Source organism: Miscanthus floridulus, unplaced genomic scaffold, assembly GCF_019320115.1.
Source record: "Miscanthus floridulus cultivar M001 unplaced genomic scaffold, ASM1932011v1 os_2481_2, whole genome shotgun sequence".
Classification (NCBI taxonomy): domain Eukaryota; kingdom Viridiplantae; phylum Streptophyta; class Magnoliopsida; order Poales; family Poaceae; genus Miscanthus; species Miscanthus floridulus.
Window position 1 is genome coordinate 1 of NW_027098327.1, and position 53,980 is coordinate 53,980.

Here is a 53,980-nt window from a genome sequence, read left to right on the forward strand (position 1 = left end):
CGATGTTCTGCGTTGATATAGGGTCCAGTGCGCTCGTCGGCTCGTCCAACAGGAGCACCTGCATGAGGTGATCGTAGGGTGTGGTGATTGGTGAGGCGGCGTCATGGAAGACGACGACGAAATGGAGATGTGTGAGTGCGTGCGTGCGCACCTCAGGGTCGTTGGCGAGGGTGCGTGCCAAGGCGACGCGCTGCGCCTGGCCGACGGACAGCTCGTTGGCAGGCTTGGAGGACAGGGCAGGGTCCAGGTCGGCAAGCCTCAGCAGGCTTTGCACCTCGGCTTCGGTGAGCTTCTTGCCGCGCAGCTGTGGCCCGTAGCGCACGTTGTATGCCACAGTTCCTGGCATAGCACACGCAGAAACATAGCAAAAATCAGAGATCGTGGAATACACACTTTTTTTGTTATTATTATAAGAAGGTGAATAGACAAAAATGAAGAGAATTCTCCTTTCTATTGTTGCTCCGAACAAGTTAATTTATGGCACTCGTTACCATCACATAGCTGTTGGAAGCTTGTCGTCGTTTGAGTTGTGCAAAGTAACAGTTCAAATGGCATTAGCAGATGGTGCCATTGCGCAAGAGTATGTTTTCTTTGTGAAGTCTTTATCAAATTGCTCCGGAAATTGGAATCTCGAGTTGACAAAGTGCTTAATATACTAGTCATTATGACAAATGGTGGTAAAACCCAAATAAAGTCCAAAATGGGCATCAAGTCTTGCTTGTCAAACAGTTTGCAACGATTTTAGTATTTACTCCTCCATTTTAAATTGTAAGTCATTTTATCTCTTTTAAATACATAGCGATTATAGTTGTATATTTATAAAGAAAAAACAAAATGACTTATAATTTAATTAGAACCGAGGGAGTAGTTGTTTGCTCCTCTCTACGCCGCTCTGCTCTTTAGAGAAATCCGTTATGGGAGTTATCGAGAGGCTTAAATAATAACCATACAAGCTTACCATCAAAGCTACGTAACATAGTACGTCAAAGCCACATCACTCCTGAATTATGTAAGCATGCTTTGCCCTGTCAAAACCGTCCTTTAGCTAATGATCCTAGTATCAAACCTAGAAATCCGAGTCCGCCATTGCCATCTTCGAAGCAAGAAATTTTATTTGTACCGCTTAAATTTCTCTTTCATCATGTGTATCGAAAGCCCATATGACATGACAAACAAGTAAGTTGTGTACTTGTAAAATTGGACTGGTAGCCTGATTTTATCATCCTTAGAGTGGTACAAACCATAAAGCCGGACGCACAACAGACTTTCATTTTGCTAACTTTTAATTTGGTGATGTTACTGTCTTCGATCAGAATCAAGTCAATTTAGTTTTTCATCTTTGACTATTTATACCTGAAAACTTACGTGGATTTACAACACAAGATCCACATTATTAAGTTTATTAAAAATGTTTTCATAATATGTAACTCTTTTTTAAAATAATATAACTTGACAAGGTTTAAATTTTTTGATTTAGAACAAACTTTATAACAGACATAAATTTTAGTCTTAGAGCGAGGAAGCATGAATGAAGGCATGAACTCAGGCATCATGCATGCTTCAAACGGCATGGGTATCGAGTGTGCTGAACATTTTCCTTTAAAAAAAATCATACAAGAGGCTCCTAAAAGTCTTCGGTTGGGCTCTTGAACAATTAATCATAAGCGTGGGTCCCTGTCGATGTTTTATCACCGATAGCCTGCCACGGGGGTACCCGGGGCAGTATGTTCGGGCTTCGGCGTATGCCGAACACGATGGTTAACGCAAGACACAGTCGATTTATCCTGGTTCAGGCCCTCGATCGTAGATCGAGTAATAACCTTACGTCCAGTCGGCCTTAGCCTTTGCGTTGGATTGATTCTCAAGTGTTGTGTTGTACAATTGTTCTCCCTGTCTTAGGAGCCCTGCCCTCCTTTATATAGTCAGGAGGCCAGAGTCCTAGTCGGTTTATAATGAGATATCCTAGTAGGATTGCTTAATAGTTATACTACTAAGATTACAGGGGAAGAATCCTAGTTAGACTAGATCTTCTCTGTCCTTTGCGGGGTATCCTATAGGTCCCGCATCGACAGTCCCCGATCGTACGGTCCACGTGTTCGTGCACTTCGACCTGGTTGCAGAAAAGGCCGCAGTTTGGCAGAGAAAAAAGAATGAAGTCACGTACGTACCGTCGAACATGGCGGGTTGCTGGAAAAGCATGCCGACCTTGCGCCGGAGCGCGCGGACGTCGAGGCCGCACACGTCGGCGCCGTCGAGGAACACGGCGCCGGGGGCGGGTTCCCAGAGGCGGTTGAGCGCGCGGAGCAGCGTGGACTTGCCGCTGCCGCTGGGCCCGATGACGCCCATGACGACCCCGTGCGGCACGTCTAGGTGGACGCCGCGCAGGATCTCCTCACCGGTCGACGCCGCCCGCTTCCTCAGCCCCCACACCCGTATCTTGGGCGGCGGCCTACCGCCGGTACTGGGCAGCGCTGCCGCTGGCCCATCATCTACGCCGTCGTCGTCGGCGAGGCAGTCCACCACGTCCAGCAGGAGCTCCTTAGCCTCGTCTTCTTCATCGAACAAGCGACCCGCCGACGTCCCTGCGTCGTGGTCGTCGCTGGAGATGATAAGCTCGACATGCTGGTTTGTTTTGGGTGGTTGCTGACCTGAAGCTGAAGAGGCCATTGGAGTGGAGAGATTTCAGAGGAGAAAGACTGAGAGAGCGAGAAGAAGATAAAATGAGCAGACGTGCAGTTGCTTTGTAGCGCCCTGCGCCCGATGGGTGCGCGGCCCTAGTAGTTCTCGTGCTCTTTATCAGGATTCTATTCTATGTGTGCTCGATTAGATTACTGAAAGACAAGGATATTTTGCCCAGCTCTGCTGGTGCGTGATACGTAACTTAGCACCAGAGAGAGTCTTCTGTTATCTACCGCCTCTGTCCTAAAATAAATTTAACTTCTAAATAGCTAAAAATTAAATTATTTATAACATCACACACATATATATATATATATATATATATATATATATATATTATAAAAATATATTTACATGTATCATGTATGTATTCATATTAATTTCGTAAAGATTATTTTATAATGTACTTATTATTGATATTGGTTCAGTGTCATAAATAGTAGAGTTTTTTTAATAGATTTGATTAAATTTAAAATAGTTTGACTTAGAAAAGGCTGTTTTATCGAACATTTTACCAACAAGAGAAACTGGAGCCAGCTACTCCACCATAGAAGTCACAGCTAAAACTAATTTGGCTGAATTTGAAACCGTACCAAATGGACCCTTAGAGCTTGGTATGTAAACATGTAAAGCTATCCCTTCGAATCAAAACACTAAAAACTAAATTAAAAGAAAAGAATTAGGAAACGTGGCAGCATAGGAACCACATATATAATGTAGGAAGATAATGTATGGGATACGAGGCCCTCGTAGGCCTTCCCCAACGCACAGTGTGGCTGGGAGTCTCGTGTTCCACGTCCTTGTGTAGCATCCAAATCAGCGAGAGCAATGACTTCGCAGGGTGGCAGGGTGTCTTGAGAGCAACACCAACGCAGACCAATACCAGCTACTGCTACGTACATAGGCTTTGCATGACTGGAACAGCTAGTATTCCAACACATGCAGACATGGGTGCTGCTTCACCTGAAAAGCGTAGCATGACAGCAGAGCTATTAGGGTGCGTTTAGTTCGCGAAATGAAAATTTTTAAATGTCACATCGGATGTTTTGGAATATTGGAAGGGGTTTTCGGATACTAATAAAAAAAAACTAATTACATAGCTCGCCTAGAAACTGCGAGACGAATTTATTAAGCCTAATCAATCCATCATCAGCGCATGTTAGTTACTGTAGCACTTATGACTAATCATGGACTAATTAGTCTTAAAACATTCGTCTCGCGATTTTCAACCAAACTGTGCAATTAGTTTTTTTTATCTATATTAAATACTTCATGCATGTGCCGTAAGATTCGATGTGATAGTTTTGGGTGAAAATTTTTAGGAACTAGACCTTAGCCATCTTTTTCTCTCACGCACTGTCTTCTCTTTCCTCATGTCGTTACTTTTTCTGATGAAGCCATAGTTACTTCTGCAGGCTACACTGATACACTGCTAAACCACCATCCCACAACTTCTCTCCTCCACTTGGCGTCCGAGCCTACCTGGCTCTGTGAAGCCAACAGCCACGTGGTGCGTTGGGATGGCCTGAAGAGGAACCGGGCGCCTTGTCTGACAAAGAGCAGAAGCTCTCATCAGATTGCACATTGTGGCCTCAAGAACTACTGAATGAATCCCTAAAGCCTTCTACGTACCTGTTGTTGGGGTGAGGAATACAGTTGAAGCTAATGCATTGGGCGGGCACTTTACTGACTCAGCCCATTATTATATGGAGAGACTAGCACCCGGGCGTCCGGACGTGGTGTCCGTCCGGACGCTCGTCCCTGTTACCCGTCTATTTTTAATAATTTTCAATAATGATACCCTTAGGGTGTCTGTGGATACAACTTCGTGCTCTGATTCGCCTCGTGTTCCACGCCTGTTGCCTATCCATGGATGTAGCTTCGTGCTCTGCTTCGCTTAGTGCTCCGCGACTGATGTCCGCCCATGGATGCAGCTTCGTCCTCCACGCCTACTGCCACGTCCATGGATACAACTTTTTGCTCCGCGCCTGCTGTCGCGCCCGCTTTACTTCCCGGCGCACGTCGGGACCACTGCGCCCAAGGGGACCACCTTCGCCTGCGCCTCCTTGCCGCGCCTGCTCATGAAACACTTGCAGCATAAAACATTTGTTGCACCATACGTTCGAAACAGATGAAATGTTTATAACATATGCAACATCAAGATAAACCACTTACAACATACACTTGAAATAGCTGAAACATTTAAAACATACACTTGCAACATACGTGTATAGCTTATACAACGTATGCAACATCTAGATAAAACACTTGCAACATACGTTTGAAACAGCTGAAACATTTGACACATACACTTGCAACATATGTGTATAGTCATTGCAACATATGCTACACCAGATCTACTTTTGCAACATCTAGATGAAACATATGTAACATACATGTAAAACATATAAAACATACGGTTGCAACATATGCTCATATACTTGCTTCCCGCCAATGGACGCTCGTTGACGCGGAGCTTGATGCCGGCACGGAGCTCGATGCCACTGCGCAGAGGTCAGACCTCGGCTGTGCGCAACGCGAGTCTGGCCCGAAGGCGTGGGTGCGGCGGAGCGCAGCGCGAGGCGCGGGTGACGCGAGACGAGAGCAGCGCGCGCGAGTGGGGGCACGAGGGACGAGGCGCAGGGTGCGCGAGGCACGGGGGCAGGTGGGTCTGTCCCGTCCGGTCGGACCGACGCTCGGTATAGAGCATTACCGATTATTGTATACGTGGATGTTGAGACCACTGATCTTATGTGCCCACGTTGGGCATGGCCTTAGTAGGCTGGACCAAAATCCATCCGAAGGCTTTGCCTTTCCTTTCCTTTCCTAATCTTCTTCCGAGCACAAAATGAGAGATTAAGATTATTGACCCATGAGAAAGCATTAACACCTTTAGCTCCGTGCACTAGGAAAAGGCTTTGTGATCATAAACCGGCTGCTGGTTAGGAAGTCTAAGAGGCCCCCAAGAGAGTAATTTCTAAGTTAGAAAGCCGTAGCCATGCTTTTGTGCTTGCACCCACCACGACTAGGCACCTCGTACAAGTCACCTAAGGCATCTCCTTCTTCTTCTCCAGCGAGGCAGCCAGTGGCAAGGAGAAGAGAACCACATCCCTTGTTTACAGTTAAGAAGTCATTTAGGTTTGATTTGCTTAGGTTCAATCCAAATAAATCTACGACTGAAATCATCAATGATGATTGGCTAGGAGTTTATTGTTAATTAGCTGCGATGACTTGGACAATGGCCATGATGAGGTCGTTGTTGTGGGAGTTGATTTCATCGTACGAGATCAGTTCATGGTTACTATCTGCAATGGTAAGGGTGCTCATGGGCACTCCTAGTGGGGATATTAACTCCAGGTCGACTTCATTGTCGATGGCCGCAAAGAAGAAATCATATGTTTAACTTGACGCGTCAAGGCTACGAGTGTTGAATCTGTCGCATGTGCTATACATGATGATTCAATTGCCAATATTCCTTCATAGATTCAGATACATTTTGGTCTAGTTCCAGAATGTTGGATCTTGCGGTGTGTCTAAGATTTTAGGACTGATCGGCGGATTTGACATGAGGACTGTACTCTAACTTTGGTGTTGAACAGGATTTTGTTCGTCTAGAGTGTCGTCTCCATCGACGGAAACCTTTATGAAGAAGATGGTGAATGGACTTGAATAGAATATTGTTTCTTTTTTATTTCAGATTCTTTCGTATGCAACTTTGAGATATATTGTGCCGAGTTTTAATATAATTACCTCTTCCTTTGAAAAAAAAAGAAAAATCAAGAGGTCCCTCACACTCAGCTGCAATCCAATTGCTCCATATTATTAGTCAAGTACGCCTCCCGTATTATTTTGAATTTTTGTCTATATAGTAGGATGCAGTACACGCACCGGCCCCATTCACTTGCATGTCGTAACGTATGTGCCTTACTAGCTACGTAGTAAACTGCCGGCATATTCCCTAGGCCCACACGAACCCCAGCAATGGCCACTAGCTGACACGGTTATTTGGGCCATCTGCACTAGTGTCATCTATGCCGCCGCGGTAGATATATGGGTGCGTGGTGATTGATTTAAGTGGCGACCTATTTTTGGATCGCAGAGTGCGGAGCATACGTTCATCACCCAATCTTTTCTTTGTTGTATGCATCGGTGGTGAAAATATGAAGTAGCTAGTGCTGGCTGACAACCCCCGCACAATATTGCCTCGAAAACGATAGAAACGTAGGTTTTCGAAAAAGAAAAAGAAAACGATAGGAACGAAGATATCCATGAACAGTCACATTCATGAAACCATACTTGTATAAAACATTTCATGCATGTCTAATAACACGCAGCAGATAGCTATCTTCACTTTCTATAAAGCATTGCTGATTTGTTGTGGAGGATGTCCTTGGCTGTGGTAGCTGAAGCCTAAACATATGATGGAGCACGCGACGGCGTTGCTGGAGCAGACGCTGGCGCCGCCGCCGCGGCAGCCGGACCTGGGGGAGCCAGTCTTCTTGCGAGACTTCCTGGTGGGCATGCTCAAGCCGGCCGCGTCCATCGCCGTGGTCGCCCTGGCCGTCATGCTCAGCTTCACGCAGCGCCTGGGCGTCGAGGGCGAGACGCTGTACGCCGTCGCGCGCTCCTTCGTCCAGCTCCTCCTCATCGGCTTCGTCCTCCACTTCATCTTCGTCCAGAAGAACACCACACCTTCGATCCTCCTCACCTACCTCTTCATGGTACGTACGTAGTTGATGTGTTCTTGGTTTCGTCCGTGGATCAGGAAAGTTTCACCCCTAATAAGATGAACTGATGGCTAGCTTTATTAGCTACTAATCCATCAGTTTGGTAATGATTAATGAACAACATGGCACACACATGCAGGTGACGGTGGCCAGCTACACGGCGGGCAAGCGCGCGAAGCAGGTCCCCCGCGGGAAGCACATCGCCTTCGTGTCCATCCTCGTCGGCACGGGGACCAGCATGATCCTGCTCGTCCTGCTCAAAGTCTTCCCGTTCACCCCGCAATACATGCACTACAGGAAACTGGCTCTTTGCCGACTGCAATTTTCTTTGCCAACTGTTTTTTTCGACACTCGGCAAAGAGGTCCCTTTGCCAACTGGAATTTCCTGCAGTCGGCAAAGCAGGATTTGCCGACTGCCTGGATTTGCCGACTGCCAGGCAGTTGGCAAAGAATTGCAGTCGGCAAAGGCAGGCCATGGTTGACGCCATCCACACCGTCACCTTTGCCGACTGCCACTCCGTCAGCAGTCGGCAAAGGCGCAGGCTTTGCCAACTGCCATCCTCCCTGGCAGTCGGCAAAGAATTTTTATTTTTTTTGATTTTCGATCCCAGTTTTTTGTGTTGCCTTGATACAGTAAGTACATGATATATTCCAAGTTTGGGATCATTTTGATTTATTTTGCTATATTCCGTAGATTTTTTCTGTTTCTTTGATTTTTTCCGGCAGCTCCAGATTTGAACTGCAGGTACATGAAATAATAGAATCCGGCCATTCAGAAAATGATATTCATGATGTTTGGAGCATGTTGAGGCCGTGTGCGGGGCCTCGCGTGAAATTTCGACCGTGTTGGTGTCGGAACACGCCGAGCCACGCGCGTGAAAAGTGTTTTTAAATTTTATAAAATCGAAACGGAGTCCGAAAATGACGAAACTTGACGACGTGTCTTGTCATCGCATGCGGAGGCTGTGGTAAAAATTTGAGAAAGTTTCAAGCAAGTGGCGATGTTCGACCCCACCGCCGAGCCCCTGGACACAGACCTCCTGCAGAGGTTGGGACCAGGGAAGCAGCACGGCCGCTACTACATGGCCCACAGCGCCCTCGACCCGTCCCAGGTTCCTACGCTGACCCAGGTTCGATCCACGCCCACGAGCTCCAGCGACATCCCCGTAGCGCCCCGGCGGCAGTCAGCGTCACAGGTAAGTGCCGTTTCGTTCGTCGTTCACTCGTTTCGCACCTGTACATACAATCAACACTGCGGATGTAATATTGCAGGCCCAGATGGAGGCCAAGATGGAGGAGAGGATCGCCACGTTGCACGCGCAGATGATGGCGCAACAGATGGCTTACCAGCAAAGCCTGCAGCAGCACTACAACACTCAGATGCAGAACATGGCCAGCTTCTTCCAGTCCATGCAGACGCCCGAGGCGTCTACACCGCCTCCTCTTCCAATGTTCGCTCCACCGCCTCCTCCTCCAGAGTTTTTTCCTGTGCCTGCTCCTGTCGCTCCTGGAGGAACCCCGGTGAGTATATTGACTCTTGCTTTAACTTGTGCGTCCATGCTGCAGATACTAATGACATCACTTGGCGTTTAACTTGTGCAGGTACAGTCGGCGGGTTTGAACCCGTCTCCTGGAGGTCCCGGCCATCAGATGATGTTGTATCCACCACCTGCACCCTATCCACCATATCCACCTCCGCGTGGCCCTCCTCCGACGTACTCGTGGCCGCCGGTGCGCGGAGGGTGGCAGTACGCGCAGGCGCCTCAGTTTGGTCCAACGGGGTTTCTGTGGGCAAACCCTGGGGGCTCTGGGGGCGGAGCGGACGACGAGACCGGGGACGGCGCGACGAGCTAGGTACTTGTCGATTCTGTTATCATGTATCCACCGTATCGTCGAAGTTGTTGTCATGTATTTCTTTTCTTCGTTATGGACCTAGACTTGTTATGTTGAACTTCGTGTGATGGACGTCGACTTATGGTGTTCGACGTGTTGGACTTCATGTGATGGTTGTAATGCACTTGTGTGGTTGTTATTGTGACATATATGTGAGATATATGTGATGTTGTGCGTTATTGTGATATATGTGGTGATGTTGGCGACAAATGTGATGAAATTGTGATATAAATGGTGCTACCGGTGCTTCTGGTGAAATTGGATTATAATTTGTGATTTTGCAGGGTTTTGATGCGAGAAAACAGAAAACAAAAGCAAAAAAAAAATTCCAGCTTTGCCGACTGTTTACAGTCGGCAAAGCTGGGCAAAAAAACCCAGGACAGAATCTTTGTCGACTGCAACTCCGAAAGCAGTCGGCAAAGAACATTTCAAAAAAAAAATATTTTCTTTCTTTGCCGACTGCCGAGCTGCCGGCCAGTCGGCAAACAATTTTTGAAAAAAAAATTCTTTACCGACTGCCGAGGAACCAGCAGTCGGCAAAGCCTGCCGTCAGGGCTGACGGCGCCACGTGGCTATGCCGACTGCTGGCGTGGCAGTTGGCAAAGGATTTGCCGACTGTGTGCCACGTGGCAGTCGGCAAATCCTCCTTTGCCGACCCAGGCTTTGCCGACTGCTCTTTGCCGACTGCCACGTGGCTTTGCGGTCGGCAAAGCCTTTGCCGACTGGGTTTATGCCTTTGCCGACCGGGGCAAGCAGTCGGCAAAGAGGCGTTTTTCTGTAGTGATGATCCCCATCTCCGGCATGGTAATCGGAAACGCCATGACCATCACCGGAGTCGCCATGAAGCAGCTCCAGCAGGACATCAAGACTCATAAGAATCTGGTCAGCTCCGAACCCCCTCACAGTTTGGCGCTACTTGCTGCTTGTTTCTTTCCCTTAATTATTGTCCCGTCGTATCCATTGGGTACGTTTTGGTAGGAATAGAAGTACCAGTCCAGTCCCAACTCCCAACTAAAAGATTATGAAAAGGTTTATTAAAAAAAAACTATGAACTAAAAAACCGTGGTTGTCATGCCGAATTTTTTACTATTTTGCCCTTTTTTCGAAAGTTTCTCTCAAATAGACCCCTGGCGGAAAGAATTCCGGAAATGGACCCTTGGCTCGGCGCCAGAGTGACTGGCGCCGAGCTCGGCGCCATGGTCACTGGCGCCGAGGTCCTGGTCACGGGGAAATAGCCTGCCAGGGGCTCGGCGCCAGAGTGACTGGCGCCGAGACACATGCATTTAACCCAGCCTGCACTTCTTCCCCGAGCTGACTTTTGGCTAAGTCCCTAAATTTACCATAAGATGGGCAACTTAGAATTTAGGGACTTAGCCAAAAGTCAGCTCGGGGAAGAAGTGCAGGCTGGGTTAAATGCATGTGTCTCGGCGCCATTCACTATGGCGTCGAGCTCGGCGCCAGTCACTCTGGCGCCGAGCCCCTGGCAGGCTATTTCCCCGTGCCCAGGACCTCGGCGCCAGTGACCGTGGCGCCGAGCTCGGCGCCAGTCACTCTGGCGCCGAGCCAAGGGTCCATTTCCGGAATTCTTTCCGCCAGGGGTCTATTTGAGAGAAACTTTCGAAAAAGGGGTCAAATAGTAAAAAATTCGGGTTGTCATGCCATATATAGACACTAATAAACATAGAAATTATATTCACATGAATAGTATAAAATATTTTCGGCCAGTTCACTGTCTTCTACTACCTTCTATCATCTACTCATCATACATTTTCCTATCATTAATTTCTGTGCAAATATAGTTTCTTGCATAAGAAATGATTTCCTTATCTCAACTCTTTAATTTCAATACTACATCACTATTTTTCTTACTTGGTATCTTAAATGCTATGCTATGAAAATCGTCCTAATCATCCCATTAAGACTGCCCTTGTCTTCTTATTTCAACATTACACACGTACAGTGACGATTTTCTTTGTAGTGTTATTGCTTTGGGTCAAGGCTATTCGCAGGCATTCAGCGTATAGGCTTGACACAGGCCACGTTGAAACAGCATATACTGGGTTTAATTTTCTTTCGGCATTATGAAAGAGAAAGTTCCTGCACAAGGAAGGTTACTTTTTATTTTAACATTAATGATGGTCGCTTTGGGTGATGCTAAGTTTAATAGAGCAGACCTGCTAGAGCCCGGATGCTGCCGCGCAAAGGGAGTAAACGAGCGCATAGCGTGTCGGGCTCACGAGGGAGCGCACCAATTGTGGGCCGGCGCCGCCCGTCGGCCCGTCCCAGGCGTCGCCCCCGCTGCTCTAAACGTCGTCTTTGCCGCTGGCCACCATGCACATCCTATGTGCAATACCCGATCTACTTTTAAAACATCCAGATGCAATAGTTATAACATACAGAAGAAAACAAATAAAACATTTAAAACAAGTGTATGAAACACTTACGAAAACGTCTGAAAAATATTTGAAAACCATTGCAAACGTATGCAACATTTAGATGAAACACTTGTAAGCATACGTATGAGACACCTGAAAACACTTCAAATATATGCCTGCAACATGCATGTATATGTAACATCCAAATCTATCTACTTTTGCAATATTCGTTTGGAACAGATGAAACATTTGGAATATACATTTGAAACAAAAGTGTATAGCCATTACAACATGTGCAACATCCCGATCTACTTTTGTAACATCGATATACAACACTTGTAACATACCTCTGAAACATGTGAAACACTTAAAATATACTATTGCAACATGCGCTTTCAGCGTAGCATCTGTTTGCTGCTTGGACGAATGAAGGCTCGTCGACACGGAGCTCGATGCCGCAGAGTGGTGCGGAGGTCGCCGGTGTGAATCTTGTTGGCTACACGGACCTCGGCAGGGGCAGGGGCAGACAGATGGAGCGCGGTCGCGACGGGAGGCGCGAGTCTGGGCGGGGGCACACGGCGCGGGCGAGCGGCGGGGACGCGGGCGGGGCGACGTGGTCGAGGAAGGGGTCCGTCCCGAAGCAGGCGACGCGGGCGGGGTGAGGCACAAAGCGAGCGGGCGACTTATACGAGGTCCGTCCAGATGGGCGGACGACCTACCGTTAACCGAGATAACAATTTTTTTGCCGAAAAAAGAGAGGAGAGAGGAGGTTGAGGGATCCAGAATACTTATATTTTGGTATAAATTTTGAAGTCCGGATCCCGATATTACAGGACGGAGGCCGTGGTTGTTAGCCCTATGGATCCAAATAGAACCTCAATACTAGTTATAATTAGCTCATGACATTAGAGCAGCGCAATGTGTAGTCATTATAAGCAACTGAATGATGGCCACACTATAGTCTTAGACTTAAGGTCTATTTAGCTCGTATAATCTAATAAAAATTAGCTCTAATATATCAAACAGATATAGACAGCCAAATAAACCGCACGACACTAGTACTAATAGCCACTAGTCTTTGAGGCAATATGCCTTATTCATCTTGTTGTGCCGATACATCGTGCTACTCTTGGTCTAGGCAGGACACTATGGCCCCTCCCCTTTACATGTGCCATGCTGGCTAGATGGGCATGTCGGGCACCGAGCCCATGCAAGCTAGGACCTGACCGCTTCACGCAAGGATGCACCCATGTCGTCGCCTCTGCCGTAAACGAGGACGTGGACCGTACAGCTCCGCACGAGGTCGCGCCGTAGTCGCGAGCCAGATGGATGGAGCCGGTGCCGGACCACCACTGCACTGCACGCACCATCATCGAATCATACACCTGCAATGGATTCTAACGAGATTAATCATCCGGATCAGAAAAACGAAACTCTGATTGAGGTTAGCATGCATCCCCCAAGAAACAGTCCAGGATCTCAGGCACTTGCAAGCTGGATAAGCATTAGTAGACCACTCACTGTTACAAATACCATTAAAAGTGCACGATCAAATTTAGGATAGATAGCTAACTATTAAGAGGAGAATTCTAAAGCATTGTCTAGTGCCACACTAGGTGATGACTTACTTTACATTTTTTTTTGAACGCAATGGCAAGAGCTCTGCCTTTCAATTAAGATATGAAAAGAAAGTTTATGTACAAGCAAAGACAAACGAGATCAAGGTTTCATCCCCCCTTCCCCCCATACACCTGTGAGCTAAACGTACTCGAGAGCTCTCTTCCTTTGTTGTATGTCTTCATTTATCCTTGCGGCTACCTGCGGCACCGTTTGTATCAAGTTGTAAAAAATTCTCCTATTTCTCTCCTTCCATATATTCCAGAAGGTGTAGATAACTACCCTGTTGAGCCGCCTCCGCTCAGATCTTGGCACTTTTGCTGCCGCGTGTTCCCACCATGACTTGATGTGGGTGGGGTTTACCTGGAGCTGCTGTTGCAGTTGAGTGAAGTTTTCCCACGATAAGATTTGATCCCAAACCGCCTTGGCAAAAGGGCAACAAAGGCATAAGTGGAGGCCTGTTTCTAAGGGCCCGTTGCACATGACACATTGTTGTTGGTGCGGCCACCCTCTCTTCTGTAGGTTACGAGCCGTTAGAATTTTATCTTGCACTAAGATCCAGGCGAAGATCTTGCATCTGTTCTCCACATGCGCTTTCCAAATCAAGTCTGTACGGAAGGGCGGTAGCGAACCCCTGAATTGGATTATGTATGCCGAGCGGGTGGAGAAATTCCCATCATTGGTCCAACGCCAGGTGATGGTGTCCTGGATGCCCTGCTGTAGGTGCACATCCTGTATTCGTATCCAGAGGGGTACAAACTCCTCTATGTGGGTAGCCGAGGTGATTTTCCTCCCTAGTTTACGCATCCAATTGTTGTTCCGTAGCTCTTTTTGCACCGTTTGGTTAGTCCTTGAGACTAGCCGGAACAAGTTCGGGGCTAGATACTTAGGAGCCTGTCCATCGAGCCAACTGTGGTGCCAAAACCTTGTCTTTGCACCATCTCCCAAAGATATATTGATTGAGGAGTTGAAGAAGAGTCGGTCATCATCAGAACACGGGAGCTCTGAACCGCTCCAAGGCTTGGAATCGTCCACCCATTCTTGCCAAAGCCATCGCAACCGGAGAGCTCGCCCAAATCTCTCCAGGTCAGGGACGCCTAAACCCCAAGGTCTTTTGGTCTGGTAACTGTCTGCCAGTTAACTAGGCAGTGTCCGCCGTTTGCATTCTCCTCCCCCTTCCACAAGAAAGATATCCTGATTTTATCTATCTTCTTCTTAGCCCAAGCGGCGAGAGGAAACACTGTCAGGTGGTAGGTTAGCATGGAGGAGAGGACAGAGGTTACAAAAGTGAGGCGTCCCGCCCTGTTCAGCCATCTTCCTTTCCATTTGGGTAGCCTGTGCCCAATCCGGTCTATGAGAGGTTGGACATGGATCCTTTGCAGTGATCTAATATGGAGTTGTAGCCCTAAATATTTGCATGGGAAGCCCCCTCTAGTACCGGTGAAAGGTGACAGTACTTGGTCTAGGTCGACGTTTCCACAACCAATCGGATGCACGGAGCTCTTTTGTAGATTAATATGGAGTCCCGAGAATGTGCCAAATGCTTGCAGGATGGTTTTGACAGCTTCTACATCGTCTTTTGTGGGACTGATGAAAATGGCGGCATCATCTGCATACAATGAGGTTCTCCATTTAGCCGCCGTGATTGGTAAGGGGGTGAGAATCCCCTGTTGAGTTGCTAGGTCAAGCAGACGTTGAAGCGGGTCCATAGCTAGGATGAATAGCATCGGCGAAAGCGGATCTCCCTGGCGGACGCCTCTGGCATGGCTAAAGGTGCCCCCCTGTCGCCCATTCAGCATGGGTGTCGAGGATGATGTACGTAGGATGATAGAGATCCATTCCCGCCATCGCTGGACGAAGCCCAGAGCCTGCATCGTCTCAAGCAAGTACCCCCAGTGTACCGTATCAAAGGCTTTGTGGATGTCTAATTTCATGAACAAAGCCGGAATCTTCTGCTTGTGTAGTCTTTTTACCGCGCTCTGGACGTACAGAAAATTATCGTGGATGCTTCTCCTTTTTATAAATGCGCTCTGGCAGTTCGAGACCAGGGAGTTGAGTCGGGGGGGCAAGTCTGTTAGCTAACACTTTGGAGAAGATCTTTGCAATGCCATGGAGAAGGCTGATGGGTCTAAAGTCGGTAATTCTTGTTGCATCCGTTTTTTGGGTAGAAGGATAATGGAAGCCAAATTTAGCCATTCGAAACTCTGGGCATTCAATGTGAATAAGCTGTTCATGGCTGCCATAACATCCTCTTTAATGGTTTCCCAACAAGCTTTGAAGAAGGCGCCCGTGAAGCCATCCGGTCCTACTTTACATTTGCATTAGGCCTCCTAGTGATGTGGTGAGGAAGCAAGTGAAAATATTTTAAAAATGTCAACTTAGTTCTTAATGGTGTTGGTATTCAATGGAACACATTTGGAGTTAGCACACTTGTAAAAAGACTCGAGAGAAGTTGTTGGTGTAGAGTGTTTTTACTCTAGAGCTGGTCGGTGGGCACGGAAGTGATGCCACCAGAGAGTTACTTCAGCAAATTCCAGAGAGAGCAAGCGCAGTCACCAAGAGCTCTCCAGCTATCCAGTGAGGTCACCGGAGAGATCACTGGAGCTTTGTTTAGAGGCGGCTGAAGGCTGGGAGTTTAGGTCCGACTCCGACCGCCGCACCATGCCTCAGCACTTAAACTCGCACATCGATATTAGAGTGGTGGGACATGAAAACACTTTATATTTTAATTTTGTTTTTACAATTGGACTTTGCACCGTTTTTTTTATGCTACCGTTGTAGATAGACGACCCGAGCGTGCAGTCACAGCTCGCAGTCTTTGGAGAGAAGCAGATGGAGGGAGACAGACGGGAGTCTGTTAGATAGAAGAAAGAGAGCGCACCATACGACTGAGATCTAATAACAGACCAGGCTAATCGACCGAAACCGAACCACCTCAAAGACATCATCTCCCGAAAGAAATACTAACTTTTGTATGATCATTGTAACCTTGCAATTGCAGAATGCGGATACGTATTACATACATTCTTGTGTGCCGTTTTCTATATATACAGGTGGAGACGGCACTTGCTCTGGGTGCTACTCCGCGTCAGGCGACACTCCAGCAGATAAGAACGTCGCAGGAGATCGCCTTGTCCCCCGGCATCGACAACGCCAAGACCCAGGGCGTGATCAATCTGCCGGGCGCCATGACAGGGCTCATCATGGCGGGCGCGTCGCCGCTTGAGGCCATCCAGGTGCAGATCGTCCTCAAGAACATGCTCATGGCCGCCTCCACCGTCAGCAGCATCGTCTCGTCCTTCCTCTGCTGGCCAGCCTTCTTCACCAAGACCTTTCAGCTCAAAGAGGAGGTCTTTGCTGACTAGCTAGCGTTCCTAATAATTACTTGCTCTGTTTCGAACTATAGGTCGGTTCAGCTTTGTACCAAAATTCTTTGTTTTCCAACTAAGTTCTCAAGAAAATGTACTAACGTTTACACTTTCAAATAAAAAAACAAATTAAAGCAAATCCGCCAACAGCCTTACATACACTGGCTGTCGAAGGCTCGAAGCTACTTTAACAGATGGTATACACGAACAGAGGAGATTAGAAAGATAACCACGTCCGATCCTTTCCATCCCGCACAGCAGCTAGAAAGCATCCGAGGAGCTGAAATCTGAACCAAGCTGCAACGAGGATTTAGCTGCTGAGCTCCAAGAAACGCCTGGCCATCGGGTGCTTGGCGTCGGACAGCTCGGACGGCGCGAGCACCTCCACGATCTCGCCGGCGACGACGAGGCACACCAGGTCAGCAATGCGCTGGATCTGCTTCACGCTGTGGGAGACGATCACTGTGGTGAGCCCCCTCGTCTTCTTCAGCCGCACGATGGCTTCCTCGATGTTCTGCGTCGAGATGGGGTCCAGCGCACTCGTCGGTTCATCCAGCAGGAGCACCTGCAGCAACCGATCGATCTCAGCAAGCCGGCCATGGTGGAGGACAATGCCAGGAAGACGAAACATGCATCAGAGGTGACGGTGGTGCACATGCCTCGGGGTCGTTGGCGAGGGTCCGGGCCAAGGCGACGCGCTGTGCCTGACCGACCGACAGCTCGGAGGCCGGCTTGGAGCACAGAGCAGGGTCCAGATCCGCCAGGCTCAGCAGGTTCTTCACTTCGGCTTCAGTGAGCTTCTTGCCGCGCAACTGCGGCCCGTATCGTACGTTGTCAGCCACGGTTCCTGCCAAAAGCACGCGGGAAAAAAAATAAGATAAATCTGCTTAGGCATTGTTTGATTCACATGTATCCCACTACTACAGAACTGACTCTCAGGACAGGCATTGATGTTGAAGTCTATACTAGTGTCCTAAATTCACGTGTATCTAAGTGGGTTTGTGTGGAATTTTAGTTTAAATCCCTTTCCACTCCACTCCAACGACATATTGATTGAGGTTATTTAGGCATTCATATAAACCCTTAGATAGCTGACTTTGTTTTAGCTTCTGGCTCTCTATGTTAAATTTTAGGGGACACGGTGGAAAAAAAAAAAGAAATTCAAAAACGTTCGACCATTGATTAGGGGACTCTAATATCGACATCAACAATAACATTTATCGAATCTATTATGTCTCTAAAAAAAAGTTAGGGGTTGTGCCTAATCTTGTCCTGACTAATCTTAGACAAATTGTGGTTGCCTCAAAAAATTTGGTAAATAAATTGATTCATACTTGTAGTTAAGTTTGACAAGAAAATGAATATATGCTTTATCATGCTGTTGATACATTGTACCATTTTTTGAAAAAAAGAAAAAGAAAATAACTCTATGAGGCGTAGGAGGGTACTAGAAAAGCATGATGCACCATAATTATAGCGCTAGACGAAATAGCTGCCTACAAAATTATGACATGACTAAATGTGGCGTGGCAATATTAGGCATGAACTAAACATGACCTAACCACTTGTACCACTACGGAAAAAAACTGTGAAGTAACCCCTAAATCCAAATGCAAGTTACCCACCTTTACCATTATGAAAACTAACCTAAAGTAACTCTCTAATCTTCATAAGTATCCATGTATGCTATTATCTTTTATAATATTAATAGTACGAATGTTCCTTCCGTACATGTTTGTTCCACCAAAAGACATACGGGGCCGGGCCATTGTTGCGTCTCTCAAACAATATTAGATTTTTATGATTATCTAATGGTTTCTATTAACTAAAAGAGCATGTAACAAATACAACAGGTTCAACAGTTACACTTGGAATGAAATAAAGTAAGTTGCAACATTTACATCTAAGTTAGCCACCTCTGCTAATAACCTAAAATAACTCTCTATGTGTATCCAAATTGTTCGCATCCGTTAATTAGAAAAATATGCCAAAGTATATAGAATAATTGATAACTGAAGTTTATTACAGCTAGACACAAATAAGAGAGCGTCTATATAAGTATTGTGTTAGAATATGAAGAGAACAGAATTGATATGGGCCCTAAGTTTATTATGAATTTCTAACTCTTATAACTCTGCTACTCAAGCGAAATTAAGTGTTTATGAACCATTAAACGACTAGACACAGTCCATTTAAATTGGAGCAGTTCTTGCTTGTCAGTTGAAGTTTGTGATGATTTCATTAAGTTAAGTGCTTTTGCTGGCTCTTCCTTAAACAATCAATTGTTTACTAGCACTAATCTTGTTTAATCTACAGAGTATTTTACGGTTATATATTTGAAAGAGACAAAGCTACCTTACATCCAGGCAATACAATACACTAGACCAGATCTTCAGTGATCCTAAAATATTCCGTGCACAGTCAAATTCAAAACTACCGGTTGCTTGATAAATTAGTTGTGTACTATCAAGGTAAAAAAAAAAAAATCTGAATGGCATCCCAACTTAAATTTATCAAGTGTTCAAGTTTTGTTTAAAGGTTTTTTTTATTAGTTTTGTTTAAAGGTTATGACTTAGCAGTTGCCTTCCTTCCAGGTTCGCCATCACGTGCATGATGTGCTCAGGATGGTTATTACTGCATCTCAGGATGTAGAGGCCAAGCACAATTTGCATTGTATATGTGAAAAGAAAAATCATGGTGTGCTCATCAGAGTGATGGCACATACTTTATCATCATGCACAGCCCTGTTGTCTGAGTAGAGAAACGGTGCTTATCACCTGGGACCTTGTTGATGACCTATTCAATCTTGAAAGGTCAGCTGGATAGCTTATCACAGTTGGCCACTAGCTGTCTACCCACTGCCAACTTATACGCGCTAAGCAAATAACAAATTGTGTTTTTTTTCCCGCTTTATTCAGGCAAATAATTCACCAAACAGAACCTTCTGTTCTTAGCGACATCGATCAATCAATTAGATAGATTGATTTCGAGTTTCAGGTGCATCAAGAAAAAAAAAACAGCTTTATTATCAATGTATAGATGCCCGCCGGAGTCGGACGTACCGTCGAACATGGCGGGGAGCTGGAAGAGCATGCCGACCTTGCGGCGCAGGGTGAGGACGTCGATGGCGCAGATGTCGGCGCCGTCGAGGAGCACGGCGCCGGGCGCGGGCTCCCAGAGGCGGTTGAGCGCGCGGAGCAGCGTGGACTTGCCGCTGCCGCTGGGGCCGATGACGCCCATGACGACCCCGCGCGGCACGTCGAGGTGGACGCCCCGGAGGATCTCCTCGCCGGTCGCGTCGGCGCAGCGCCGCAGCCCGCGCACCCGTATCTTGGGCGCCGCTTCCCCGCCGTTGTCCACGCCGTCCACGTCCAGCAGGTGCTCCCGGAGATCATCTGCGCATGTCGTCGAATCATATCATCACGGACCTGGTAGATGGTAACAATGGTCTGATCCGATCGTAAGATCGACCAGTTGAGTTTGCTTGGTTGCTCACCTGACGAAGCTGAGCCCATTATTGGAGGAGGAGGAGGGAGAAGAGCAGGGGATGGAGGCCGGAGCTGCTAGCGAGTAGAGAGAGTGGCCGCAGCTCTCACTCTCCCTCGGTGGAGGGAAAGGTGTGTAGGAGGGAGATGGTGGGGTGCCGATCGCGCGTCCCGTCTCCGTGTGATGTGGTGCTTCGGCTTTTCGGAGCGCAGCAAAGATGGGTTCTTTGTTAGGTCTCGCAGTCTCGCTACCTAGCTTTATCGCGGGGCTTCAACTGAGGTGGGCGGCTTTGTGGTGTGCGTTGCGTGACAACTCGATCGGCGGCCGAAGAGCGGTGGCATTCGGTGGCGGCCGGTCTCGGTGTCGGTCCCCCGGACGGTCCCATGCATGGCACACAGCTTCTCGGTTGGGTCGTTCTGACTCTTCCTGTCCAATAGCTTATCAGGTCTGGATCTCGTTTCTCTTTCTCCGTCGGAGTTGTATGCCGTCGGAGTCTAGACTTCTTCGCTATTTGAGCACGAGAAGAACAGTGCTTTCCACTGGCTGCACACACGAGTAGCCACTCTGTTTCATCATCTTATTAATATTTGGCCAATAAAGAGCCTCCACACATCAGTTATTTAAGGCATGAGACTATCACATCAATTTTTATGTGAATTAATTTTAGTATGATAGTAGACGCATTTTTAATAGTCCTTCCCTCCTTAAATAAATAAGCTTCTATAGTTGCCCTAAGATAACTTTTAAATTTTAACTAAGTTTGTGAAAATTAACAGTGACATTTATGACATCATAAACTTGAAGTTAGTACTGTGTGCTTTTGAACAGCTATCGGCCCTCAAAATCAATTTTTATAAAAGTGAAAAAAAATTAACTCTTGGAGTGTAAAACAGTATATCTTCATTTTTAGATATTTGGGAATTCTTATACACCACCGTAAGATTTCTAACAAGGACATGTCGGTCCAGAAAAAAAAAACCTTGACAGTTGGAAGGGAAAACTTCTTTGAGCGAGGGCTGGGGTACACTGATTTTAATTAACTGAGTCCTCTTTTTCATTATATTCATCAATAACAATGATAAAAATGTGGAGTATTGGGGTTTTTTTGTTTGAAATGTCTAGTGTATGTGACACTATTGGTTACGTGGTTTGTCATCTATTATCCCCTAGTTCTAGTTCTTGTCAATTTGGATGAGAGTGAGGTCTAGGTTTTAAAAGCTTGACCATTAACTATTTTTTCAAAACATGTTTAGTTTGATGGCACTAAGGCAAGATGTATAGATTATATATGCTCTGATTTTTTTACACTCCTTCTGTTTATTTTATAAAGTGCATTGGGGTTTGAATAAGTCTTTATTAGAAGTTGACTACCAATATAATTACTCCTACAATGATACCCCGTTAATTGCTTCAAAATCAGTCTAGAAGATACATGAAATGTAAATGTAATTATAAAACTTTTATGTACTAAGTAAACAAATACTTTGAGTAATTATTGGCAAAAGTTTATGAAGTTTTACTTTTCTAAATCCTAATAGGTCCTATATTTGAAACAGAGGGAGTACATATTATGTTATAAGAAAAAAAATAGTTGTGAGAGTTATGTTTTGGAGATAGTGTTGCTCTTCGAATTGAATTACGGATCTAGAGGAAATAATATAGAAACAATGTCTATGTAAATAGTGGACGTGAAATAGGAATCTATTCACGCTTCTGTGTACATGTGAAACATATACAAATATATTTTGAGTAATAGATACTCAAAGCTCAAAATGCTTCACCTTTTTAATAATCATAAACATGCCATATATCTAATATAGAAATCAAAAAGGGTATTTTCAACATTTTTTTTTCACTTTCCACAATTCTCACATCACTATTGTCCCGTATGTGTGATCCAGATTCATCACTCTCCACTCATGCTCATACGAGGTAAAACGGCAAAGCTCAATGGTTGTACAAGCTATGGTTTCAAGACGTATTGAAATGGATGGCACGATCGTGAGATTAATCTGAGTCATAGATCGTCCATAACCTGAGAACAAGCTAGTATATGTTTTATTGCAACATACGTGCAGTATTTTATCATAGCGCTGCAAGAATAGGAGTGATCATACCTGGACTAATAAGAAAACAAGCGCGCAGAGGCTCGGCTCCTTGGCAACCCAATATTCCGGTGGCCGAAATCAGGAGCACGGCCTTGAGATCTCACTCTCACCTGCCCGAGCTAGAAAAGACAAGATCACAAGGCGCCTGACCAGCAGAATCGCCCCCCGCCCCAGAAAGCACCCCGCCCAGATAGCACCTACCCGTTCGCTTGCGTGAATTCTGGAGGAATCTGGATAATTTGGAGGAATGCTGGATGAATTTATGAGAAAAAAATATTGTTCCGGATGAAAAAATAAGCGGATCAAATCGGGTTTAAGGGCACACGAACAGGGTAAGCTAGCCGGAGGCCACTTGTGCGATATGATAAAGGAAAAACACGCGTAGGCAGAGCCGCGGCCGGGGAGGTTATCTCGCCAGGCGCCGCGCGCTGTTCGTACTTATAATTCTGGACGGACGGACGACTCGCGCAGTCGCGCATGTTAGCGTCGTCCAAGGAGGGCGCTCAGTCAGGCTCAGGCGGTTGCTTGCGCTTGCCGCAGGTTGACGGACGTGGCCCGCACGGTGCTTTCCTTTCGAAAAAGTCCACGCTACCTCCTTAAACCGGGTAAATCATCTCCCTGGATTTTTAAAACCGTTCGTTTTACCTCCCTGACCGGTTATAAGCGGTTTTTCAAGATGATTTTGTCTTTTCTTTTTTTATTTATTTTGGTTGAAAAATTATAGTAAATCACAGAAAAATCATAAAATAGAAAATTCAATTTTATTGGAATTCACATGAGTAGATCTACAAACTACAAACTACAGCTACGAATTAATTATTGAAAAGCATAGATCTAAAGCTACAATAAAAAATTTGTACTAAAGCATACCGTATTATATATTCACTGTGTAGATCTACTCATTTGAAGTCTAACAAAATTAAATTTTCCATTTTATGATTTTTTGTGATTTACTCTGATTTTTCAAAAAAAATAGCCAAAATAAATAAAAAAAGGAAAAAGACAAACCCGCCTTTGAAAACCGTTTATAACCGGCCAGGGAGGTAAAACGAACGATTTTAAAAATTCAAGAGGGTGGTTTACCCGATTTTAGAGTTCAGACTTTCGCAAATGTTGAGAGAGGTAATGTGGACTTTTCCTTTCCTCTCTTCTCGGCTGAATTGCGTCGTGGGCCTCTGAGTTTTGGCCCGGAGGCCGAAAGCCCCAAAAACAGAAGCGCTACTGAATGGGATTTAAGCCTAAGGTATATATATACAGACACACACGACTAGTTGAGTAGATCTGAGCTGCTTACGTGGGTTAGGAAGCTCAGTCTCCGTAGAATGGCCTGATTCTTCCCCTCTCAAAACAAAAGAAGAGAGAGAGAAGGTGGCCTGAATTGGCCCAAAATAGTTTCCATTGACCATCGACTTTACTTTTTTTTAGATAATGACCATCGACTTTACTGCCCTCATGATTATGGATAATCAGTATCAATCAGCAGTTCTTTGGTTTCATGCCCAGGTAGCTGTCTGCTAGGCAGCTCTTTTTAGGCTATTGATTTCAGTCGCTTGGTCGTGGAGATCACTGCCTGGAGGTAAGCTGTATACCAGGCCATAGTTGCACGAATGTTGGGCCTAACAGGTTGGTTGTTTACCCTCCACTTGATGCCACCACGCAGGTGCATGTGGCGCCGAAGATCGATGCCATAGGCCCATAGTCGATGGCAAGAATCATGCGTGTTTGAATGTCACCAACCAACAAACAGCTGCCAATAACTTTGTGGCGCTACTACAACTGTAAGCATGGTATTTTGGTGGTCCGGAACCAAAGCAGGCTCATTCAATTCAGATGTAAAACTCGACGATTTTATTCTGTTATTGCAGAGATTATTTGCTACAGTTAGCCATATGGTTGATCTCAGGAAACGGTCACACGACCGAGTCCCTGGGGAAACCCATCTACACGACTTGATTGGAGTGGCCCCAACAGAACCACAGTTGCGGCTCCACGTTCACCGCGCTCATAAATAGAGGCTCTTTTCCCCCTCTCGCGACCCAATGTGAACGAGAGAGGTTAGCCACGCAAACCGTAAGCACCTGATCTAACCTAAGCGCTGAAATAAAGGAACGGTAGTGCTACTGTCCGGACAAACGCCCATGTCAGGTCCGCACAATGCACTCCGTTTCACGTTCCACACGGGGCTCATGTCGCCCGAGCAACAAGAGTGAAGGGCATGCGGCGCCTCCGATTCGAAAGGACTCAGCTGTGTCGTCGTTTGGACTAGTCCATTACGTGCGTCCTCGCGCGCGCCGGCGAATCACCTAGTTAAGACATAGGTAAAAAACATGTTTAATCTTTGCATGTAAACAATATTAGGAGTTCAATGTAGATGTCATGCACAAAAACGGAAAGATTAGAGCTTTTTTTATATGGTGCAGGACACATCTACTCTGCATACTTTTGAAATCATGGTATTTTCTATGTGTGGTAATCACGAATTTACAACGCAAATTTTAGAACAGTGTCTTAAAACCTCAAGGCCACGCAAAGCACTATAAGGTAACACTGGTGATTAACAACTTCCACACTACTAAAAACCTGACAGTCGTAACATACCTGAAATCATTTCAATGTTATGAAGCTGAGTTAAAACCCTCGTGGCATACTGAAACCTGTTGAAAATGTGCACGCAAATTGGAGCATCAGTTTAGGAACTAAGAAAATAAATATGTCAGATTTTTAGAATAGGAAGGTAGGAGGAAGCAAGGACAACATAAACATAGCTGCGGCAAGAGATATGTTTACTATGTTCGAATCAATGAAATTGATGCTATATTTATACATCACAGTCACTGGGCTCAGCAACAGTCGCATGAATAAGGACATGAACCATTTTATTTTATTTTATTTTGCAATAGAAGCATGAAACAAAGTGACATGATTAATAAATGTTCGTCAACAAACCTATAAACTGAGTAGAAATCTACAGTGAGCATTACAGATAAAGTTTCAGACTTGGACAAATAAAAGAGAGTGTGCAATATTATCTGTATTCTCTTTTGGATAAATTTCAGTAAGACCACTGGACCATTGTTGGTTCATGCGCTCTAGGTTGTATTAAGTGTTCCTGAAATAACAAAATCTAAGTTCTATCACCAAATTGGCACAGTTAAGACAACACACTATATATCAAAGTTCTGAATATGATGGCTTGACACCTGAAGCACGAATTAAGTGTCATGTTTAAGGATAGTGAGTTGTGGTTGCAGTGTTGCATTGCAGATGTCTAGATAATCACCTAAAATTGAAGTTTGTTTTGTAAGCTCCAAAATATTTGAAGGATCTATTTTTGGTACTTTTATTGTCTCAAACTGCAGTCTATCAGTAGCTAAGTATTCTATAGCAGATAACTACTATGTATTTTATACATGTGTTAAGATCATGGCACTTGCTAATTTCATTTTTATGGGGTGAGAAACAATTGTATATGAAATGAAAACAGAGAAACTAATACTGAGGATGTCAATGTACGGTAAACACAAGCAGCAGACAACCATGAGGCTATCTGCACAAATAAGCCTATTTTTTTAACGCAAAGAAATTAACCTGATTAAAAATGCTTGTCAGAGCCATGAAAATAGAACCATCCGTAAGAATCAAATTTGTTTCCTTTTGGAGGCACTTATATAACATATATGTAATGATATCATCTACCAAAATAGTCCATCATGCGCGCCCTTGCGCGCGTAGTATATTAGGACGATTATCGTATACAGATGTAGAGGAGCGTGCCCTCGCTCGCGTCCAGAATTAGTTGGTAAATGTGTGGACGGAAAATCTAACCATGCAATAAATATTTTACCTGCACTCAGAAAGCCAGAATGACTACTAAATGGCAAGATATATGTAGCAAAAAAAAAAATGCTACCAAAAATGCTACATTTCAAATGGATCTCCATTGGATCCTTCATCAAGTGAACTGAGAAGACAATGAGGTCATACCACAATGGTTTGCTTAGCTTTGAACTTCTAATCATGTTGGTCAGGAGAAATGTTCAGCAAACCTTATATGCAAGCTACATGTGGGTATATTAATGACGACACAATGGCGAATCAGTGAAAAGGCGTTAGGTTGGCAAGACATTTATACCACTTCATGGTAGTCAGAATTTAGAGATGGAAATGGCACACACACACAGTCGGCGGCAATAACACTGCAGGAAACAAACCTAAATTCTGTATTTCAATGCCGGTATCAGAATATCAGTTAGTCCAGCAATTTAGGGATGACTGCTCCTCCATGATGAGGTATCAGAATATCAGTTAGTCCAGTTCAACATAAGAATTAACTTTTGTATAGCCATGGAATGATAAATAATGAGCATGACTAATAACACAAATATACAACTATGACATGGTTATTATCTAGCATTTGGTAACCTTTTGAAATGTAGGGAAATCTGTAGCAGGACATCACTTGAGGTAGGTGACGGTCACTATATTACAAAAAGAATAATTTCATCAGGTGTAGCACATTATCATTCAACAATATAGTGACTAAGTTTAAGTATCATGTGCGACTGAATTTTCTGAACTTAGCGATTTGCAGACGATGCACTGAAAAAATTCGTTTCATAAATGAGGCATGAAGTAAGTTACGAACCTGTTAATCAAGCACTTTGTGATTCTTATTCCTCACTCAGTTTTCTCCAGGCCATCAAATGGTTTGTGAGTGGGACCATATATAGGGGCGTAGGAGAAAAGGTCACCAGCCCACCACAAATAGCTGAAGTGCTTAAATCTAAGTTGAAAATAGCTGCCAAGGAAAAGAACAAACGAACCTGTCCAAAAGGTAGTAATTAACTGATTGATGGAAGAGAGACATGAAAAGGCAGCGCTGACTGGAGCAGGGAAATTAAGAAAGGGAAACCAAACTGTTTGAAGCAAAATAGCAGATCCTATACTATACCAAAGAAGGAAAAAGCTGACAGAGACGAAGAAATACAAATTAGGAGGCCTGTATATTTTGAGCAATTATCACAGCAGCAACAATATATGTTTATTATCACGCAGCAACTAATACAGGCCAATTAGAATGTAGCAACCAATACACAGCCAGTTTTTTAGCGGACAGCCGGAAAAAGATATATTTGAAATAGAAATTTTATATAGCATACAACAATATTATGGCATCGTTAGTCACAGGCAGAAATAGAAACCATGTAGAGAAAATAGTATGAAGTCTAACCATTTTTCATGCTACTACAACTGGTACATGTTCACTCTGTAATGCACTATTTTTTGCACATGGCAGTTCAAGCTGATATCAAGTGCAGCGCCACAGTGCTAAAAAGCAATTTGATCTGTGTAATACAGAATACTTTGTGGGAACACTAACAATAAGCGGCGGCTAGGTGCCTAAGTATTTGGGTGACAAAATACGAAAAATGAAAATTGGTTGAAATGGTTAAGAAGCTATGTTCTTTCCTGGGCAGAATGTGCAATCAGTTGAACACATGGCATATTCAATCCTGGAGTATTTAATTATTGACGATAAGGGAAATGGAAAACCGATAACTAATCACGTTGTGTAGTGTGGCGCAGGAAATGTGCGCTATATATTGTAATATAAAGAAACCGAATATGCTGAAAAAAAAACGCAAAGGAAACCTTTTTTAGAATTAGCTCCAAGAAATTTGGCGTTACCTCAAACCTCAACAAAGAGCACTTGCCTGTCAATTTGGAAAAATTTCATAACAAAATTATAGATATGTGTAAAGTAGAAGACTCAGACATAAATTTGAAGGAAAGAAAGAAAACCATGTCATCTGCTCTAAGCATTGACCTATCTAAAATATCTTAACTTATTGAAAATATCATAATCAAAAGTCAAAACCTGATATTGGGGAACATATTTGAATAATGGTTGTAGCAGGACATGGTGCGAACTCGTAATGCCTCACGTTGTATGGAGCATTTTTCAGCTAGACATGTTATGGACAACTATAAAAATCTATCAAACCTACAGGAGGTTGGTTTCAGAATATAATTGTGATTGCCAAATCTTTGAAACCAACAGGGATCTTCTTCGTATGGCATACATGTGTTTGAAACCACACTTGTGAATTTGAAAGAGACATTCAAGGGAGGACTGGAAAAGAAAAGGGATGTGAACTTACCAATTATTAAGGAACACGATCAAGTTTTTTATCTGAACCATGAAACCCTCAAATGGAAATTTGCAGAAACAAATCCTGTCATAGAGAGGTCTGTGCTGCTAGTTGCTGCAGCCGGTGAAGCCAGCTGGGCTACGGAGCGGCAACACGCTGACATAGCGCAGAGCTTCTGTCACTGTCGAGAATGTTGGGGAAAAATTAATAACAACGCCGATGAGGTAGCTGGCATCTTCTCGGAAAAAAAAAGTAGCACAAACGGTATACCAAGGGGCCACAAAGATGCTGAACAGCTTACAAAAAATCCAACCGCATGTCACCTGAGAGTCTGAAGAGGAAAAGATACTGAACTAAGAAAAATGGGACTTTACATGGTAAAATTTAGGTGCCAAGCATGGAACAGCGGAGTGGCTTTGGAAAGCAACCTTTTTTTGGCCGTAACAACTTGCAGGAATGGCAATAATAGGTAAATATCCCACCGCAGACAAAAAGGAAAAGAAGAACTGAACTGAAGAACTTGAATGAAAGAGTCACAGAAAGTGAGGAAAATAATCTAATAATGAATGGTAAGGGAGAACAACAGGCTGGCGTCTCTTTGTTGGTTGCAAGGTAACCTGGTCAGAAAAAAGAAGCAAGGAAAAAGAACAACCAAACCGCTGCAAGCATCGCCAAGGAAGAAGGAATTGAAAATTGATCCATCCACCGACCAAGGTGATCAGCACTTTTTTTTCGATCCTCCTCGATCCTCCCCCAGCCTACATCTGGTTTGTTGGAACAAAAAGATGCAGACATAGGTTTAAAGTGTCAAATCAGGTGAGTACCCTCCCCCTTCACTGAACCTAGGATATTTAGACATGTAGGTACCAATCTAAAGCAATGAGAGGTATATAAAAGGATGTAGATACACCAAGCAGGAGGTATCACAAATGAGATTGTTGCCATAATTAATGGCTATCACACAAATAAGATACTACATACCTCAATAGTTAAGCTTTTTGGCATAGGTAGCTCGCACCCAAAACGTTGTTGGTTTCCTGCACGGAAGAAACGAATAGTTTATTTATCCTAAAAAGTGAGAAGTAAAAAGAGTTTGCAACCATGAAGAGTAACAAGAGACTGTAATCAACTAAAATGTAGGAACTTTGGAAAAGTTCTATAGAACTATATGCTGATTTTAACCAATGCAAGGTACTAACTGTCGTGCTGTATTTCTCTGACCGGAATTATCTATCGTTTGTATGTAAGGAGGTGCATCGAAACTAAACAGAAAAGAGTTCTTGTAGCACGCTGTAAATAATAATTTAGAGGCAATGCTTTTTTACATTTGTAAACATTTGTAACTTAAAACATACGCGTCAATACCTGGCGAAGACCTAGATCAGCGGCAAACCCAGATTAGTGCCCATCTAAAAAAGATATCAGAAAAGGGGAAAACAGCCACAATGTCCGCTTCTCAAACACGACGCACACACCTGAACAGAGTAGCACACGTGTTCCCGTTGCAACAAAAGGAACGAATGTATTCATATGTTCATCGGTGCATGATAGATAGAGAGATGGGGACGGAGACTAGGAGGAAGCACCTGTCTTCTTGTCTCTTCTTGTACGAATGGAGTTAACCCATCAACTGTAGCGCAGATCAGACGAGAGGGAGCAGTTGGTAGTGAGTGGCGCGCGTCAAGCACATGGAGTTAGGGTTTCATGGAGCACAGGCGAACCGGCGGGAGCAGCCAGCGCCGTCGGGCAGGCACGAAGGCGGGCACCGGCGGTGGCTGCTGGGACCGCGCCGTGGCGGTGGAGGGCGGTAGCCGGGGCCCACGCGTGCCGCTGCGCACCAAACCGGCGGCGCCGTCGCCCAGGCAGCGCATCGCTCGGTGAGGCGGCGGCGCCGAGGTCCGGGAGGCACGCCGCGACGCCGGGAGAGAGAGAGGGAGAGGGAGAAGGAGGGAGGAAGGTGTGGCGGCGGCGGGAGCGGTGGAGGCGGCACGGTGTGGGAGAGCGTCGCGGTGGAGAAGGAGAAAGAGCTATGGGGAATGTTTTCGCGGAGGGGTGATGAACTGTAGCGTTCGGTGGAGCGAACGCTGAGCGCCGATCGCAGAATCGGACGGCTGAAGGATTTCAGGCGACGTGGACAGCCTGGTCGGAAACCGGCTTAATGATAGTATATACCTGCCGACGCTGGGAGAGACAATACAGCAGAAGGTACAGTCAGCGGGGAGTCAGCCTAGGCATTTGGTTAACCCAAACCGGAGTCAGCCTGCGCATTTGGTTAACCGAAATCGGTTCGGTTCCTCGGTTTTTAAGCAAATTCCGTTACCTGGGACCGATCGGTTACTTCAGACACACACGACCGATGAACTTCGGATTCCATTAATTCGGTTCGGTTCCGGTCCAACCGACGAAACCGAAACATTCAGTCTAGAGGCAAAAAGAAAAGAAAAAACAGTAGATTCGCCGTCGACTTCTTCACAATCGTTGACGTGCCCCTTCACTCAGGTCACCGCCACCGTGAGAGAGGTAGCGGGCACTGCCGGCCACCACCGTGGGAGAGGGAGTGAGCGCCGCCGGCCGCCCCGCGCCGCTGCGCAGGAGAGGGAGCGCGCGCAGCCGGCCGCCCCGCGCGGGAAAGGGAGCGCGCGCAGCCGGCCGCCACCACAGGAGAGAGAGCGGGCGCCGCCGGCCACCACCGCGGGAGAGGGAGCAGGCGCCGCCGGCCGCTACCGCGGGAGAGGGAGCAGACGCCATCACCGCCACCGCGGCACCACTCACTGTCGAGAGAGAATGAGAAGGCTCGGGAAATCGGGAACGGGGCAGTGGGGATGGGATACAGGAGTTGGGAGACCAGTGGCGGCCGCTGGAGAGGGACAGGAGGAGTCGAATGTAGTGCTGGAGTGCTTATATACGTAGGTTTCTTAGCTGGGCCTTAGATGGAATTTGCTAATGGGCCTCTATACAGATCTCGGTTATTTCGGTTAACCGAGCGAGGGAACAGAATTAGCCTTACAAATTTTGGTTATCAACAAACGCGAACCGAATTAGGAACCAAATTTTTCGGTTAATTCGGTATTGGTTCCGGTTATTTCGATTTGGTTTTCGGTTCTCAATCAATTTTGCTCAGGGATAGTGGGGAGGAGAGATGCAACACCGATATAATTTTGAAACATCCAAACACAACAGTTGCAATATACGTTTGAAAGCAGTTGAAACACTTGAAAAACTCACATGAAAACATTGAAGACCATTGCAACCATACGCAACATCCAAATAAAACACATACAACGTATGTGTGAAACATCCAGATAAACACACTTGAAACATGCGTCTGAAAACACACAGATCAAACATACATCTGAAACACTCGAAACATACAATTACAACATGCCTCTAAAACAATTGCAACATATGTAATATGTGCAACATCCATCAATCTACTTTTGCAACATTCACATGAACACAACTGCAATATACATCTAAAACGCGTGAAACACTTGAAACATATATATGCAACATAAGGGAGGAGAACGCTGGGCGGGTCGATTCTGGTCGCCGGGGTGGGGGGAGCGTGGTCGCCAGGGTGAGAGAGCGCCGCCGGGGGACGGGAGGGCGCCGCGCGGGGATGGGGCAGTGTCGCCCGCTCCTTTGCAACATCGCCGCGCCACCTCCATGGATCTCGCTCGTGCTCCATGGATCTCACTCGGGTGGTGGAGAGGGCCACCGGATCCGCGGGCGTTGGGTGCTCCCGGTGGGTGAGGATGCCGGGTTGGGCGCCATGGCTGCGACTCAGAGGTAGACGCGGGGCACGTGCGTGGAAGGGAGGAGGAAGCGAGGGACTAGGTGCGGGAGTGAGCAGAGTAAGGCGTCCGTCCGTTCCGGACGTCTTAACTGGAGCATTACCTGTAAAGGAAAGACCGGTACGACTATAGGATATCTCCACCGACCTAATTGCATCGGAGCCTGCATGAAGCATGCACAGGTCATCGCCGTCATCGCTCTAATGGCTTCCTCATCCATTAACAAAGGTAACCCGAGATCTCATCTAAGTTCAACTCACGTTAGGTATCCTAATCGGAAATAGAAGATCCTGTTTAAGTGCCTAATTCTAAGTTAATTTCTAACATTGTCAAACTACAGTTAGTTCTAGTATTGACATAACAAAAATCTTTTAAAAAGAAAATTCACTATTGTTAATTACGTCGGTGTTACAGCTTACTCGTAGCTCTCATCATTCACCGATTCCACGAAATACTAGGAGCTGGCAACCAACCAATGATGCGTCACTTGACTACAGACCATTGAATGAACAAGCGCGATGTTTCCCAAGCCTAAACCTACAGTACTCATGTGTGTTCGTACGTGCGTGCGTGACATCAAAAAAAGTCCGGAGGAGTAATGTGCCACTGATGGCACTGCATGTACTCCACTGGGGCCTTGTTTAGATCGAAAGTTTTTTCAACTTGATGAATAGTACCACTTTCGTTTTATTTGACAAATATTGTCCAATCGTGGACCAACTAGGCTCAAAAGATTCATCTCGTGATTTTCAACTAAACTGTGTAATTAGTTATTTTTTTACCTATATTTAATACTCCATGTAAGCGTCCAAAAATTGATGTGATGGAGAGAGAGTGAAAAAACTTAGAATTTTGATGGAAACTAAACAAGGCCTGGGTTCATGTGTTCGGTGGCGACGGTAGTTCTGAAAATCATATGTCACCTCAGCCATACCAGCCGCGTGTCTGAAACTGCAGTAAACTGGGGTTGACGACGCAGCACATGAACGATCGAGATTGCATCTCCTTATTGGTTTCAGCCAGACTTATTTAACCAGCCAACAGTATTTTTCTCTCATAAAAACCATCACCAGCCAGCCCAAACCAATACGAGCACCAACCAGCGAACACCCGACGAAACATAGTACCGTACAAAACAGCACAGTCGTATATCCCCCCGTGCTTTCTCGTCTGAAACTAGGGCTCCCGGCTCCATCATCAGACATCACACGTCGCTTCATCCGTGCTAGCACGGACGCATTATTGGGAGGAATGAAACCGACGTGGTCTGGATCCCTATTGGGCGGTCAATGCCGTGACGGCCTGCTCGCCGAGCTGGCGTCACTCTAAACACTGCACGTATACCTCCCTGGCACGACGGCGTAACAGTGCCGCTAATCACACATCGCGAATCTCCCTGCATGCTCGCTCTGGGCTGGCGACGATCTTGCTCGATCGTCGCTCATGGATGCTCTGTCTGTCTGTCACGCATGCGCGCTCACCTCACTAGCACTACGCTGCGCACGCATTTGCATTGGCAACTGGCTGCAGGAGGCAATAGTGGCGGTGAATGATTTCCAGAGCTGGGTGGGCGGATGGTCCGGCCAGCCGGGCTGGCGGCTGATGAGCCTGGGCATGCGTGCCCACCTCGGAACGTCGCCGTCGGTGGTCCTCCGCGTCGCCATCGATTGGTCAGAGAGACGTTCACCTAGCCTCAACCATCCCGTCGCCAGATTGACGACGAAAACGACGCGTATCGGTAGCCAAACCCCGGTCGTTGAAAGTTGAAACTTGAAAGGAACATGCATGCATGGGACATTGGGACGTCATACATTACATGCTACTGTCCTACTACCACCACCACCGATGGTACTCCTACGATCACTGTCCTACTACCACCACCACCGATGGTACTCCTACCAAAGATATTCTCGCTTCCTAACAAGCTAGTTTTTTCTAACTTTGATCAATTATATATAACAAAATATTAATATTTATAACATATAATTAGTACCATTAGATATGTCGTTAAATATATTATCATAATAAATTTATTTGGAGACATAAATGTTGCACATATTTTCTACAAATTTAGTCAAAGTTAAAAATTTTTGACCTGCACGCATCCCATAACGTCATCTGTTCTGGGACAGAGGGAGCAGGTGAATTCTTGAAATTACCGTGATTGGTGAAACAGTAAGATATGGGTGTGAATGGTGATACGCCCTATGAACTTTCTCCAAGATAGACACGGCAACAGAGATAGACCCGCTAGGTTTTGTCGACCCAAATTCATAGAATATAAAAATATGACCGTTAAAACATTTATAATCCGTCGCGGGTGCACTTTTGTTTTAGAGCAAAGCTAATAATACAGCCGGCTGTTGGCTGTATGAATACTTGTAGTTGCAGCCTATCTCTCAACCTACCTATATAGTAGTTACATCTTCACTATTAATACGTAGTCCATACGTCTCTTTCACAGAGTTTTTTGGTTCTCGTGCCTAAACCGACTGTAAGCTTACAACCCGCTTTTCCTCTCTTTTCTTCCCTCTCTTCTCTACCTCAACATTTAGTATGCTTGCAACTCCTTATTATACTAGTTCTTAAAACTCATGTCCACTCGGGTCATGCGGACCTATTGGGCCTCCGCTGCAGTATGATTGGATGGGGGTGGGGGTGGGGGGGGGGGGGGGGGGGGGGGGGAAGTAAGCTAGGTTTGAATTTGGGATGAGCATCCTCAAAAAAAAATGTTAAGTTGTTTTACATATGCCACTAAATAGAGACAAGTCTACTCGAAACAGTGAGACATTGTTGACAGATACGATTGAGTTACTCTAATATGCATGATCGACCAGGTTTAAAATATCAATGGTTTTACGAGTTTGAGTAGTACACTCTCAGATGCCACTCGCAAACGTGCTGGATCTAGCATTTTATTCATTAACAAACTCACATATAACAGGATAAAAAGCCTAGCAGGTTCAGGGTACGGGCTGGATCTAGCTTTTTATTCATTAACAAACTCACATATAACAGGATAAAAAGCCTAGCAGGCTTTGGGTTTCACCCATGTTTTACCGGTCTCTGAGGGCCGTTTTGCCAACCGCCAACTGACATAAACGAAATCGAATTTTATTGCGGGAAAATTTGGATTTCACGAGGGAGAAAAAGACGAGGCAGAGGGTGGAGAGTGGTACAATGCATTGGTGGGATGCAGGGGTGTTTTTTTAACATTTTTTGTAAACTAATTTTAAATCTAACGTTGTTTAATTTTTTTTCTAAAACTAACACTTTTGGCCGCGCCTATTTTCCTGGCGCGACGAAACGTCTGTGCCGTGCCATGCATGGTGACGTGGCAACGACCGGGGCGCTGACCGGTGACGTGGTAGGGTCTGTCGCGCCACCGATCTTGGCGCGGCAGTGACGCGTCTTGATCGGTGGCGCGGCAGAGCCGGCTAAAAGGGCCGCGGCCCAGTCCCGCCTGCCTGGCCGCCGCGTTTGCCCGCCGCCCCGCCTGCCCGCCACTCCCAAGTGTTGTCGGTGCTCGGCCCTCTGTTGCTGCCTCCCTCTCTCCCTTCCCTTCCATTCCCTGGCCACCTCCCTCCCTCCTCTGCCTCGTTCAAGGTAATGACGCACTTTTTATTTTCGTTTGAATGGTGGATTGAAATATTATGAATGGGAGTTAAGGTTAGGAGAAAAATTATGTTTGGGAACTATGGGCTATGGTTTGGAGAAAGATATTAGTTTGATTTTGTCGATGTTAAGGTTAATTATTTAGTTAGAAGTATGATTACCATGTATATTTTTGTTGCTATAAGTATTGGTTATATTATTTGAGTTGCAATGCAATTAATTATATTTTACATTAATTTGCGTTGTTTTGATTGATGTTTAATTTGAACCATTTTATTAGATGGAAGACATGTTTCGGGAGCAATTGTGGCGAAAACGGGGTCGTCCTAGAGAATTGTTCCCCCGATGAGTCTAACAAAGATGCTCCGTCCCTCCTGACCTCCCTGCCCCTAACTGTGGCTGTGGTCGTTCGGCCGAAGTGTTTCAATCGAGACATCCAGACACAGCGGCTCGTTGCTTCTACACATGCAGTCATTTTAATGTAAGTAATTGTTTCCGTATGCTTTTTTCTTTATTTGTATTACTAGGTTACTAATATTTTGTTGGAATTTTGTTGTATAGGCCCATGAGAGGTGCCTTTTCTTTCGGTGGATCGACGGTGCAGACAAGTTTGATCCTAGGTACCTCCTTTTTGATGATTGGTGGAGAGGGCGACATCCACGAGAGCACTTCGAGCGGTGGGTTCCACCTCCCTGTAACCCCCCCTCCAATGACGGCTAAGGAGAAGCACTTAGCCGTAGTTAGACGACTCGAGGAACCTCCTCTGTGCGATTGTGGAGATCGAGCCGTGATAAACCCTGAGAATACGTTGGAGTTTATGTGTCCAAACAAGCATGAAGTAAGTGCAAAGTGTATGTGTTGAAATGTTGAGCTATATATGTTCATGTACTAATGTCACCTTATTTAGGTATTTTCAATGGCGAAGTGTTGTTTCAAGGAGTGGTTGTATGGTCCTAAGAACCAATGGCCGGAAGAACCGCCAAAGGTTAAGGAAAAGAAGAAAGAAAGGGTAATTTATAAAGCACCTTCTATCATGTGCGAATGTGGTGTTAAATCCAACTATGGCCTAGTCCCTTCGGAGCTTGGAATATGCCATTATTGCGGCCATATGGTTGACTATGATGAGGTTGGTTATTTTTGTGGTAAACATAAAATTGTATTTTGTTTCTTTTGCTAAGACATATATGATATAATTTTTGGTTTGAACAGAGCACTAGGAAATGCAAGTGGGAATGTTATAATGGTCAAGCTAAGTTCTTGGATGAACTAAAGGGGAGGCAAGTAATTGCACAAAAGTGGGGATATGAACCTAACTACGTCAACCTATTCATTAAACATCACAAAGACAAGATGCGTGAGTTTGCTAGACAGCGCGGTATTCGTAACCCGATCGATGTTGGGCTTGATAAATGGGGATTGGAGAGACGGAGGGTGTTAGAGGAGGAGAGAGCAAGCAAGGAGGCAAGGGAGGCGACAAGAGTACAGATGCAGGTCTTGCACGAGCAAGTTGTTGCATTATGTGCTAGTGAGTGCTTCAAAGCCATTTTTTTCGTTGCCTGATTTTAAATATAATATAATCGCGTTGCTAACTGATTGTATTTTATACATGAAGGGATTGGATGTAGCGAGGACCATGATGGAGATGTGGCTCATGCAAGGTATGAGGAAAAGAAGTTAGATGAACACAGAACGTGAGCTGGTCGTACCATTCAATCACCGATTGTGTTGTCTGATGAGGGAGACGAGGATGAGGATGACAACGCCACACTGAGCGAGCTCATCGATCTAGCAGAGGCGAGCTTGCAGGCGGAAGAGGCTGAGGAAGACACTGGCAGATTGAGCGAGCTCATCACTCTAGCAGAGGCGGGCTTGCAGACGGAGGAGGATGACGATGCGTTCTTCACTCAGGCCGCAGAGGCCATAGATGAAGCGGAGGTCGCTTACTACAAGGCACACGTAGGTCAGAACAGTGTAGTTGAGCCTAGCCACATGAACGAGGAGGAAGAGAACGCGTTCTTGACTCAGGCCGTAGATGAAGCGAAGGGCGCTTACTATAGGCGAAAGGCAGATCAGAGCAATGCAGGTGACCCTAGCCATAGCATAGGTTTGTGGTAGAAGGATTGGTACTAGAACGACAAGTTGCTTACTCAGTATGTTTCTGACTGATGGTTTTTTATTACGCCGTAGGTTAGTTCCATGCTTTATTAATGATCAATGTAGCTATGTACTAGAACTTTCATCGTGTTGTCTTGTTTTCCTTTTGAACTATTGATGTATTATACCCATGTATCGTGTACTCGGATTACACATGGTCGATCTTAAGTGATCCCATCCGTTTATCACCCTCTGAGCCATTCGTTTGTCACTCTTCGATGCATCCAAGTTTTTTTAATAATAGCGAATGCGCTGAGAATTTCTAAAACGAACAAAATCGAGTGAAATTATTTTGAATACGCTTGGCTGGCATATATATCTTGCATGTTTCCCATGTATTTTAAAATAGTAGCGTGTAATTTATGTTATTAGCATCCAATAAATGTAAAATAACTAGGCCCACGGCGCGGCACGTTTGGCAGATTGATGTTCTCGTTTAGCATGCAAACCTAAGCCTAGGTTCTGCCATGCCATAGCCCATGGCGTGGCACTGACGCGCCAAGGCCGACAGCGCGACAGGACCTGGACACAGACAGAAGCCGACCAACCTCAATTCCAATTGAACGGGAGTTGCTGTCGGAGCTATAAACAACTACAAGTGCTGCCGCAACGCATTGAAACGAATATGAAGCAAATAATTGGAGTCCGTGCGCAAGTTGACAAGTTGAGACATAACAATTTAATTAGTTCATGAGTCTACAAGTTTTGGACGACAATATTCGTTCGACATAACCAACTAAGTGTTGCCAATGTCGGTGTGGGGAACCTCTGTGTCGGTGTCAGTCAAGAAGTGTGCTCGGTGCATGTCGTCGTACTCCACCTCAAGAAGGGGGTATAACTGGTGCTGCGTGGGAGGGGCCATCTAGTTACAAATTGATAAACAAAGGGTTAGAGTATTCAAATTAACAATATTCAAATTAACATTATGTAGCATTGCAAATTTTGAACTTCTATGTATGGACCTGATGCCCTCGTCTTCTATGCCTGCTAGCCTTGTGACTAGGATATTTGCAAACGGAGCAAAGATTCCTGCCACTGGTCTCGTTGAAGTCTCCCCCTCAGTACATGTCTTCACCATACCCTCTCATAGCGTCCATGTCCCCCTTGAGTCGCTTCTTCCTCCTCCTACCCTTCCCTACCTTCATTAGATCTGGATGCGGCACGTAGTCATAACCATTATAAGGTGGCAACTATGTCGGGTCAAAGTATGGCTCGAAACTCATCTCCCAAATACTAATGGTGTTCGAACAGAGATATAAGGGTGACATATGTGGCAAATCCTCATAGTTGTACCCGCAAATCCTGTAGGCTGTGATCATATGAGAGCAAAGGGCATGCAAGATCTGAGGGACGTTGCAGCTGCACTCTACCTTTTGAAGATCAACTCGGTAGTTTCGTCCACCATAATGTTCACCGCCCAAGCTTTTGCCACCCTTGCCCCGTACACTAAAGATATGGCGGCGGAGTCCATATGGCTCGGCGGTGTGCTGCTTGGCCAATTCCTCACCCTCCTTCTAATGTTCTGCTCTGGCCTTTCCAAAATGCCCCTGCTTAGCTATATTCCTCTACGCAAGTTCCCACCTCTTGACAAAATATTCGTTGCACTTATGAAAGGAGAACTCAATAATTCTAGACACAGGCAATGATCGAACTCTAGTGAATACATGGTTGAAGGACTCCGAGGAGTTAGTGGTCATGATGCCATACCTGAAACCCCCCTTGTCATATGCTAACACCCACTGAGCCTTCTGTTCCATCTGCGCCTCTAATCAGGCCTTTCCTGCTTCATTTACTATCTTGTCTAGTTCTCTCTTTGTCTCCTTGAACTAGTGCTCTGTACGTACACAACATAGAGCCTTTACCTTGTCACAAACCTCCTGCTTCCTCTGACGCCGCTAGAAATTAGCGACAAAGTGTCTCATGCACCATCTATGCACTAGAGGCGGGAACCCATCTATATGCTCAGCTGCAACATTAAGAAGCCTGGGTGACTGTCCAAGATCAAACATATAGTCTGAGATGGGCCTAGCACTTGTACATGTAGAAGCCGCATGAACCATGACCATGATTCATTATTCTCTTCCTTTGCCAAAGCAAATGCCATGGGTACTATCTGGTCCTCAAGATCAACTGCAACAGACATTATCAAGGTGCCCCTATACTTTCCTGTCAGAAAAGTGCCATCAACAAGTATGACTGGCCGACAAAACTAGAATGCATGTTTCATTTGCGCGAACGACCAGAACACACGATAGAGGACATGCCTCAACGGGTCCCGAAAACACATCCCTTCGGTGTCCACAAACCATTTCAAGCCAGGGTTGTAGTAATGCATTGCACATAAGATGCGGGGCACCCTGTTGTATGCTTCCTCCCAACTATCCCAATGAATCACCAGGGTAATTTGCTTAGCATGCCAAGCCTTTTCGTACTGCACATCGTACTTAACGAATCTAGATATGGACTATTGTATAGAAGACACTAAAATGTCGTTATTGTCATCAACGAGCCCCAATATATGATGGGCAAGGTAACGTGCAGTGAGCTGCTGATGATTTTCCTTCCTCCTATTTATTAGGCAAGTGTTGGGTTCGACAACTTTACTTATCCTCCACTTACCATCACTCTGTCCCTTTCATGCATTTAACCTCCACATACAACCGTTTTTGCATATCACATGGTACCTCAAGTCCTGATCCGAATGAGTGATGTTGTACGGCCTATGGTGATACACAACATAGTCCTGAAGAAAGAGCTTCATCTCTGACATTGTATTGAATATCATCTCCTTAGTTGCCATATCCATCATGCTGACATCCCTATAGTTTGAAATGCCCCTGAAAGGTACTATCGGTGTTTCGTATGAGCACCGGCAAGTAAATTTATAGTAATGCGCGTTAGGCTCACATGGTGCACTAAAGGACACAAGATTTATACTGGTTTGGGCTGAATGTCCCTACGTCCAGTTTGTTGTTGCTCGTGTTATTAGCACCATGAACGGTCTGTAGTAAGGGGTACAAACGATCGAGAGAGGGACTGGTCCCAAGTCTCTGATGGAAGGGTTGAAAGGAGGTCAAGAGCTTCGTAGCCATTTGACTGTGTGTATGTGTCTTCTTGTTCGGTTCCAAAAGTCCGTCCCTTTGTTGGGAGAAAAGCATCCCCTTTTATAGATGAAGGGGGTGGCTTTACAAGGATGAGGGCTTTACCTAATCTTGTGGCTCACGTCTACCCAGCCTCCTTCATCCCGATGAGTATGAAGGAAGATAAGTGCCTACAATACTGTCGATGTCTCTGTAGAATGTCAGGTTGATTATAGAACGCTGCCCTGCGCAGGGTATGGGCTGTAATACAGTGGTTTTGACTTATTAGCCTCTCCCAGCCTTGCTTCGCATGCCTCCCGGTTCCTGTGAGTCTTCATCGGAGGGATGAGGGGTCGAGGCCCGATGTAACATCATGGTCAAGGCCTTCTGACTTGGCGGACCTGAGGGGTCGGGAAGCGGGCACTGCTCCCTCGGGTCCATAGCGTGGTGACAGAATATCCGTCGTTCGTGGAGATAGCAAATCCTTTTTTGGAGCGTAGCGGTTGTTGTATATCTTCGTCGGGTTCCGTGTCCCAGGGCTGAAGGCGGTGCCTACAACTCTACAGGACAAGGAGCACGCACCTGTACAACCTTTCAGGCTCTACGGTGCCCGGAAGGGTCTAAAACACCTGTCCCGTCACCCCCTGGTAGTACTTTTCCTGCCAGGGCGCAGGGTATGGTCCTTGGAGCCATGGTTGACCCGAACGTCTTATCTTGCCCTGTACATATTATTTTGAGGAAACGTTAAGAAGTTGACAGGTAAGATGAATCCAGTCTTTAGACATGGAGCAGGGTGAGGCTCGTTCCTTGCCATCGGGCAAAACGGAGACCAATTCCTATCTCTCGAGCGAGACTGACCCTGTCCCTCTGGGGTCGGGCGAGGTGGAATCTATCCCTTAGCCCTCGGGCGAGACCGAGCCCGCCCTAAAGGCGTTCGGCGAGACGGAGTCTATCCCTCGGCCCTCGAGCGAGACCGAGCCTATCCCAAAGGCGTCGGGCGAGACAGAGACTAACCTTGAGCCCTCGGGTGAGGCAGAGCTATCTCAAAAGGCGTCGGGCGAGGTGGAACCAAACTCCTGTCATTCGAATAAGGGATGAAAACGGCGCTCTTATGCGTCCAGAAGTTTTTCACGTTCGATGGTTATTGGTTCCACCTTCTGGGGTACCCCGGTTTTAGGTCCCCGACAGTAGCCCCGAGCCTCTAGGTGATTCGAGTAGAACCGCCTGGAGGGTGTTTTTTGACTTCGTCGAAGTTACTTTGCCAGAGGGTGTGCGTGAGCGCACCCGATGGGTGTAGCCCCCGAGCCCCCGGGTGGTTCGAGTAGAGTCGCCCGAGGGGTTGTATCGGTCCCTTCGCGGGTAAGGCTAAAGGACTAAGTTTTTTGTCAACTAGATGTTTTTCCGAGAGGGTCGTGGCATCCCGTTCACGGGGAACTCACTCAGGGCTGACCTAACTGGTGCTTGTGCCCTTGATTTTGGATCGTTCGTGGACCCTTCCTTAATTGGGCCGGCAGCCGAGCTTCTGGGCCCTAGGTGGGCTAAAGGGAAAGAGGGGCCTTCGTGGCTTGCGTTTCCCAGATGGGTAGAGAGTCTGGATTCGCCTGGGGAAGGTGAACCGTCCACCGTGATTTTTGGGGTGAGAGGATAGGGACTGCGGGCGCGTGTCCTGCGACGTGACGCGGTGGCGCGCATGGCAGGCCTAGAGATCGAGGCGGACGGTTGCCCTTCTCGTGTCCGTCGCCCCCTATAAAACCATGGGGTTTGCCCCCAAGGTTCCATATTTTGCTCCCCTATCTTTGCATTCTGAAACATCCACCGCCAATCGCCCCAGCCTCCGCGCCTGTATCGCCACCATTGACCAGCTTGCGCTCGTGTTGTAGCCGCCGTTAAGCTCGCGCCTGCCCTCCTCCCCCATTGCTTTAATAGAGTTGTGGGGCAGATCTAGCATCACCTCACGGCATTTGGAGGGCCTCGTCCACCATGGCCTTCTCCTCCCGCTGTCTGCCGTCTAGGAGTGGCTGCTTCCTGGCGACGAGGGTGAGCCGGTGCCACCCGAAGGATATGTTGTCTCTTTTGCCATCTTTCATGAGCGGGGATTCGCGGTACCCACGCATAGATTCCTTCAGGGGCTGCTGGATTATTACAAGGTGGAGCTGCAACATCTAACTCCCAATGGGATTTAACACATGGCAGCGTTTGTTGCCCTGTGCGAGGGTTTCCTTGGGATCGATCCCCATTTTGATCTATGGCGATATTTCTTTAATATTAGTTTGTTGAAGAGGAAGATTGGGGGGAAAGATGTGAATGCGCCGATGGGATGTGCCAGCATTCATCTGCGCCATACCCGGTCGAGGGGTTACCCATACATGCGTCTGGCGACATCCAACAAGGGATGGCACTCACAGTGGTTTTATGTTAGGGATGATGTGAGTGCCACCCTACCTAGGTACACTGGATGCCTTATTGTAGATGCTCCGGAGTCGTGGAGCTGGGGCATCCAGTCCAAAGACAAGAAACACCTCTCCGATCTTCTCTCCGCCCTCCAAGCCCTGAAGGATCGGGGTGTAAAGGGGATGGGGATTATTGGCGCCTATCATGCGAGGAGGGTGGTGCCACTGATGGCGCACGTGCTTCCCCTACATCGGGTGATGCCCGGGATGTCGTTCGAGGGGACGGTGCTCGTTGATGAGGCGCTCCCTTACTCAGAAGTGGCGTAGCGTATTAAGGAGGCGATGGAGCCGACGAAGGATTCCATAGGCAGGGTCCTTGACATTGTGTATCCGGTGCCCGGACATCCCCCAATGCGGCCGGAGCCTGGGTTCTTTGAATTCATAAGCCTTCTTCTCTCGTGCTCTTTTCTTTTTTCTGAATCTCTATTTTTTGATACTCACCTTCATGGCATTGGAACCAGCCGAGGGGGCTAGTCTTCAAGGACAGTCCGGTTCCGCTACCCATGGACAAGGCCATGGCGGCGGCGAATTGACTCGCAGCTGAGCAGGACAAGAAAGCAAGAGAGCAGATAAAGAAGGCGAAGCGACTGAAGCAAGAGACACGGGATTGGGGAGAGGATGTGAGTAGTGAGGATGACGACGATGACGATGACGATGATGACGAGGTAGCCATCGGTGTGGATTGGGATGTCCTGGAGGACGAGGACACACTGACAAGTGGTCGCCCGTCCATGCAGGGTCCCTTCCCGTTCCACACGGAGGGAAGTGAATCGGTGAGGTCGGTGGAGGCCGGTGAGTCCACCACTTTGCATGGCGTGCCGGTCGAGGACCGTTGGATGGAGGAAAGCAGGCCTGCCACTTCTGACCCCGAAGCGATGGGGAAGGGGAGTGGCTCTGGTGCCGCACCCCATGAGACGATGGAGAGGAGCGGCTCTAGCACCGCGCCCCACGAGGTGAGGCCCCCTGCCCCGGAGCAGGGAGCAGGCTCAAAACGGTCCTGCCCAGATGAGTCAGGGCAGGGATCTAGGGATCCATCCCCAAAACGCTTTTGCCGGCCGAGGACGTCAACGTAAGCAGCTGATTCCCCTATTTTTCATCCTTCTTCCATTTCTATTTTAACTTAATGGTTATTATCTTTGTGCAGGTTCTTGCGGACGGGTCACCCCCTGGGGCTAGCGCCCAAGAAGAGCCTCGCCATTCAAGTGGGACAGATGGCGTCGCCTGGTGTCACCCCTGTTTTGAGCAGGAGTGGTGCCGACGTTGGGGCCGCGTTGGTCGACCCGACGGTGTCCGTGGTGGCACCCATGCCCGCGGAGGTTACTGAGTGGGCGGCCTCCTCCATGGTAGACGTGGAACGGCCAGCCGAGGGCCGCATACCGCCGGTGGAGGTGGTCGTGACCGTGCCAAGCCAGGATCAGCCGAGCGCGGTCATGGTGGCGCTCGAGGGCATAGTGCAATCCGCGCCACCAGGGGCCTAGGTGGATCCGCCCGTGGTGCTTGAAGCGGTCCAGATGGAGGAGGGTCTAGCCAGAGGATCCTCGAGTGTGGTGGTGGTGCCACATAGGGTCAGGAGGGAGCCGCCCCCGGCCCCTCTGTCAGGAGGAAGCCACTCCCCCACACGGGGGGGAGCCGCCGCTTCAGTGGATGGCCACCCAGGACCCGACGTCAGCTCTATTCTCGCTCGATGATCATTCAGAGAGCATGGAGCAGGAGGGTCTTAACATCGGAATTTTGACCATGCTAGAGGCCCTAGACCAGGCCAGAGGAGCCCTGCGTGAAATTGTTGTTCCTACTATCTAGGTATTCGCTTGATTTTCTTCTTTCTCCGCATGTTTTTGTGTTTTCGCATTTCTGATTCCAGTCTTCTTCTTCTTCAGGTTCTTGTTGCTCGTAGCCGGAATAAATCCCGATTCCTCCACGAGCAGAAGGCGGAGTGGGATCGCCTCTTCGAGGAGGCCTGGCTATGAGCAGACATGGCTGCATAGCTTGCTACTACCTAGGAGCGGGAGGCCTAGGCGCGTCAAGACGCGGAGGAGGCCCACAGGATGTTCGAGGATTTGTCGGCGAGGTCCAAGCTAGATGGGGAGGAGATCGCCAGGCTTCAAAAGGAGCGAGACGAGCTGCTACAGAGGAATGCCACGGCTAATGAGAAGGCCGGCGAAGTCCTAAAGGAGTTGGAGATGGAGCGGGACCTCCGGCGGAAGGCCGAGAGTAGGGCCACGGCCCTTCAGCAAAAGGTGGACGTGGACGTCGAGGTGATCCGCTCTCTCCGGGCAGAGCTCAGTGACGCGGTGAGCCGAAGGTTGAGCGCCGAAAACGTCTCCGTCAAGCTAGAAAAAGAGGTTGCCTATGCATGAAGGGCCCTTCAGGTTGAGAGCGATGAGCACGATCTTCTGCAAGCTGTGGTCGGGGTGGTCCTTAATGCCCTGAAGGTGATAGAGCCGGTGGAGACCAGCCCGCTCACGACTCGTGCCGTAGGTATCATGGCTCGGGTGGGCCAGCTTGAGGAGGGTGCCTTTCACGCCGAGATCACCCAGGCCTTCACCGTTGCCCATGCTCATTACGAGAAGGAAATCAACCTGAAGGTGATGAATGAAGGCTTCCCATCCACCTACGAGGATGATGAGCTGGAGGAAATGGAGAAGATGGTTGCTCCCCTTGCGAAAAACCTGGTGGATAATCTAAAAGAGATGGTTCTCCCTTCGCAGGAGCAGTTAGTCGAACAATTTTGAGAATAACTTATATGTAATATGTGGACAAGTGTCGGTATTTTTCGAGTCTAGACGCGGTTTTGTGATTTTGCGTCGTAATTTTGTTTTGTTTGATTTTTTGCGATCTTACCAATCTGTTTCCCCGAATCATGCCGCTGGTCCTGATGCGAGGAGATTATTTCGAAAGAAAGAAAGGAGGTAGCCGTACCTTAACCAGCCCCCGAGTAAGGCCCGACCCCCTGTATTTGCTGGGGTTGGGGGTTACTGGAGATCGGAACTGTGGTTTTGGTGACAGGGTCGACGAAGTCCTTGGATAACATTGCAATATTCCCTGCCCTGTCTTCCAACAGAAATCCCCAACTGGGGATTCTATGGGCTCGGCAAGGCGGGGCCTTCGAACCTATGTCCCTATATTGATTGGCTCGAGCCCCTAGGCCTTGTCAGGGTCTGGTAGGGGTCGGCCGTAATTTGCGCGTTACCCCGTGAAGGGTCGAGATGGCGACTAGAGGGGGGGTGAATAGTCTTTTCTAAAACTTAATCGCGTCGGCTAACCGATATAAATGCAGAATTTAAACTAACAGTTTAGCCAAGACTACACCCCACTATATATGTTCACTAGCACCTTGCAAAGATAACAATTAAGCAATAAAGGTGCCGGGCTAGCTAGAGCTCTCCTAAACAATTCTAGGAGCAAGGTTACACAAACCTATGCCACTAGTACTTTAAGCGACAAGAGAGCTCCTACACGTGCTAGTAAGCAAAAGCACAAAGCTAACTAAGCTCACTAGCAATGCTCAATAACAAGGCAACCAATGCCTTATTAGAGAGCGCAAATACTTAGCTACACAAACTAAGCAATGTGACTAACAAGGTTACTAAAACCAAATTAGCCACGCAAGGGAGCTACTTCTATGCTACACAAGCAAGAAGGTAATTAGCAAGCTACACAAGCTATCTAATTACAAGAGCAACTACACAAGCTTAATATGTATAAAAGTAATTGCAAGCTTGTGTAATGGGGATGCAAACCAACGGGAAGAACAAGGTTGACACGATGATTTTTCTCCCGAGGTTCACGTGTTTGCCAACACGCTAGTCCCCATTGTGTCGACCGCTCACTTGGTGGTTCGGCGGCTAATTAGCATCACCCGCTAAGCCCGCACATCGGGCGCCGCAAGAACCTACCCCTTGAGTGAGGGTAGCTCAATGACACGCTTTACTAGAGTTGCTCTTCGCGACTCCCGCGGGGCGAGCACAAGTGCCCCTCACAAGCACTTCTCCGGAGCGCCGCACAAGCTTCTTGCGCGCTTCGACGGAGACCACCACCAAGCCGTCTAGGAGGTGGCAACCTCCAAGAGTAACAAGCACCACCGGCTTGCAACTCAATCACCTAGTGCCACTCGATGCAACCTCATGATGCAATCGCACTAGAATCGCTCACTCACACAATCGAATGATCACTATCAAGTATATGTGTGATGGAGGGCTCCCAAGCACTCACAAGCATGGACACTAAGTCCCTTGAGGTGCTCCACACCAGCCATGGCCGAGGGCCACTTCTATTTATAGCCCCAAGGGCTAAACTAGCCGTTACCCCTTCACTGGGCAACGGTCGGGCCGACCGGACGCTCCGGTCGTGTTGATCGGATGCTGGACCCCAGCGTCCGGTCGCTCGCAGACGACCACGTGTCCCGGTTCTAACGATCATTTGACTTGACCGGACGCAGCAGCACTCAACTGACCGGACGCTGAACCCCCAGCGTCTGGTCGTTTCCAGTAAGCTCCCGAGCATGACCGGACGCGTCCGGTCGAATGCGATCGGACGTAGCTAGCGTCCGGTCACTCTCCAGCTACTGCATCACCGTATGTTAGCCTAACCGGACGCAGCCAGCCAGCGTCCAGTGCATTCAGATCTAGTGTCCGGTCAGTTGACCGACGCCAGCATCTTCTCCATTCTCTTCACCCTTGCTCAAGTGTGCTAACCACAAGAATTTGCATTCGGCGCAATAGAAAATAGGCATTCCATTGTAAATGTGCCAAGCCCATCTCAACCCTACAAACACCACCTCCTTTATAAATGTGCCAACACCACCAAGTGTACACCACCATGTGTATGTGTGTTAGCATTTTCACAATCATTTCCCAAAGGATGTTAGCCACTCAACTTGCCACGCCACTCGATCCTAGCAACAATGCAAAGTTAGATCACTCGAGTGGCACTAGATGACCGATATGCAAACAAGTTTGCCCCTCTTGATAGTACGGCCATCTATCCTAAACCCGGTCATAAACTTCTCTACACACCTATGACCGGTGAAATGAAATGCCCTAGGTTATACCTTTGCCTTGCGCATTCCATTCCATCTCCTTCAACGTTGATGCAACACATGCACCAACACGATCAACAATGATATGATCCACTTCATATCATCACATGATCATATTGGTTCATCGATATTGACTTCACTTGCTCTTCACCGTTGCCATCGTCCATCGGTGCCAAGTCTTGCTCAAGCTTCACCGCCACGCGGTCCATCACTCCAAAGCCTTCGACTTGCCCTTCACGCTTGCAACCGGTCCATCAAGCCAAGTCTTGTCTTGATCTTCTCCTCCTTGATCACATGACTCAATGTCATGTCTCATGTGCATTTAAGCTCCTTCATCATCACATGTGTGAGCTTTGCAACATCTCCAAGCCATTTTCACCTTCATGGCATATGTTGCTCACACACATGTACCTGTGGACTAATCACCTGTGTATCTCACATAAACACAATTAGTCCACCTAAGTTGTCACTCAATTACCAAAACCAAACAAGGACCTTTCACCCTGTCCTCGATTTTCGCAATCGGAGGGGCTGAGTAAACGACACTTGCCTCGACGGCTCGAGTATCGCGCTCAACGAGCTCACTAACGGGTACGTTCGTGTGGAATCCGGGTCCATCATTTGTTGATGGGGTCGGCAGAGCCCTCTGGTGGCACTCCACAACTTCTTAACCCGCGCTCCCGACAGATGCCCGAGCCGTTCGATAGGCTCAGGCGGCCCGATGGCCTCTCCTCGATGGAGATTCTATTGGTTTGGCTCGGGGTTAGAATCGAACGAGAAAAGGTCGAGATGTCCCTGTCCGCTTCTGAGCGGGGTCGGGCAAGGCTGCTGGGGCTTGTCTCGGTTATTTCTCCCTAGCTCTGTTCGACATGAGGCAGCCCTGAGCCCTTCGCGGGCTGACCTTCGAACCTTGGCCTGTGGTCGCCTATATCGAATGAGGTGATGGTCGTTTCATGATTGAACACGAAGCATTGGGTTGTTTTGCATATGTATAATATAATCGAAATGAAGGCGAGGTCGGTAACATTACCTTGGCGGTATGAGTGACGAAAAGCTCCTACCAAATGTGTTAGTGCGGGGTTCGGGCCCTGATGTTTGCGACGAGGTTGGAGTAACCTGCATAAGAATCGCTATTCTTTGTTTTTCGTATCTCGGTGGCGGTCTGAGCCGTTTAATTAACTTGGGCAACCTAACAGCTTCTCCTTTGGGGGAGATTCTGTAGGCGGACCCCTTCGAACCCTTCTTGAGAAGGTAGACGTCGAAGCTAGAGACGCGAGGGGCATTAAGCATGATTTTTCTGGTGAACAGAAACACCGTAGCTACCGAGGCATAGGGTCTGCTAGTTTGTTCAGTTTTACTCAAAGTTTTATGCCCATATTTCACGTCCTTAGTTTCAAGCGTTCGGAGGGGGTCGGGTGAGGAGGATGTCTAGATTGGTGGACATCCTCGGCAGCCCCCGAGTGATGCTCGTGTTCCCATCGTTTGACGGGGTTGGAAGCTTGAGAATAAATTTTAACGCGTAAAGTAAGAAGGCTGAGATGCTTATCTTTCTTTGGATATTCGTTCGCCATCTCTTTTGGGCCAAATGGCCGGCCCAGGAGATCCCAAAAGGTCCTATCTTCGGATCGTCCCATGGTCCTACATGGGGAGGCGAAGGGTTGTCCGCCTATGTGGGTGCCTTAATTGCCATGTCCGGAGCGGGTCAGTGGCGGGCCATACCCAGGTAGCGTTCTGTTTGACCAAGGGGCGATGCCTCGTCGACCGGGGCGCGTCCCATCAGTTTCGGTGCGTCCCCTCAGGTATCAATCAACATTGATTCCGTATTTAAAGAGGGGAAGGGAGAGGGTTTTTCGTCCAACCTTTCGCCTTTCCTTAGCTACAGCGCCTCCTCTTTAAATAGGGAGGGGGAGGGGAATTCTCGTCCCACCTCCTCTTATGCCTCTGAGCCGCTATTTCTCCTTCTCCTTCTCCTTCCTTTCCGCCGAATGCGTCTGTGCGTCGCGGCGATTCCTGAGTGAGGAAGAGTAATGCCAGAGAGAGAGAAAACTCATAGATTCGCTCGTGAATCTAGAGCATGATGTCGAGCCAGAGGTTATCCAGCGTAGATGAGATGGTGCGTGCCACCCTTGCTGAGGAGTCACTGCTGCCGAAGGAGAAGAGGCACCGGTGGGCGTCGTACGTCGTCGACTGCACCGTCGTCCGCTGTGCTCCTCCTTTGGCGGGAGGTGTTTCCTACCCTTACGCTGTTGTCAGGGTTGTGGTTGGTGATGATGGCATAGTCCTCGGATGCCCTGGTGGAGGCATCGCTATCGGGGTTGCGGCTGACGACGATGGCATAGTCCTCGGACGCCCTGGCGGAGGCGTCACTGTCGGGGTTGCGGCTAACGACGATGGCGTAGTCCCCGGATGCCCCAGTGGAGGCGTTGCAGATGGCGGCGCCTTCGAGGATCCTACGAAGCGGTGGGATATCGGGATGTCGCCGATGGAGAGCGTGGCGCGGTGACCGCAGTAAACGAGCTGGCCCATGTACACGCCCCGGGCGTCGCCGATGGAGAGCGTGGCGCGGCGACCACAGTAGTACTTGTAGTAGAGTTAAGTAGAGACTGTAATTGAATAATGTTGTGGGGAAGCCCCCGAGTAAACAGTCCTCTGAATTTACAAGTATATTGTTCCTTTTTGTAATGAAATCGCTTTATAAGTGACGAATTTGTGCAAAAAATGAACAAATTTACATCTTTTGCTTATGGCAAGCAATTTTTTATCTTTCTCCTTTTGTAGAAAAGATTTTAGTGCTTTTCGAGCCCTCTCATGGTCTAAGTCATAATAAACTAGGAACGTGGGTGAACTAATTCTGATTGAGCTGGAGAGCAAAGATGTTGTAGCTGCTGGGGCGTGGGTGTCCCGCAGTCCTACCAGTCGTATTTAGAATTGGTTCCCAAAATCTTAGCCCTTAGGACTCATTTATGAGAGGAATGGAAAACTTAGAGAATGTTTATCAATATAACACAGGAGGTTTTTGCAAGCACAATACTTGTATTTACATATGTCACATGTTATGATCACATGCTAGCCCCCAAGTGAGGTCTGACCCCTTGCGACTTGCAGGGGTCGAAAGTCACTATGGATTGGGGTTTTGTTATGACAAAATCTGATAAGGAAGAGTGTAAGCTTATTTTAAGGATAGAAATGATGTAGCTGCTCAATGTTCCAGGCATTGGTGAAGACCTCGCCGTTGATGGTTTTCAACCGGTAGGCACCTGGGTAAAGTACTTCCGCGACAACGTAGGGCCCTTCCTAGGGCGGGGAGAGTTTGTGGTGGTCCTTGTTGCTCTACACGAGATGGAGGACGAGGTCTCCGATGTTGAAGGCTCGACCCTGCACCCGTTGGCTGTGGTACCATCGCAACGCCTGCTGGTACTTAGCCGAACGGAGGAGGGCAACATCGCGAGCTTCTTCTAGCTGGTCCATGGCGTCTTGGTGGTATGCCTCGGCTCCCTGTTCGTCATATGCTCTGATTCTTGGCACTCCATAGTCAAGATCCGTTGGAAGAATGGCCTCAGAACCGTAGACCATGAAGAAGGGTGTGTAGCCGGTGGCTCGGCTAGGAGTTGTCCTTAGGCTCTAGAGCATGGCCAGGAGCTCAGCGAGCCAGCACGCGCCAAACTTGTTCAACCGGTTGAAAATTCTAGATTTGAGGCCTTGAAGGAGCATGCCGTTTGCGCGCTCGACCTGCCCGTTCGTCTAAGGGTGTGCGACGGCTGCCCAATCGATTCGGATGTATTGTTCATCACAGAATCGAACGAATTTCCTACCAGTGAACTATGTGCCATTATCTGTGATGATGGAGTTCGGTACTCCAAAGCGATGGGTGATGTCGAGGAAGAACAGCACCGCTTGCTCGAATTTGATCGTGGATATTGGTCGAGCTTCAATCCATTTTGTAAACGTGTCTACGGTGACAAGCAGGTGGGTGAAGCCCCCAGGCGCCTTTTTGAGTGGCCCAACCAGGTCGAGCCCCCAGACCACAAAGGGCCACATGATGGGGATCATCTGGAGAGCCGAGGCCAGGAGGTGTGTTTGCCGAGCGTAGTACTGGCACCCTTCGCAGGTGCGTACAATTTGCTCGGCATCGGCTACCGTGGTGGGCCAGTTAAAACCTTGTTGAAATGCATTCCCAACCAAAGTTCTTGGTACGGCATGATGACCGCAGACTCCACCATGGATGTCGCCCAACAGGAGTTTTCCCTGTTCGCCAGGGATACATAGTTGCAGAATCCCGATGTGACTCTGTTTGTAAAGTTTGCCCTCTACAAGAATGAAGGACTTGGCGCGTCGTGTGAGCCGTCGGGCTTCCGTCTTGTCTACCGGTAGTATGTCGTGGAGGAGGTAGTTGAGGTAAAGCATTCTCCAGTCATCGAGAGGGTTGGACTCCGCTGCTGGGTCCTCTTTAAGCTCCATGACCTCAGGGTCGGGCGGAGCAGTTGGAGGATCGGCTGCTGGGGTCAGACTAGATGGGCCATCGTTGGCTTGTTTCGACCCTGTGTAGCATACCAAGGGTTTGTGTTGGTCACTGGAAAAGACGCCTGTTGGGACAGGCTCTCGGCTGGATGCTGCTTTTGTGAGTGTGTCGGCTGCTTCGTTGAGGCGCCTTGGGATGTGATTGAGTTCGAGGCCATCGAATTTGTCCTCCAGCCGTCGGACTTCTTGATAGTATGCCTCCATCTTGGCATCGTGGCAGCATGACTCTTTCATGACCTGGTTGATGACCAGCTGAGAATCGCCCCTAATGTCGAGGCGTCGGATGCCCAGCTCAATGGCGATTCGTAGGCCATTGACGAGCGCTTCGTATTCTACAATATTGTTTGATGAGGGGAAATGGAGCTGAACCATGTACCTCATGTGGACCCTGAGGGGAGATACAAAAACTAGTCCTGCTCCGGCGCCCTTCTTCATCAGTGATCCGTCGAAGTACATTGTCCAGTACTCTTGATCGACGACCGCTGGTGGCATCTGGACCTCGGTCCACTCCGCGATGAAGTCAGCTAGTATCTGAGATTTGATCGCTGTTCGGGGGGCATAAGAAATGCCCTGATCCATCAGCTCGAGTGCCCACTTTGTGGTTCTTCCTGTAGCATCATGGCTACGGACGACCTCACCGAGGGGGAACGATGTCACTACTATCACAGGGTGTGACTCGAAATAGTGGCGTAGCTTCCTTTTGGTGATGAGGACGGTGTAGAGGAGTTTCTGGATTTGGGAGTGGCGAGCTTTGGAGTCGGATAACACCTCGCTGATGAAATATACAGGGCGCTGGACCTTGAAGGTGTGCCCCTCCTCCTCTCGTTCTACCACTAAGGCAGAGCTGACCACTTGGGTGGTGGCCGATATATATAGTAGGAGGGATTCTTCGTTGCATGGAGGAACTAGGACCGGAGGTTTAGTTA

The 53,980-nt window shown here is 47.4% G+C and overlaps 3 protein-coding genes and 1 long non-coding RNA gene across 11 annotated transcripts; 1 reads left to right on the forward strand and 3 right to left on the reverse strand.

The window, feature by feature from the left end:
- Window positions 1-4: 4 nt before the first annotated feature.
- LOC136535039 (protein STAR1-like) lies at window positions 5-2,901 on the reverse strand (the record flags this gene model as incomplete). Its single annotated transcript, XM_066527385.1, has 3 exons — window positions 2,169-2,901; window positions 152-339; window positions 5-58 (listed from the first exon to the last, which is right to left on the reverse strand). Coding segments are annotated over exons 1-3 (741 nt in total), but the record flags the coding sequence as incomplete, so codon positions are not given.
- Window positions 2,902-7,100: 4,199 nt separating this feature from the next.
- On the forward strand, window positions 7,101-16,717 carry LOC136535030 (UPF0014 membrane protein STAR2-like). Its single transcript, XM_066527380.1, has 4 exons — window positions 7,101-7,400; window positions 7,546-7,685; window positions 10,067-10,181; window positions 16,345-16,717. Exons 1-4 carry the CDS (start codon window positions 7,101-7,103, stop codon window positions 16,654-16,656), a joined length of 867 nt encoding a protein of 288 aa, XP_066383477.1. The 3' UTR covers window positions 16,657-16,717.
- A 3-nt stretch (window positions 16,718-16,720) lies between these two features.
- On the reverse strand, window positions 16,721-20,356 carry LOC136535037 (protein STAR1-like). The gene is made up of 4 exons (XM_066527382.1): window positions 20,156-20,356; window positions 19,722-20,054; window positions 17,319-17,506; window positions 16,721-17,224 (listed from the first exon to the last, which is right to left on the reverse strand). The coding sequence occupies exons 1-4, from the start codon at window positions 20,172-20,174 to the stop codon at window positions 16,970-16,972; spliced, it is 795 nt and encodes a 264-aa protein (XP_066383479.1). The 5' UTR covers window positions 20,175-20,356; the 3' UTR covers window positions 16,721-16,969.
- Window positions 20,357-24,059: 3,703 nt separating this feature from the next.
- On the reverse strand, window positions 24,060-31,253 carry LOC136535034 (uncharacterized). Of its 8 annotated transcripts, none has more exons than XR_010778908.1 (9): window positions 29,992-31,253; window positions 29,387-29,442; window positions 28,676-29,169; window positions 28,415-28,586; window positions 27,942-27,967; window positions 26,899-27,076; window positions 26,676-26,731; window positions 24,852-24,907; window positions 24,060-24,556 (listed from the first exon to the last, which is right to left on the reverse strand). It is a non-coding gene; the product is annotated as an uncharacterized lncRNA (long non-coding RNA). The 8 variants fall into 8 exon arrangements; XR_010778910.1 differs by having other exon boundaries at window positions 27,906-27,967; XR_010778912.1 differs by having other exon boundaries at window positions 26,899-28,586; window positions 28,676-28,736; window positions 29,058-29,169.
- Between the last annotated feature and the right edge of the window lie 22,727 nt (window positions 31,254-53,980).

What these genes read in the sequence shown, in the direction of transcription:
- LOC136535030 (XM_066527380.1), top strand. Translation starts at nt 7,101, where the DNA reads ATGGAGCACGCGACGGCGTTGCTGGAGCAGACGCTGGCGCCGCCGCCG. An exon ending in TCCTCACCTACCTCTTCATG is followed by an intron (nt 7,401 to 7,545) that starts GTACGTACGTAG and finishes ACACACATGCAG; the next exon opens with GTGACGGTGGCCAGCTACAC. An exon ending in AAAGTCTTCCCGTTCACCCC is followed by an intron (nt 7,686 to 10,066) that starts GCAATACATGCA and finishes GTCGGCAAAGAG; the next exon opens with GCGTTTTTCTGTAGTGATGA.
- LOC136535037 (XM_066527382.1), bottom strand. An exon ending in GCTCCCCGCCATGTTCGACG is followed by an intron (nt 17,507 to 19,721) that starts GTACGTCCGACT and finishes TGCTTTTGGCAG; the next exon opens with GAACCGTGGCTGACAACGTA. An exon ending in CCCTCGCCAACGACCCCGAG is followed by an intron (nt 17,225 to 17,318) that starts GCATGTGCACCA and finishes CGGTTGCTGCAG; the next exon opens with GTGCTCCTGCTGGATGAACC.